This window comes from Arachis hypogaea, chromosome 11, assembly GCF_003086295.3.
Source record: "Arachis hypogaea cultivar Tifrunner chromosome 11, arahy.Tifrunner.gnm2.J5K5, whole genome shotgun sequence".
NCBI lineage: Eukaryota > Viridiplantae > Streptophyta > Magnoliopsida > Fabales > Fabaceae > Arachis > Arachis hypogaea.
In genome coordinates, this window is record NC_092046.1 from 126,828,158 (window position 1) to 126,887,646 (window position 59,489).

The window sequence follows — 59,489 nt, forward strand, 5'->3', positions numbered from 1 at the left end:
ATGTTTAAGTTTGGTGTTGTGATGATAAGTCATCTTATGCTAGTTTCACAAGTATTTTTCACTAGTTTTCATTAGATTTTATGCACTTTCTTGAGCAAGAAGTAAGCAATTAGATTGGAAATTCATGCATCTCCTAAGTCAAGTAAACATGGTTGTTATTGTGCTTTTTCATAAGGTTTTGAGCTACTTTTAATGGATGTTATGAATGATACAAATACCTTATGATTATAGCAAACTTTGAGGCAATTTATTTGATTGATTGTAGGAGAAAATGAGGCAAGAAAGAAGCAAGAAAGAAGAGGAGAAAGTAGGGGAGAAGCAAAGCAGAAGAAGTAACGTTGGTGGCCAAGTTGGTCCACCAACGTTACCTCAAACGTTGGAGGCAAATGCAAAAGCTGGTGCCCACGTTGGAGGGAACGTTGCCAACGTTGTTGATGTAAAATGCTTTCTGGAAAATGGAAAAAATGTGGCGACGCGTACGCGTGTTATGCGCACACGCGTGGATTTGCAACTTTGACAATCCACGCGCACGCGTGGATAGAACAACGTTTAAGGGAACGTTGCCAGTCCAACGTTGTAGCCAGCGTGCGCGATCTGGGTTCAAAAATTCTTATTTTGAAAAAGTGTATCGATGCGCACGCACATGCAACGCGTATGCGTAAGCCCAATTTCTGACAATCCACGCGCACGCGTGGATAGAGCAACGTTTGAGGAAGCGTTGCCACTCAAACGCTGGGTCCAACGTCTTCTCAAGGCTTTCAAAAACTGGAATTTGGGGATTTGCATCCACGCGCACGCGTATGGTACGCGCACGAGTGAATGAGTATTTTGCCTCAAACGCACAAAAGCGCAGGTCACGCTTACGCGTAGAATGGTAAAATACACCATCCACGCGTATGCGTAAGCCACGCGTACGCGTGGATATGTGAACATTGGCACTCCAACGTTGAGTCAAACGTTGATGACAGCAACCAGAATTGATTTCTCCAAGAGGATGTTTATCTCAATGTTGGCCTAAAAACGTTGACTCAAACTTTGACTCCAGAAATGCATAATTGGCACACTTCTCTTCCAAGCTGCATTTAGAGCCAATCCAATCAACCTCAATAAAGATCAAGAGGCCCAATCCAAGAACCCAAAGGCTGAATTAGAAAGTGTATAAATAGATAAGAATTTGATTTAGAGAGAGGAGTCAGTAGGAAATTTCAGAGTAGAGAGTTAGTTAGATCTGAAATTGTATTTTTCCTTCTGCAATTTTTCTTAGCACTTCTCTGTAATTTTCTAACTTCTGGTTTTACTTGAGTTATGATGAACTAAACCCCAAATTCATTAGGGAGAGGAGCTCCATTGTAATTCCAATGAATCAATGAAATTCTACTTCTTCTCAATTCAATTGTGTAGCTATTGAGTATCTTCTGTTTTGATTGTGAATTATCTTCTCCGGAAGGGGATTTAATTCAGTGAATGTTTGTGTGAGCCTCGGAAGGGGAATCACTTGCATTAGAATTGGAGCTCTATCCTTCACTACTCTCTTTATCAACACCATTCGGGAGGAATTGAGATCTTGAGAGTTAGTGTGGCTTATGGATGAGAGAAATGTGCTCTAACTCTTCTCATGACAATTAGATCAAGGAATTGGCAAGATTGATTGTGATTAGAAAGAATGGATTGCCAAGGAGTTGGGATCCAATCAATTTCAATCCGCCATAGATCTACTCATATGATTGAGAAAGGAGTTGAGACTCAATTGATTCATGATGGATTATGGTATCTCCAATCCCTGATGAATCACTTTCTTCTGATTTTCTTCATTATAGACTTCTTTGATTTCACTTTTCAATTGATTTGTCTTGCTATTTGATTTCCTGCATCCAATTCCCTTTACAATTCCAGCAATTTAAGTTTCCCTTCAATTTAGATTCTGCTGTTTTACTTTCTTGCACTTTAAGATTCAGTCATTTAAGTTTCTTGCAATTTAAGTTTTACCTCTTTTGAATTTTTTGCATTTTAAGCTTCAGCAATTTACCTTTCTTGTCATTTAAATTTTTGCTAACTTACTTCCAGCACTTAAATTTCTTGCTATTTACCTTTTGTTTATCAAGTTTCACTCAAATTATCATTTGTTAGCTTGACTAAATTTATTACCATACTAAAATTGCTTAATCCTTCAATCCCTGTGGGATCGACCTCATTCCTGTGAGTTATTACTACTTGATGCGACTCGGTTCACTTACCGGTTAGTTTTTGTGGATTCGATTTTCCACCCATCAGTCCCTACTCGAAAGTACGCTAGAGCCCCGAGGGAGGAACCGGCTTACCCACCTTGCCGGATAGTTTGTGATTTTGAAAATCTGCTCCATGTATTAAGTAAGAAAAGGAAATTTAACTTCACATAAAATACTACAAAGAATTTAGCTGCAAACCCACGGGGATGATTGTCATGATTATATTTATTGAACTACTAACAATTTTTGTATAATTCAATTTAGGCACTACAATTATTCTCTATAGGATTTCAATCAAATCAACTTCAATCTTTTTTCCATGAAACCAAGAGATGAAAAAGTTCCTTAATAGAGAACAATAGTATACTTAGATATAATAGTCTTTATGTGCTCACTATAAGAAAGTATCAGAATAGCGACCGATTTTAGAAACCAAAAAAATTGGTTGCTAATAGCGGCCAATTTAGCGACCGATATAGAATTTCTAGGATAAAAAAAATATTGGTCGCTAAATCGGTTGCTAAATTATATTCAGCAACCGATTTTAGCGACCGATAAGATTTTAATACAACTAGAATAAAGTTGGTCAATAAAATCGGTCGCTATTTTTCATTTAGCGACCGAATTAGCAACCAAAACATAAAGTAATGTCTTTGGGACTGTTGGTCACAAAATCGGTCGCTATTTTTTCGATTGTAACACATCTAAAATTATTAAGTTATACAAAAAATATTTTTGAAACACATCCAAAATCATAAATTTAAAATTTAAATTTAAACATTAAAAACAATTGTAACACATCTAAAATTATGAAGTTATACAGAAAATATTTTTGGAACACATCTAAAATTATAAATCTAAAATTTAAATTTAAACATTAAAAAACAATTGTAACACATCTAAAATTATGAAGTTATACGGAAAATATTTTTAAAACACTTCCAAAATACAGAAATTGCACATGCAAAAATAATTTAACATTGTAATATATATGAAAATCTCTTCAGGCCATTTTATTTGATTTTTTATTTCAAAAAAATTTTATATAAAATAATAAAAAAAAGTAATTGTGTGAGAAATCCATCCAAACCTTAGGTAAGTTTTTGGCGTCGACGAACGGCGACGTTAATGCAAATGAACGGTGACGAGGAAGAAGAAGGCGGCGACGAAGATGAGTGTTGACGACGGGGAATGCGGCATTGTGAATGAGCGTCGAGAAGGAGGAAGGCAGCGTCAAAAATGAGCGTAAAAGAGGAAGGTGGCACAGATGAATGCCGGCGGAAGATGACTTCTCTAAATTTTCATGTGGGGCAAACGTGACTTTTCTACTTTTTTGAGTGTTTTGTATGGGTTTACTTAATAAATAGATGGTTTAAGATTTATTTTAGAATTTTAAAATCAAAATTTTAAATTTTGAATAATTAGATTTTTAGATATGTATTTAAATTATAATATATTAATAATTAAATAGAAACAAAAATTTAAAATTTTAGTTTTATTTAGTTTGTATTTTGAATATGTATTTAGTTTTAAAAAGACACTAAATCTATTCATAATTTTTAAATGTGTTTGTTTTAATTTTTTTAAAATTATTACAATAAAAAATTGAATATTATATAATTTTTAAAAGGTAGCTAGTTGAATTGTTATCTAAATTACCCAACCTTACCCTAAGCCACCCACACCATTCTCATCTCCTCCAACCTTCTGCTGGCGTTCACGTCTTTTTCGCCGCCGTCTTCTCCGCGCCTCTCGCCGCCGTCTTCTCCGCGCCTCTCGCCGCTGTCTTCTGTGCGCCTCTCGCCGCTGTCTTCTGTGCGCCTCTCGCCGCCGTCTCCTGAGGTTCCGTCCGCGTCGTCTTCTCCGGTCGCGGCGCCATCTCCTCGTCGTCTTCTTCCTCCCACGGAAACGGCCGCCTCACCTCCCGCCTCCATAAGAAATCAGAAGCCAGCTCACGGAGGAAGAAGCAAATCAGATCTGTTTCAAAGAGGTAAATAAAAACGCTCTTTCTCTCAGATCTGTTTTCAGGTTTTTCTTTTTATCTGTTTTTGATTTCTTCGTTCTCTGATCTGATCATACGAACCCCTCTCTCTCTCGCTAATACCATCGTAAAGGTCTTCCGAATAGGTTTCCAGGCACGGATCTGGAACCTTCTCGAAGCTTCTTCCGTCTTACTGTTCCAATTTTGCAAAGGTAATCGCTTTCTTCTAATTCCTTTAGCTCGGTTATTTTGCAAAGGTAATCGAAGAGTATTTTTCTTGGCACTTGGTGAGTCTCTAGAGGGAGATCGTAATCCTAATTCCTAAATCCACATATATCTTCAACGGCTTAGCTCGGAGCAGAAGAACATCGCTTCAATTCTATCAGGTACCCTTGCTAGTTAACAACCGAGTTATACTCTGTCATAATATTCTATAAATTTTCATTCTTCAATATTTTACAATATCTGTTCTGTTTATAATATTTAGATTGTATTAATCTATCTATTCAATTAATCTCTACTACATAACAAAATAAAAAAGAAATGATGGTAAAATTTCTTGTTGCTTGGACGTTTCAAGTTGCAGTTTACACTCCTCATAGGGCATTAACAGATACTAAGTTCCAACATGAGCAAAAATTTCTTTGTTTTTCATCGTATAATTTCAAGTGGCCAATTTCAATTTTAGTTGCTGATTCATCTTACAATATAACTATAAGATGCCTAGAATTTCGTGGATAAACTACAAGTCTGAACTTTAATGCATCTTTAGATCTTGCCATTGATATTCTTTCATAACTCAATTGTGTTTTTATGCAGGTCCTAATTGACTTTGGATTGAGCTTCACTTCAACTCTACCAGAAGATAAAGCTGTTGATTTGTATGTTCTGGAAAGATCTCTTCTTTCAATGCATTCGTCATGTGGGAATGTGGTAATTCATTATGCCCTTTTTCAATAACAATCCTGCTATGTTACCAACAGCATTTCTGCCAACTCTTATTTATAACTGTGTTTAATGGAAGTGTCTTTGTGGATGTGTCTAATAAAAATGTTTTTTTTATAGCTGTGTTTAATAGAAGTGTCTTTATAGATATATTTTTTGGATTCGTCTCTTTATATATGTGTTTAAAATATAATAATTAATCATTGTTGGCAATAAGTTTGCAGATAATATGTTGGTACCCTATACTTTTCTTTTCAATAATCCTAACTTGTATGCGCATATGCTGCAGATTAGAAGTGCCATTGTTTGTGTTTGATGTGCTTCAAACAAAATGGTGCTGTTAGAAATATTTCCAGTTGTGAATTGTGATTGCAGGCTTGTTATATAGCTTTATGAGAACTATAAGAGTGCGCACACAACAATGTCTATTAGAATTTCTAATGAGTCATCACTAGTTTCAACCTTGGGGTTTTTATTTATTTATTTATTTTTAAATTCTTAAATTATATTTGGCTTCTAAAGAGTCTGTGACATATATTGATAATATATATATATATATATATATATTGTGGCGTGGATCTCCACCCCTATTGCACGTTTCCTCACCATTTTCTTATTCTTTATATAGCTTTATTGAATATGCAATAAAGCAATATGCAAAGGAATACCAGGAGCAGGTTGCATTTCACCTTAATCTATTTCTCTTTTTCTCTGTTTTAATGTTTGTTTCTGTTTCCTTTATTGCGCTTTGCATTTTTCTCTTGAACATTGGAAGATTGTGCAAGTAATGTCCACCGTCACTATGAACCAGTACCATATTTACGAAGCTATTGGTCGTGGAAAATACTCGGTAACCTTCTTCCATTTCCTTTCTTTTTTCGGGTTAAACTTTTCTTGAATCGAACTAAATGATGTAGATTTATTAATCTTTCTTTGTTCTTGTGGATTTGTAGACCGTGTACAAAGGCAGGAAGAAGAAGACATTGAGTATTACGCCATCAAAAGCGTAGACAAGTCACAGAGAAGCAAGGTTCTTCACGAAGTAAGTCTTTTCGTTTTTCACTCTTACATGCTCTAATTCCTTAAAAGTATATTAAGGGTTGTTAACTAATGCTTTTAGTCAATATAGGTATGAAACTTCTGCTCACTTATGGTTGTTCTTGGAGTATTGCGTTGGAGGAGATTTACTTTCTATATTACGGCAGGTAACCAGTACTTGCACTGCTTGTCTTGTACCTTCATTATTTAAATGAGCTTTGAGCATAGAGGTATGGTTGTCTACATTTATAAAATTGTGTCTCTATTGTCTACATTTACATCGGTAGACTGAATTTAAATAGGTTGAACTGGCCAGCTTAACAATCGAACACGCCCTCTTCTTTCCATCTCAAATATCACTTTCACATTAACTTGCCATAGTATAGATATAAAAATAATAAAAAAATAATTATCATTTATGTGGTCACAGCCATGAATGTAAAGCAGATCTTGTAATGTAAGAGGCTCATGCTGAAGCATTAGCAAGAACCAGGGATTGCCTTTTGTATGTGATGCATTTTTTGAAAACATAAATTCAGAAGATCTATTTCCCACAAATATATATATAGCTAGATCCAATGGTCTAATCTCATAAAATAAAATAAAAACCATAGGCCGAAAACTTAAGCACGTTTAAAACAAAAACATTTTAGCTAAGCGGTGGTTGCCAATGGCTTTCTTTGAATTTTGATGAGTGGTACGGCAAATTATATCTCTTGTCCTCATTGAGAGAAAAAAAGTATTCATTCATCAACTACTCTAAAAAAATAGTAGTAGTACTACTACAATAATTCATGAGTAATTATGAGGGTGTATTACATTAAATGCCTAATGAAAATGATGTTAATGAAAGAAAGGTGGAGGTGGGGGATATTTGGACCTCAGGAATCAATGCTTTAAGGAGACAATAGAGACACAATTATATAAATGTGACCCATAAGTTCATATATTTTTGCTCCAGGGATCAGATAAGAAGAAATAGAGGCTACTTTCTAGTTTATTCAAAACTCACCCTGCCTTATGCAATTCATTCATGCTATATTTTCATAAGTAAACCTAAAAGATTTTATATTGATTGGTTTAAGTAATTTTTCAGTTTTGAATTTGGTAAATAATAAGAAACTTGGAACTACAGAAAAATTTTGGTGATTTTTATTGTAGTCCTAATGATTGTTCATTAAAAGAAAAAGACTAATTGAACATGGGTGAATTAGCATTTTTTTTTTTTTTTCTGTCTTTACATGTTGATTTTTGGTGCTGCTAATTTTGACGTTATATTATACAGATAGTACAGTGGATAAAAACCTCTGTTCATTCTGCCTGAATTATAATTTGGTTCCTTCTGCTTGTGATTCTAGATTATGTGCCTAGAATTACAGGAAGGTAGAACAAATATTAGAGATAGTACTGATGTGGTGTATGAATTTCCGTCATATTTAACAAGATTTAATTACCATGGACTTTATTATTCTGTGCAGGCGAACCAAGAGACAGTGCAGAAAGTCTGTGACATAGTCAAGAAGCAATTGGCACTGCCAGAGGGTTCAAGTGTCACTGGAGAGTCCAAGTTTGCTACCCTTGGAGCTGATTCTCTTGACAGTCTTTTTACATAGAAAAATTACATATCTATTTCTGTTTTTACATAGAATTATATAAAGAATGCTCTTTTTTTGTTATGTAGTTAGATATTACGAATTTAATATTAGAGATTTAATAACCCAATAAAAGATAATTATATACATATTTTTTGTTATTGTTTAAGTGTTGTTTATTTTTATGTGTTGAGGTATAGGTTTTGTGTCGATGGTTTTTCAATATTTGATGCCTTAGATGTAAAAATTTAGTAAAAAATCGATAATTAAAAAATTAGGATCAACCATGGAAAATTGGTCACTAGAATGTTTGGTTGCTAATTAGCGACCGATTTAGAGAATGAAATATTGGTTGCTAAAATACATGTTCACTTTTAGCGATCGAATTAGAGACTAAAATGTTGGTCACAAATTAGTGACCGACATATTGGTCGCGAATTAGAGACCGAAACACAGGTCGCGAATTAGCGACCGATTTACTCAGAGACCGATTTAGCGACAAAAATTTTGGTCACAATTTATCGACCGATTTTGTTAGCGATCGATTTAGCGACCGATGCTCTTTGGTGAGGGTTTGGTAGCTTTGTTAACAAATTGGTCACTAAAATCAGTCGCTAACGTTTAGCGACCGAAGTTGGTCGCTATTTTTTTATTAGCGACCATGGTTTTAGTGACCATCCAAATCGGTCGCTAAATCGGTTGCTATATCGGTCGCTATTCCAGTAATTTTTTGTAGTGGTTTAGCCATCTTCATAATGTGTTCCTCTGATTCAATGACATTAGGACCCCGCTAACAGGAAAAACGGTTTTGTAGCCTCTTAACACATTCACAGAACCACAACACATCAAAAGAAAAAGGGGAAGGGGAGATCTTGATTGTGACCCAAAAAAATTTATAGTCAAGAAATACAAAATCTCATAGAAATCACGAACCTTGAGCTGGCTATACAGCATTGACGATGGATCCATCTTTTTTTTCTTCCGAAGCTTTACACAAAAAGGGACAAAGTATGAGAATTTTGATGGATTTGACAAAGGAGTATGAATTCTGATATGTTAAGATGCTACATGTATAAAATAACATCGAACTCAGTAAAATTTGAGACAGTATCTTTTTTTTTTATTAATTCTGAATCTAAACGCAGATGAAGAGAAGAGAAAAGATAGAGTGAGATATGTGTCTAGTGTAAGAATCATTCACCGTAAGATTTCGAATTTTTGAAAATTAAATAATTAATTATTTATGTGTCATTATATTTATTAAAATTTTATTTTTAAAAAAATTATTTTATCAAAAATAATTAAATAAAATTTTATGATTATTGAAGTTTAACTTAATTATAACTTATTCTAATAGTTTGAATTATTTATTAAAAACTATTTTGGTAAACAAAATTTAAATTAATTTTTTAAATATCATTATTATTATTATTATTATTATTATATTAATACTTGTTCCATTTAACTAACCGAAATCATTAAAGGGAACAAGGAAAATGGATTTGAGAATGTGGCTTTTATCCATAAATGCATATATACAACCATGACACCTCATTAGTTTCATTATATAATCATACAATCATCCTTCATTAAAGCCAAATGTAGCTTATGCCTCAATACATATATACATAGTTATCAGAATCGAATTGGTAATTGATCCGGTTATATAACTGGTTCAATCGGTGGGTCACTGATTTATTCGGTTGACTCGGTCATAATTAAAAAAAAATATATAAAATTATAAGAATAAAATTAGAATTAAAAGTTAAATGCATATTTTTAAAAACATATTAATAACATTTAAATATCAATTCTTAGATATAATTTATAATGCAAAAAGAGATAATAAATTATTTACTAGTACAAAATATTTTTTCAATTTAAATAAATAAAAAAATAAAAGATAACACAACCAATATCAATATATCAATATATTTGTATATTATATGTTGTTACTTGTTTGATATCCATGTAAATTCATACTTAAAAAAATAAAAAAAATAAAAAATTATTACGTTTTGTTATATATATATATTTTTGTCTTATCTATTTGTAAGAATCAAGTTTGCCGTAGTGGCAAGGGGGAAGTTGTGGTTACACGCAGTCCTGTGTTTGAAACTCACGTTCATCATTTTTTAAGTGTTAGTGGGAGCTCCTACGATGGTTCGGGGTTCCGCAGGTGCACCGTGGACCCGCGGCGGGTTTAATCACCATCAAATCCATTAAGCACATTCATTATGCAATAACCGAACTTGCATGTTATCCAAACAAAAGAGAGAGTGGCCAAATTTCATGGTGAAAACCGTGAGATCCTTATATTTTTCTTTTGTCGATTTCTTTTGATCCGTAACTCCAATAAAAAATTTAATCCGGTAAAAATGTTTGTATCTTCCTCTTCTACACGTTGGCGTTATTTTTGTCTGGTAGAAGTTGATGGTGACGTAGCTCCCCTTCCCCTCAAATTCGGCCAATTGAAGTTCTAGGAGACACAAACGATTTCTGACGTTTTCTTCTTCGGCAGCTCGATCAGAAAGCTTCACTAGAATTTTGAATATTTTGAATTCGTACGGAGGTAGAGTTTTGGTAATTTATCATCAGTTAAATTGGTGTTGGATAAGTGAATTGATGTTGTGATTGATTGTTGATTGAATTTGACTGAATTTATGTTGATTTTTTGTGATATATTGATATTTGTGATTAGTTTGGGGGTTTGGTCGGTTTAAATGCAGCCAAGAACAGAATTATTTTGATGAATTCGTGGCTAGAATGTTGTTGGTAATCAAATAGAATTCGTGAAATTTGAGATGGCATTGAGATTTAATAAGAAATGAATTGATGAATTGATAACATGATTTAAGATATGAAAATGGTTTGATTTTGGAGGCAGTTTGATTTTTAATTGGTTTGATTTTATAAATGTTTGATATTAAAAATGGTTTTGATTTATTGGAAATGATTTGAAAGAGTTTGAGAAATAGTTAGGATGGGACCCGAGAAGGATGGCAATGTCCAAGCTTTAGGGGAGATGCTACTGAAGTTTTGTTATAAAATTTAAGACTTTGTTTGAAATGTTATTTAGAAAAAGATTGGATTTGAGAAGGTATATTGTTTGATTTATTAAGAAAATACTTATGTTTCGAGTTTAATTCATTTAAGAAAAGTATATGTTTTGAGTTTGATTTATTTTGAAAAGAATTATTTTACGACTTTAAATTATTTAAAAAAAAAAAGCATTATGTTTTAAGGTTGATTTAAATATGAAAAGAGCTTATGTTTTGAATTTGACTTAAGAATTTCATTCGGAGGAGTTTTAGTGAACTTTAAAAGTAATTGAATTTTGATTGAATGGTTTCGTTTTGCTACGTCTTGGAAAAAGTTAAAGAATTAGTTTTAAGGATGAAATTGGGATTGGTTTTGGTTTAGAAATTGATTCGGAACTTCTAATTTGTATGATTTGATTTTGATTTGATTTAGAAACTTTATTTGATTAAATTCAGTTTAACAAAATGATTGTTAAGGATTTATAATGAACTCAAGAAAACGAGATTGGTTGTCGCTCCCCTAAAGTCTAGAGGCCTTGCTGACGAGTTTAACTAATAAATAGTTTCTCTTTGTCTTTTGAAAGAAGAATTGGTTTAAGTGAAATTGTTTTAAAAGGTTTTGGAGAATGTCACAAAGAGCTGATTTTGGTTTTAAAAGAAAGAAAGAACGAAAAGAAAAGGAGAGAAGCAGAGATTATTGTTTACCTACTGAAAATGAGCAGAGATATGGTGGTGAGTCCACCGAGATTTGCTTTCCAGAGATACATCGGCCAATCCAGGGGATGGTCGCACCTGTAAGACAGAGGTTGCTTTACAGAGGTTATCGCTAGATACATTGGCTAGAGAGAGCCTCACCTGTAAGACAGAGGTTGCTTACAGAGGTTATGTTTGCATACATCGGCTCAAGAGAGTCGCACCTGTAAGACAGAGGTTGCTTACAGAGGTTATGACACTGGAAACCAAACTCAGACAAAGGTTGCTGAGTTACGTCGGGAGCGGGTCGAAACCGACAGATGAGCTCATTACCTGCACCAGGGATAGACATGCATCATACTTGTTTGTTCATATTTGTTTGTGAGTGTGTTTTCTATGATTGTGTGGGCTTATGATTGGATTTTGTGTTCTGTAATTGTTGAATTGGCTCGTACTTTGTTGTTTGTTGTTGCTGACCAAGTATATATAAAATGGATATAACTATACACCCCAACCCTACTAGGAACTCCCCAATTCTTACTCCCTATTTCCACCCCTTTCAGTTACAGGTGCAAAGGCTTATTACGAAGCTGCAGGAGCACAGAGGAATATGCTTACGAGATGAGTTGTTAGAATTTATTTTTCCCTCGTCTTGTTAGTTAGAGTTTCATTCAGAGGGGGTAGGTTTTGTAATTGCTTTTGTATGTAATACAACAATGTATTATTAATATGAAGTATGTGAATATGTGTTGTTTGTTCTTGTAGAAAAAGTTATAAGTTTTAGTAAAACCATCGATAGGTTTACGCATAAAGGCTCAATATTAAATAGATAATAAAAGGAATTAGGTTAGTAACGCCTTACTTTTGGTACGATCATGAGGTGCTAAAAGTTAGGGTATTACATTCACTGCAAAAGAATGAAAAAGAAATGGCTAGATAATTCTGTGTAGTTGTTAGGGGAGAACTAGTTTCAGTTGTTTGTTACTCGCTAAGCAGCTAAGATCTTAACAAAATTTAAATGAGAGATTATTTGATGTAATAGAGATTTAATAAAATTTATTGTATCAAAAAATTTAAATCGAGATTATAGTTATTATCAAAGTTGCAAAAATTGAACCGGTCAATAAACCAATCGAATGACTGGTTTAATAGTCTAATAGTCTAACCAGATTCAAACCATGATCGAACCGATTTAATTAAATATAAAATAAAATTTAATATTTCATAATTTCATATAATAACTTTTCTTTTGAGCTTGTTTGGAAAGTATTTAAGTGTAAGAAAAGAATTCTATTTTCTTTAAGAAAAGAATTCATTTCTATTTGAAAGTCAATTCTATTGTTTGGAATGACTTTAATATACTAATAGAATAGAATGCAATTTCTTAGTTTGGAATAACTCTTACATGAGTTAAATTTTCTTCTTTTACAATTTTGTCCTTAACAAAACTATTTTATTAAACATTCACTTATTTAAATAAGGATATTTTTTACATTTGACATGTTAAGTTAAATTGATGTGAGAATTAATTTTAAAATCAAACCCTTTTCGGCCTAATTTGTAAATAAGGAAAAAGTGAGAATTGAAATTCGCAAAGGAGTTTAAATCATTCCTTTGTATTTATTCCAAAACAAGGAGAAGAATTCTAATTCTTGAGTGAATTTTAATTCATAGGTTTTCAAACAAGCTCGTTTATACTTCGCTCACTCACTACAATCACATGCACAGACAGTGAGAAAAGGCTAAAAAATACAAACACAAAAATAAACAATCAATCTTGGGATTTTTTTTCGAAATAAACAAAAAAAATTTATTTCCTAAAACAAATTATTCCAACTTTAAATACCACTATATAAACTCGTGGGACCTTCATTTTGTCGTTTTCAGAATTTTCTATCACCCAAATCTCCTTTCTTCCATCTTCATTTGTCGTGTTTTTACTGTCTTCTCTGCCAAATCTTCTGTCTTTCGATGCCTGTAAAAATTTTTATCTACTCTATCATCAGTTTCAGGTTAGTATGCTCTTTTGTTATCGGTTTTTCAATTTAAGTTATTGTTTATAACATATTTCTTTATAGTTAGAGTAACTTATTAGTTAATTGTTAGTTAGTTTAATGAGAATTGTTAATTTAAATTGTGATTAAGATGTAAGTTAGTTGAATATGTAGTTAGATTAGAATATGTATGAGAAGTTAGTTTGATTGAATTATCAGTTAATTGATAACTAGTATGTTTATATACTTAGTTGTGATCATGTAGTTAGTTGTAGTACATGTTAATTAGTAAACTTATAAACTGATTAAGATGTAAGTTAGACAATTAGTTTGAATATGTATGATAAATTTGTTAATGTGAAAGGAATTAAATTCAGTTTATTTTATTTTATTAGAGTGTAGTGATGGAGCAGTAGCTATTGGGGTACAAGCATACCCTGTATAGACTGGATCAGGATGAGCACATAGCAGACAGACTTGATCGAGTGGTACATTTTTATCATTCTTGTTTATTATAATGTAATGAAAGGTGAATTTGTAATTTTATTTGTTGATCTTATTTTTTTAACTTGTTTATTTTGTTCGTTAGGTGTCTCGAATCTTACGCACCAGACGAAATTCGATGAGACGCCCGCCTGAGCAAATTAGGCCATATCTCAGACGAGCTGGGTTTGAGTATGTGGCGCACATGGTGGAGTTCGAGCATGATTTGCCATTGGCGTCAGCATTGATTGAGAGATGGAGACCTGAGTCCCATACGTTTCATCTGCCATGCGGGGAGATGACTATCATCTTGCAGGATGTGGCGTACCAATTGGGACTTAATATCGATGGTGGTCCTATTAGTGGCTGCATCGGTGGGTGGGAGCAGCACCATGATGGACAGCCCATTGAGGACTTCTGCCAACAGCTACTGGGTATTGTTCTGGGTCCAGAGGATAGACAATCACAGACAAAGTGGACTGTCAAACTTAGCTGGTTTCAGAATACCGTTTGCGGAGATGTGGAGGAGGACCCGACCGAGGAGCGCCTGTTGTGCTACACCAGAGGGTATATCATGCAGGTGATCAGGGGTATCCTAATCCCAGACGCATCTGACTCTCGAGTACACATCAGGTGGCTGTCCTTGCTAGAGGACCTTCATAGATGTGGTAGGTTATCATGGGGATCGGCTATGTTAGCATGGCTATACTGCCAGATGTTCGTGCCACGGAGCATAGTCAGCGCAATTTGGGTGGTTGTGTCAGTTTGCCACTCTTCTGGGCCTATCACTGTATGCTACTACTACGGCCGGATGGATTTGAGACTCGTCAATTTTCGCTAGTTGAGAGGTATTATTCGTTTTTCGATTTTCTTCGTGAGTTAATGAAATAGAGTTGTGATGTGTAATCATTTGCGGTATATTAGGTGGGTTGAGTACCATCCGGATAATGCCAGAGGCGAGAACAAGCTTAGACATTATAGACGTAAGTTGAATGGGATCGGCATCCTCTACGTAAGTGATAAATATTTAAGAATTATAACTTCATATTAATTAACTTTGAAACTTTTATATGATATGTCTTACGTTTTGTGAACAGGTTGACTGGATGCCATACACTAACCTACAGCTGCAGGGTGTAGTTTGATGTGTGGAAAACGATCCAACACAAAACTCACCGGCAAGTGTACCGGGTCACATCAAGTAATAATAACTCACATGAGTGAGGTCGATCCCACAGGGATTGAAGGATTGAGCAATTTTAGTTAAGTGGTTGATTTAGTCAAGCAAACAAGTGTTGATTTGAGTGATTTGTATTCAACAGAAGCTAAATTGCATGAAATTTAAAGGGAGAGGGGTAATTGACTGTAAAATTAAAGGGCAAAGAAAGTAAAGAGGCTGAATCTTAAAGTGCAAGTAATATAAATGACAGAAGCTTAGATTGCAAGAAATGTAAATAGCTGAAGCTTAGAGTGCAAGAAATGTAAATTGCTTGAATCATAAAGGGCTTTGGGAGCTGGGATCTCAGAAATTAAACAAGAGAGTGTAAATGACAATCAATAGAGAAGTAAAAGGTGAATTCAAATGGCAGCAGATCTAAACAGAAGAGAAGAATTGCTTGAAGAAGTAGAACAGAAAGTAAATTCAGCTCAATTGCAATAACTAAAAGAGAAATTGAAGATCTCAGGGGTTGGATGAGACTAGAGAACAAGTCCAGATCTCAATTCCTTCCTTGATCCAACAGAAAGCAAATTGCAGAAGAAAGAGAGATGAAAGCAGTAAATGAAAACTCAGATTCAATTCTCAATTCTTTGAAATTATGCAGAAAGTAAACAAGAGAGATCTCAGATCAAGAATGAAACAGAATTTCTTCAATTCTCAATCCAAGATTCAAAACAAAGAGTAGAGAGTGCATAAGTAAGAACAGAGAGCAAGAGAATTCAATTCTCTTCTCAATCCCCAAACCCAAATTTAAAATCTAAAAATAAGCTCTCCAAAATAAAAATTAAAGTCTCTAGAAATCCTAAGAGTAAAAAGGTAGAAGAAAAGTAAAAAGAAAAAAAAGGGTGCTCTCTAAATCAAACTAAGGTCTATTTATACACTTCCTATTTTTGGATTTTAGAATTTGGAGTGGGCTTTTTAATTTGGTGAAGAATTGAATTAAATTGGAATTTTGGTTGAATTTTGGCCCATGGATGCCACTCCCAGGGCAATGCTCGGTTGTCACCAAGAGCACAGCATTCCTTGGGACTTGGCCGTGTCAATGATGCGTGACAAGCTTTTTATTGGGCAGCTCTTCAATGCTCGGTTATCCATGAGAGCCCAGCATCCATGTTGCTTGTGTGTTGCGCACCAAACTCCCTTGGCGCTGCCTCCCTTGCGTGACAAGCTCCCTGGACTGTGTCAAATTGCTAGCGCTCCTAGCTTTGGTGCTGCCTCAACAATGTTGGGTGAATGGGGAGAGCCGAGCATTAGTTTGCTGGAATGGGGTCTTAGGTTCGAGCCTTGGTGGAAGCACTTCAGCGCCACTTTGCCTTGTGAAGGAAACAAAGGTAGCGCACCTCAGCTCCATGGTTCGAACCTTGTTGAGTGCAATTCAGCCAATTTTTGCTTGTTTTCCTTGCAAGGAGCGCTGGTATGCGAAATTGTTACTCTGAGGTTGTAAAATTTGTTGCTCATTCTCTCCCTGGCAATGGCGCCAAAACTGGTGCACAATACCATGGTCCAAACATAACTTCACAACTTCACACAACTAACCAGCAAGTGCACTAGGTCGTCCAAGTAATAAAACCTTACGTGAGTAAGGGTCGATCCCACGGAGATTATCGGCTTGAAGCAAGCTGTGGTCACCTTGTAAATCTCAGTCAGGCGAATATCAAATGGTTATGGAGTTTTCGAATAATAATAATAAATAAACAGAAAATAAAGATAGAAATACTTATGTAAATCATTGGTGGGAATTTCAGATAAGCGTATAGAGATGCTTTCGTTCCTCTAAACCTCTGCTTTCCTGCAGTCTTCATCCAATCAATCCTACTCCTTTCCATGGCAAGTTGTATGTAGGGCATAACCGTTGTCAATGGCTACATCCCATCCTCTCTTGTGAAAATGGTCCAATGCGCTGTCACTGCATGGCTAATCATCTGGAGGTTCTCGATCATACTGGAATAGGATTTAATATCCTTTTGCGTCTGTCACTACACCCAGTGATGAGCGGATAATTTATACGCTTTTTGGCATTGTTTTTAGTATGTTTTTAGTAGAATCTAGTTACTTTTAGGGATGTTTTTATTAGTTTTTATGTTAAATTCACATTTCTGGACTTTACTATGAGTTTGTGTGCTTTTCTGTGATTTCAGGTATTTTCTGGCTAAAATTGAAGGACTTGAGCAAAAATCAGATTCAGAGGTTGAAGAAGGACTGCTGATGTTGTTGGATTCTGACCTCCCTGCACTCAAAGTGGATTTTCTGGAGCTACAAAACTCAAAATGGCGCGCTTCCAATTGTGTTGGAAAGTAGACATCTAGGGCTTTCCATAAATATATAATAGTCCATACTTTGTCCAAGTTTAGACGATGCAAACTGGCGTTTAACGCCAGCTCTCTGCCCAATTCTGGCGTCCAGCGCCAGAAACAAGTTGCAAAGTGGGGTTCAACGCCCAAACTGGCACCAAAACTGGCGTTCAACTCAAAGAATGACCTCTACACGTGTAACATTCAAGCTCAGCCCAAGCACACACCAAGTGGGCCCCGGAAGTGGATTTATGCATCAATTACTTACTTCTGTAAACCCTAGTAACTAGTCTAGTATAAATAGGACCTTTTACTATTGTATTAGGCATCATATGATTTTATAGTTCATCTTTGGGATCATAGTGATCACGTTTTGGGGGCTGGCCATTCGGCCATGCCTGGACCTTTCACTTATGTATTTTCAACGGTAGAGTTTCTGCACTCCATAGATTAAGGTGTGGAGCTCTGCTGTTCCTCAAAGATTAATGCAAAGTACTACTATTTTTCTATTCAATTCATCTTATTCCGCTTCTAAGATACTCATTCGCACTTCAACATGAATGTGATGAACGTGACAATCATCATCATTCCCTATGAACGCGTGCCTGACAACCACTTCCGTTCTACATCAGATTGAATGCGTATCTCTTAGATTACTAATACAGGGGACCGAGTCTGAGATATTGGGATCTTCGTGGTGTAAGCTAGATTGATGGCGGCATTCATGAGAATCCGGAAAGTCTAAACCTTGTCTGTGGTATTCCGAGTAGGATTCGGGGATTGAATGACTGTGACGAGCTTCAAACTCGCGATTGCTGGGCGTAGTGACAGACGCAAAAGGAGGGTGAATCCTATTCCAGCATGATCGGGAACCTCAGATGATTAGCCGTGCCGTGACAGAGCATTTAGACCATTTTCAAAAGAGGATGGGACGCAGCCATTGACAATGGTGATGCCTCCAGACGATTAGCCATGCAGTGACAGCGCATCGGACCATTTTCCAGAGAGGATCAAAAGTAGCCATTGACAACGGTGAGGCCCTTACATAAAGCCAGCCATGGAAAAGAGTAGGATTGATTGGATGAAGACAGTAGGAAGCAGAGGTTCAGAGGAACGAAAGCATCTCTATACGCTTATCTGAAATTCTCACCAATGAATTACATAAGTATCTCTATCTTTACTTTCAGTTTATTTATTTATTATTAATTTTCAAAAACTCCATATCCATTTGATATCCTCCTGACTGAGATCTACAAGATGACCATAGCTTGCTTCATACCAACAATCTCCGTGGGATCGACCTTTACTCACGTAAGGTTTATTACTTGGACGACCCAGTGCACTTGCTGGTTAGTTGTGCGAAGTTGTGAAGTTATGTTTGGACCATGGTTTTGTGCACCAGTGTTTGGCGCCATTGCCAGGGAAAGAACGAACAAAATAATTTTACAAATCTGAGTAACAATTTCGCATACCAAGTTTTTGGCGCCGTTGCCGGGGATTGTTTGAGTTGGACAACTGACGGTTCATCTTGTTGCTCAGATTAGGTAATTTTCTTCTTGTTTTATTTTCAAAAATTTTTCAAAAATCTTTCAAAATTTTCTCACCTGTTTTCGAAAAAAAATTCTTCAGAATTTTTAAGAATGAATTCTAGAGTTTCATGAAGCATGTTGAAGCCTGGCTGGCTGTAAAGCCATGTCTAAATTCTTTTGGACTGGGGCTTCCAAATTATAAGCATATAAAGTTGGATGAAATATCAGCTGTTATATGTTTGATTTGTATCTGCTGAAGCTTGGCTGACCATTGGCCATGTCTAGTGTTTTGGACCGGAGCTTTCATTGAAAGCTTGGCTGGCTAGTGAGCCATGTTTAATTCCTGGACTGAAACTTTAGACTAACAGTGCAAGATTCCTGGAATTCATATTAAAAATTTTGGAATCCTTATTTTTCTTTTTCAATTAATTTTCGAAAAATACCAAAAAAATTTGAAAATCATAAAAATCAAAAATATTTTTGTGTTTCTTGTTTGAGTCTTGAGTCAATTCTTGAATTTGGTGTCAATTGCATATTCATCTTGCATTTTTTCGAAAATTCATGCATTCATAGTGTTCTTCATGATCTTCAAGTTGTTCTTGGTAAGTCTTCTTGTTTGATCTTGATGTGTTCTTGATTTGTGTCTTTTCTTGTTTTTCATATGCATTTTTCGTTTGTTAGAGTCTAAACATGAAAAATTTCAAGTTTGGTGTCTTGCATGTTTTCTTTGCATATAAAAATTTTCAAAAATATGTTCTTGATGTTCATCATGATCTTCAAAGTGTTCTTGGTGTTCATCTTGACATTCATAGCATTCTTACATGCATTCATTGTTTTGATCTAAAATTTTCATGCATTGAGCATTTTTAGTGTTTTTCTCTCTCATCATTAAAAATTCAAAAATAAAAAAAATATCTTTCCCTTTTTCTTCTCATCAAATTCGAAAATTTGAATTGACTTTTTCAAAAAATTTTAAAATCTAGTTGTTTCTTATGAGTCAAATCAAATTTTCAATTTGAAAATCTTATCTTTTTCAAAATCTTTTTCAAAAATCATATCTTTTTCACTTTTCTTATTTATTTTCGAAAATTTTTAAAATATTTTTCAAAAATCTTTTTCTCATCTTTATCTCCTAATTTTCGAAAATAACATCATCAATTAATGTTTTGATTCAAAAATTTCAAGTTTGTTACTTACTTGTTAAGAAAGATTCAAACTTTAAGTTCTAGAATCATATCTTGTGATTTCTTGTGAATCAAGTCATTAATTGTGATTTTAAAAATCAAATCTTTTTCAAAACTAATTTCAATCATATCTTTTCAAAAAAATATCTTTTATCTTATCTTTTTCAAAAAATTTGATTTTAAAAATATCTTTTCTAACTCCTTATCTTCTTATCTTTTCAAAATTGATTTTCAAAATTTGTTTCAACTAACTAACTAACTTTTTGTTTGTTTCTTATCTTTTTCAAAACCACCTAACTAACTCTCTCTCTCTCTCTCTCTCTCTCTCTCTCTCTCTAATTTTCGAAAATATCTTCCCTCTTTTTCAAAATTTCTTTTTAATTAACTAATTATTTTAATTTTTTATTTCAATTTTCGAAAATTACTAACCTTTTTCAAAAACTATTTTCGAAAATCACTAACTCTTTTTCAAAAATAATTTTCGAAAATTCTCCTTCTCTCTCATCTCCTTCTATATTCATCTACTAACATCTCCTCATCTCAAATCACTGCTCCTATCCTTACCTTTGAGTTTGGATTCTTCATTCTTCTTCACCCCTATTCCTTTTCTTCTTTTACTAACAACAAGGAACCTCTTTACTGTGACATAGAGGATTCCTCGTCTTTTCTTGTTCTCTTCTCTTTCTTATGAGCAGGAACAAGGAAAAAGGCATTCTTGTTGAAGCTGATCCAGAACCTGAAAGGACTCTGAAGAGGAAACTAAGAGAAGCTAAATTACAACAATCCAGAGACAACCTTATTGAAAATTTTGAACAAATAAAGGAGATGGCAGCCGAACCCAACAACAATAATGCAAGGAGAATGCTTGGTAACTTTACTGCACCAAATTCCAATTTACATGGAAGAAGCATCTCAATTCCAACCATTGGAGCAAACAATTTTGAGCTGAAACCTCAGCTAGTTTCTCTGATGCAACAAAACTGTAAGTTTCATGGACTTCCCTCTAAAGATCCTTTTCAGTTCTTAACTGAATTCTTGCAGATATGTGATACTGCAAAGACTAATGGAGTAGATCTTGAAGTCTACAGGCTCATACTTTTCCCTTTTGCTGTAAGAGACAGAGCTAGACTCTGGTTGGACTCTCAACCTAAGGATAGCCTAAACTCATGGGATAAGCTGGTCAAGGCTTTCTTAGCCAAGTTCTTTCCTCCTCAAAAGCTTAGTAAGATTAGAGCGGACGTTCAGACCTTCAGACAGAAAGAAGGTGAATCCCTCTATGAAGCTTGGGAGAGATACAAAGGACTGACCAAAAAGTGTCTTACTGACATGCTTTCAGAATGGACCATCCTGGATATCTTCTATGATGGTCTGTCTGACTTAGCTAAAATGTCATTGGATACTTCTGCAGGTGGATCCATACACCTAAAGAAAACGCCTGCAGAAGCTCAAGAACTTATTGACATGGTGGCTAACAACCAGTTCATGTACACTTCTGAGAGGAATCCTGTAAGCAATGGGACGCCTCAAAAGAAAGGAGTTCTTGAAATTGATACTCTGAATGCCATATTGGCTCAGAACAAATTATTGACTCAACAAGTCAATATGATTTTTCAGAGTCTGAATGGATTGCAAGCTGCATCCAACAGTACTCAAGAGGCACTTTCTGAAGAAGAGGCCTATGATCCTGAGAACCCTGCAATAGCAGAGGTAAATTATTTAGGTGAACCTTACGGAAACACCTATAATTCATCATGGAGAAATCATCCAAATTTCTCATGGAAGGATCAACAAAAGCCTCAACAAGGCTTTAATAATGGTGGAAGAAACAGGTTTAACAATAATAAACCTTTTCCATCATCTACTCAGCAACAGACAGAGAACTCTGAACAAAATACTTCTAATTTAGCAAATTTAGTCTCTGATCTATCTAAGGCCACTGTAAGTTTCATAAATGAAACAAGGTCCTCAATTAGAAATTTGGAGGCACAAGTGGGCCAGCTGAGTAAAAGGATCACTGAAATCCCTCCAAGTACTCTCCCAAGCAATACAGAAGAGAATCCAAAAGGAGAGTGCAAGGCCATTGAATTAATTACCATGGCCGAACCCAAAGAGGGAGAGGAGGACGTGAATCCCAAGGAGGAAGACCTCTTGGGACGTCTAGTGATCAATAAGGAGTTTTCCTGTGAGGAACCAAAGGACTCTGAGGCTCATCTAGAGACCATAGAGATCCCATTGAACCTCCTTACACCCTTCATGAGCTCTGATGAGTATTCCTCTTCTGAAGAGAATGAGGATGTCACTGAAGAGCAAGTTGCCAAGTTCCTTGGTGCAATCATGAAGCTGAATGCCAAATTATTTGGTAATGAGACTTGGGGAGATGAACCTCCCCTGTTCACCAATGAACTAAACGCATTGGATTTACTGAGATTGCCTCAGAAGAAAGAGGATCCTAGAAAGTTCCTCATACCCTGTACCATAGGTACCATGACCTTTGAGAAGGCTCTGTGTGACCTTGGGTCAGGGATAAACCTCATGCCACTCTCTGTAATGGAGAAACTTGGAATATTTGAGGTGCATGCTGCTAGAATCTCATTAGAGATGGCAGACAACTCAAGAAAAGAGGCTTATGGACAAGTAGAGGACATGTTAGTAAAGGTTGAAGGCCTTTACATCCCTGCTGATTTCATAATCCTAGACACTGGGAAGGATGAGGATGAATCCATCATCCTTGGAAGACCCTTCCTAGCCACAGCAAGAGCTGTGATTGATGTGGACAGAGGAGAATTAATCCTTCAACTAAATAAGGACAACCTTGTGTTTAAAACTCAAGGATCTCTCTCTGTAACCATGGAGAGGAAGCATAAAAAGCTTCTCTCACTACAGAGTCAACCAGAGCCCCCACAGTCAAACTCTAAGTTTTGTGTTGGGAGGCCACAACCAAACTCTAAGTTTGGTGTTGAACCCCCATACCCAAACTCTAAGTTTGGTGTTGGGAGGTCTCAACAAAGCTCTGCACATCTGTGAGGCTCCATGAGAGCCCACTGTCAAGCTATTGACATTAAAGAAGCGCTTGTTGGGAGGCAACCCAATTTTTATTTATCTAATTTTATTTTTAGTGTTTTTCATGTTTTCTTAGGTTCATGATCATGTGGAGTCACAAAATAAACAGAAAAATTAAAAACAAAATCAAAAACAGCAGAAGAAAAATCACACCCTGGAGGAAGACCTTACTGGCGTTTAAACGCCAGTAAGAAGCATCTGGCTGGCGTTCAACGCCAGAACAGAGCATGGTTTTGGCGCTGAACGCCCAAAATGGGCAGCATCTGGGCGTTTAAACGCCAGAATTGCACCCTGGAGAAGAGCTGGCGCTGAACGCCCAGAACAAGCATGGTTCTGGCGTTCAACGCCAGAAATGGGCAACAAATGGGCGTTCAACGCCCAAAACAAGCACCAATCTGGCGCTGAACGCCCAGAGTTGTGTGCAAAGGCATTTTGCATGCCTAATTTGGTGCAAGGTTGTAAATCCTTGAACACCTCAGGATCTGTGGACCCCACAGGATCATCTCAGGATCCGTGGACCCCACAGGATCATCTCAGGATCTGTGGACCCCACAAGATCCCCACCTACCTCCACTCACTCTCTTCTCTCCTCTCAATCATCCTCTCTTCCCAATAAACACTCTTCCCCAAAACCCTTCACCTATCACCTCCATCCCTCTTCCCTATTAACCCTTCACCACTCACATTCACCCACTCTTCCCCATAAACCTACCCAATAAACTCCACCTACCTTCAAAATTCAAAATCAATTTCCCACCCAAACCCACCCATATGGCCGAACCTTACCCCCCTCCCTTCCCTATATAAAGCCCTCCATTCTTCTTCATTTTCACACAACATAACCCTCTCTTCCCCTTCTTGGCCGAAACACCTTCCCTTCTCCCTCTCCTCCATTTCTTCTTCTTCATCTATTCTTTCTTTTATTGCTCGAGGGCGAGCAATATTCTAAGTTTGGTGTGGTAAACGCATAAGCTTTTTGTTTTTCCATTACCATTGATGGCACCTAAGACCGGAGAATCCTCTAAAAAAGGAAAAGGGAAGACAAAAGCTTCCACATCCGAGTCATGGGAGATGGAAAGATTCATCTCTAAAGCCCATCAAGACCACTTCTATGATGTTGTGGCCAAGAAGAAGGTGATCCCCGAGGTCCCTTTCAAACTCAAGAAAAATGAGTATCCGGAGATCTGACATGAAATCCAAAGAAGAGGTTGGGAAGTTCTAACAAATCCCATCCAACAAGTCGGCATCCTAATGGTTCAAGAGTTCTATGCCAATGCATGGATCACCAAGAACTATGATCAAAGTAAGAACCCGAATCCAAAGAACTACACTACAATGGTTCGGGGGAAATACTTAGATTTTAGTCCGGAGAATGTGAGGTTGGCGTTTAACTTGCCTATGATGCAAGTAGATGAACGCCCCTACACAAGAAGGGTCAACTTTAATCAAAGGTTGGACCAAGTCCTTATGGACATATGTGTGGAAGGAGCTCAATGGAAGATTGACTCCAAAGGCAAGCTGGTTCAATTAAGACGACTGGACCTCAAGCCTGTAGCTAGAGGATGGTTGGAATTCATCCAACGCTCCATCATCCCCACTAGCAACCGATCTGAAGTTACTGTGGATCGGGCCATCATGATTCATAGCATCATGATTGGAGAGGAAGTAGAAGTTCATGAAGTCATCTCCCTTGAACTCTACAAAATAGCCGAAAAGCCCTCTCCTGGGTCAAGGCTAACTTTTCCTCATCTTATTTGCCATCTATGTTACTCAGCTGAAGCTTTCATAGAAGGAGACATTCCCATTAAGGAAGAGAAGCCCATCACTAAGAAAAGGATGGAGCAAGCAAGAGATCCCATTCATGGAGCTCAAGAGGCGCATGAAGCTCATCACCATGAGATCCCGGAGATGCCTCAAATGCACTTTCCTCCACAGAATTTTTGGGAGAACATCAACACCTTCCTAGAAGAATTAAGTTCCAACATGGGACAACTAAGGGTGAAACATCAAGAGCACTCCATCTTCCTTCATGAAATAAGAGAAGATCAAAAAGCAATGAGGGAGGAGCAACAAAGACAAGGAAGAGACATAGAAGAGCTCAAGGATATCATTGGTTCTTCAAGAAGGAAACTCCACCATCACTAAGGTGGACTCATTCCTTGTTCTTATTTCTTCTGTTTTTCGTTTTCTATGTTATGTGCTTATCTATGTTTGTGTCTTCATTACATGATCATTAGTTTTTAGTAACTATGCCTTAAAGTTATGAATGTCCTATGAATCCATCACCTCTCTTAAATAAAAAATGTTTTAACTCAAAAGAACAAGAAGTACATAAGTTTCGAATTTATCCTTGAACTTAGCTTAATTATATTGATGTGGTGACAATACTTTTTGTTTTCTGAATGAATGCTTGAACAGTGCATATGTCTTTTGAAGTTGTTGTTTAAGAATATTAAATATATTGGCTCTTGAAAGAATGATGACAAGGAGACATGTTGTTTGATAATCTGAAAAATCATAAAAATGATTCTTGAAGCAAGAAAAAGTAGCAAAGAACAAAGCTTGCAGAAAAAAAAATAGCGAAAAAAAATAGAAAGAAAAAGAAAAAGCAAGCAGAAAAAGTCAAAGCTCTTAAAACCAAAAGGCAAGAGCAAAAAGCCAATAACCTTTAAAACCAAAAGGCAATGGTAATAAAAAGGATCCCAAGGCTTTGAGCATCAGTGGATAGGAGGGCCTAAAGGAATCAAATCCCAGTCTAAGCGGCTAAACCAAGCTGTCCCTAACCATGTGCTTGTGGCGTGTAGGTGTCAAGTGAAAACTTGAGACTGAGCGGTTAAAGTCAAGGTCCAAAGCAAAAAAAGAGTGTGCTTAAGAACCCTGGACACCTCTAATTGGGGACTTTAGCAAAGCTGAGTCAAAATCTGAAAAGGTTCACCCAATTATGTGTCTGTGGCATTTATGTATCCGGTGGTAATACTGGAAAACAAAGTGCTTAGGGCCACGGCCAAGACTCATAAAGGAGCTGTGTTCAAGAATCATCATACTGAACTAGGAGAATCAATAACACTATATGAACTCTGAGTTCCTATAGAAGCCAATCATTCTAAACTTCAATGGATAGAGTGAGATGCCAAAACTATTCAAGAGGCAAAAAGCTACAAGTCCCGCTCATCTAATTGGAGCTATGTTTCATTGATAGTTTGAAATTTATAGTATATTCTCTTCTTTTTATCCTATTTGATTTTCAGTTGCTTGGGGACAAGCAACAATTTAAGTTTAGTGTTGTGATGAGCGGATAATTTATACGCTTTTTGGCATTGTTTTTAGTATGTTTTTAGTAGAATCTAGTTACTTTAGGGATGTTTTTATTAGTTTTTACGTTAAATTCACATTTCTGGACTTTACTATGAGTTTGTGTATTTTTCTGTGATTTCAGGTATTTTCTGGCTAAAATTGAAGGACTTGAGCAAAAATCAGATTCAGAGGTTGAAGAAGGACTGCTGATGCTGTTGGATTCTGACCTCCCTGCACTCAAAGTGGATTTTCTGGAGCTACAGAACTCAAAATGGCGCACTTCCAATTGCGTTGGAAAGTAGACATCCAGGGCTTTCCAGCAATATATAATAGTCCATACTTTGCCCAATTTTAGATGATGCAAACTGGCTTTCAACGCCAGCTCTCTGTCCAATTCTGGCGTCCAGCGCCAGAAACAAGTTGCAAAGTGGAGTTCAACGCCCAAACTGGCACCAAAACTGGCGTTCAACTCCAAGAATGACCTATACACGTGTAACATTCAAGCTCAGCCCAAGCACACACCAAGTGGGCCCCGGAAGTGGATTTATGCATCAATTACTTACTTCTGTAAACCCTAGTAACTAGTCTAGTATAAATAGGACCTTTTACTATTGTATTAGGCATCATATGATTTTATAGTTCATCTTTGGGATCATAGTGATCACGTTTTGGGGGCTGGCCATTCGGCCATGCCTGGACCTTTCACTTATGTATTTTCAACGGTAGAGTTCCTGCACTCCATAGATTAAGGTGTGGAGCTCTGCTGTTCCTCAAAGATTAATGCAAAGTACTACTATTTTTCTATTCAATTCATCTTATTCCGCTTCTAAGATACTCATTCGCACTTCAACATGAATGTGATGAACGTGACAATCATCATCATTCCCTATGAACGCGTGCCTGACAACCACTTTCGTTCTACATCAGATTGAATGCGTATCTCTTAGATTACTAATACAGGGGACCGAGTCCGAGATATTGGGATCTTCGTGGTGTAAGCTAGATTGATGGCGGCATTCATGAGAATCCGGAAAGTCTAAACCTTGTCTGTGGTATTCCGAGTAGGATTCGGGGATTGAATGATTGTGACGAGCTTCAAACTCACGATTGCTGGGCGTAGTGACAGACGCAAAAGGAGGGTGAATCCTATTCCAGCATGATCGGGAACCTCAGATGATTAGCCGTGCCGTGACAGAGCATTTGGACCATTTTCACAAGAGGATGGGACGCAGCCATTGACAATGGTGATGCCTCCAGACGATTAGCCATGCAGTGACAGCGCATCGGACCATTTTCCAGAGAGGATCAAAAGTAGCCATTGACAACGGTGAGGCCCTTACATAAAGCCAGCCATGGAAAGGAGTAGGATTGATTGGATGAAGATAGCAGGAAAGCAGATGTTCAGAGGAATGAAAGCATCTCTATACGCTTATCTGAAATTCTCACCAATGAATTACATAAGTATCTCTATCTTTACTTTCAGTTTATTTATTTATTATTAATTTTCGAAAACTCCATATCCATTTGATATCCGCCTGACTGAGATCTACAAGATGACCATAGCTTGCTTCATACCAACAATCTCCGTGGGATCGACCTTTACTCACGTAAGGTTTATTGCTTGGACGACCCAGTGCACTTGCTGGTTAGTTGTGCGAAGTTGTGAAGTTATGTTTGGACCATGGTTTTGTGCACCAGTGTTTGGCGCCATTGCCAGGGAAAGAACGAACAAAATAATTTTACAAATCTGAGTAACAATTTTGCATACCACCCAGCACTTGCGAGTTTGAAGCTCGTCACAGTCATCCCTTCCCAGATCCTACTCGGAATACCACAGACAAGGTTTAGACTTCCCGGATCTCAGGAATGGCCATCCATGGGTTCTAACTTATACCACGAAGACACTTAATAACTCGGATTCGGTCCCCTGTATTAGATATCCAAGAGATATCCATTCAATCGAAGGTAGAACGGAAGTGGTTGTCAGGCACGCGTTTATAGGGAATGATGATGATTGTCACGTTCATCACATTCATGTTGAAGTGCGAATGAATATCTTAGAAGCGGAATAAGTTGAATTGAATAGAAAAACAGTAGTACTTTGCATTAATTCATGAGGAACAGCAGAGCTCCACACCTTAATCTATGGTGTGTAGAAACTCTACCGTTGAAAAATACATAAGTGATGAAGGTTCAGGCATGGCCGAGAGACCAGCCCCCAAACGTGATCAATATGATCTAAAGATGAACTAAAAATCATAAGATGTCTAAAAGACTAGTAAAAAGTTCTATTTATACTAAAGTAGTTACTAGGGTTTACAGAAATAAGTAATTGATGCATAAATCCACTTCCGGGGCCCACTTGGTGTGTGCTTGGACTCAGCTTTAGCCTTCCACGTGCAGAGGCTTCTTTTGGAGTTGAACGCCAGGTTGTAACGTGTTTCTGGCGTTCAACTCTGGTTCGTGACGTGTTTCTGGCGTTTAACTCCAGACTGCAGCGTAGAACTGGCGTTCAACGCCCTTTTGCATCATCTAAACTCGGCCAAAGTATAGACTATTATATATTTCTGGAAAGCCCTGGATGTCTACTTTCGAACGCAATTGGAAGCGCGCCATTTTGAGTTCTGTAGCTCCAGAAAATCCACTTTGAGTTCAGGGAGGTCAGAATCCAACAGCATCAGCAGTCCTTCTTCAACCTCTGAATCTGATTTCTGCTCAAGTCCCTCAATTTCAGCCAGAAAATACCTGAAATCACAAAAAAACTCACAAACTCATAGTAAAGTCCAGAAATGTGAATTTAACATAAAAACTAATAAAAACATCCCTAAAAGTAACTAGATCCTACTAAAAACATACTAAAAACAATGCCAAAAAGCGTATAAATTATCCGCTCATCACAACACCAAACTTAAATTGTTGCTTATCCCCAAGCAACTAAAAATCAAATAGGATAAAAAGAAGAGAATATACTATAAATTCCAAACTATGAATGAAACATAGCTCAAATCAGATGAGCGGGACTTGTAGCTTTTTGCCTCTTGAATAGTTTTGGCATCTCACTTTATCCATTGAAGTTCAGAATGATTGGCATCTATAGGAACTCAGAGTTCAGATAATTTTATTGATTCTCCTAGTTCAGTATGTTGATTCTTGAACACAGCTACTTTATGAGTCTTGGCCGTGGCCCTAAGCACTTTGTTTTCCAGTATTACCACCGGATACATAAATGCCACAGACACATAATTGGGTGAACCTTTTCAGATTGTGACTTAGCTTTGCTAAAGTCCCCAATTAGAGGTGTCCAGGGTTCTTAAGCACACTCTTCTTTTGCTTTGGACCTTGACTTTAACCGCTCAGTCTCAAGTTTTCACTTGACACCTTCACGCCACAAGCACATGGTTAGGGACAACTTGGTTTAGCCGCTTAGGCCAGGATTTTATTTCTTTAGGCCCTCCTATCCACTGATGCTCAAAGCCTTGGGATCCTTTTTCTTTACCCTTGCCTTTTGGTTTTAAGGGTTATTGGCTTTTTGCTCTTGCCTTTTGGTTTTAAGAGCTTTGGCTTTTTCTGCTTGCTTTTTCTTTTTTTTTTATATTTTTTTCGCTATTTTTTTTTTCTGCAAGCTTTGTTCTTTGCTGCTTTTTCTTGCTTCAAGAATCATTTTTATGATTTTTCAGATTACCAAATAACATATCTCCTTGTCATCATTCTTTCAAGAGCCAACATATTTAACATTCTAAAACAACAACTTCAAAAGACATATGCACTATTCAAGCATTCATTCAGAAAACAAGAAGTATTGTCACCACATCAATATAATTAAACTAAGTTCAAGGATAAATTCGAAACTCATGTACTTCTTGTTCTTTTGAATTAAAACATTTTCCATTTAAGAGAGGTGATGGATTCATATTCACTACTTTAAGGCATAGACACTTAAATACTAATGATCATATAGTGAAGACACAAACATAGATAAACATTTAACATATAAAAACGAAAAACAGAGAATGTAAGAACAAGGAATGAGTCCACCTTAGTGATGGTGGGGTTTTCTTTTTGAGGAACCAATGATGTTCTTGAGCTCTTCTATGTCTCTTCTTTGTCTTTGTTGCTCCTCCCTCATTGCTCTTTGATCTTCTCTAATTTCATGAAGGATGATGGAGTGCTCTTGGTGCTCCTATCCTTAGTTGCTCCCAATAATTATGTGGAGGAAAATGTATCCCCTGAGGTATCTCAGGGATCTCTTGATTTGAAGTCAAATGTTCTACCACTGAGCTATAGACCCTTGAGATGAATCTCTCCATCTCCTATGATTTGGAGGTGGAAGCTTTTGTCTTTTCTTTCCTCTTTCTAGAGGTTTCTCTGGCCTTAGGTGCCATCAATGGTTATGAAAAACAAAAAAGCTATGCTTTTACCACACCAAACTTAGAATGTTGCTCGCCTTCGAGCAAAAGAAGAAAGAATAGTAGAAGAAGAAGAAGATATGGAGGAGATGGAGGGATGTGTGTATTCGGCTATATGGGTGGGCTTGGGTGGGAAAGAGATTTTGAATTTTGAAGGTAGGTGGGGTGTATGGATGTGAGTGGTGAATGGAAAATAGAAGGGATGACTGTGAATGGAGAGAGAGAGAGAGAGAGAGAGAGAGAGGGTGATATAGGATTATGAGAAGGGAAGGTGAGTGGAGGTATGTGGGAATCCTGTGGGGTCCACAGATCCTGAGGTGTCAAGGATTTACATCCCTGCACCAATTAGGCATGTAAAATGCCTTTGCATGCAATTCTGGCGTTTAAACGCCGAATTGATGCTTGTTTTGGGCGTTCAGCGCCCAGATGCAGCATGTTTATGGCGTTGAACGCCAGTTCTATGCTTGTTTCTGGCGTTCAGTGCCAGTTTTCCTCAGTGTGCATTCCTGGCGTCTGAACGCCAGGATGCTGCTTGTTTTGGGCATTCAACACCAGATCCATGCTCTGTTCTGGCGTTGAACGCCAGCCAGATGCTCCTTAAGTCCTTCCTCCAGGGTGTGATTTTTCTTCTGCTGTTTTTGATTCTGTTTTTAATTTTTAATTTATTTTGTGACTCCACATGATCATGAACCTAATAAAACATGAAAGAACAATAAAAATAAAAATAAAATTAGATAAATAAAAATTGGGTTGCCTCCCAACAAGCGCTTCTTTAATGTCAATAGCTTGACAGTGAGCTCTCATGGCTCCACACAGGTGATCAGGTCAATTTTATAGACTCCCAACACCAAACTTAGAGTTTGGATATGGGAGTTCAACACCAAACTTAGAGTTTGGCTGAGGCCTCCCAACACCAAACTTAGAGTTTGATTGTGGGGGCTCTGTATGACTCTGTTTTGAGAGAAGCTTACTGTGCCTCTTTTCCATGTTTACATTAGGATGACCTTGAGTTTTAAACACAAGGGAGTCCTCATTCAATTGAAGGACTAGTTCACCTCTGTCAACATCAATCACAGCTCTTGTTGTGGCTAGGAAGGGTCTTCCCAGTATCTAGGATTATGAAATCAGCAGGGATGTAAAGGCTTTCAACCTTTACTAACATGTCCTCTACTTGTCCATAAGCCTGTTTTCTGGAATTGTCTGCCATCTCTAATGAGATTTTAGCAGCTTGTACCTCAAAGATTCCCAGTTTCTCCATTACAGAGAGTGGCATGAGGTTTATTCCTGACCCAAGGTCACATAGAGCCTTCTCAAAGGTCATGGTACCTATGGTGCAAGGTATTAGGAACTTTCCAGGATCCTGCTTCTTCTGAGGCAATCTCAGTTGATCAAATGCATTTAGTTCATTGGTGAACAGGGGAGGTTCATCTCCCCAAGTCTCTTTACCAAATAAATTGGCATTCAGCTTCATGATTGCACCAAGGAACTTGGCAACTTGCTCTTCAGTAACATCCTCATTCTCTTCAGAAGAGGAATACTCATCAGAGCTCATGAATGGCATAAGGAGGTTCAATGGAATCTCCATGGTCTCTAGATGAGTCTCAGATTCCTTTGGTTCCTCAGAGGGAAACTCCTTATTGATCACTGGACGTCCCAGGAGGTCTTCCTCACTGGGATTCACGTCCTCAACCTCCCTTACAGGTTCAGCCATGGTAATTAATTCAATGGCCTTGAACTCTCCTTTTGGATTCTCTTCTGTATTGCTTGGGAGAGTACTAGGGGGGTTTCAATGATTCTTTTACTCAGCTGGCCCACTTGTGCTTCCAAATTTCTAATGGAGGACCTTGTTTCATTCATGAAACTCACAGTGGCCTTAGATAGATCAAAGACTAAATTTGCTAAATTAGAGGTATTTTGTTCAGAGTTCTTTGTCTGTTGCTGAGTGGATGATGGAAAAGGCTTGCTATTGCTAAACCTGTTTCTTCCACCATTATTAAAGCCTTGTTGAGGCTTTTGATCCTTCCATGAGAGATTTGGGTGATTTCTCCATGAGGGATTATAGGTGTTTCCATATGGTTCACCCATGTAATTCACCTCTGCTATTGCAGGGTTTTCAGGATCATAAGCTTCTTCTTCAGAAGATGCCTCTTGAGTACTTTTGGATGCAGCTTGCATTCCATTCAGACTCTGAGAAATCATATTGACTTGCTGAGTCAATATTTTATTCTGGGCCAATATGGCATTCAGAGTATCAATTTCAAGAACTCCCTTCTTCTGAGGCGTCCCATTACTCACAGGATTCCTCTCAGAAGTGTACATGAACTGGTTGTTAGCAACCATGTCAATGAGTTCTTGAGCTTCTGCAGGCATTTTCTTTAGGTGAATGAATCCACCTGCAGAAGTATCCAATGACATTTTAGCTAATTCAGACAGACCATCATAGAATATATCCAGGATGGTCCATTCTGAAAGCATGTCAGACGGACACTTTTTGGTCAGTTGCTTGTATCTCTCCCAAGCTTCATAGAGGGATTCACTTTCTTTCTGTCTGAAGGTTTGAACATCCACTCTAAGCTTGCTCATCTTTTGAGGAGGAAAGAATTTGGCTAAGAAAGCCGTGACCAGCTTATCCCAAGAGTTCAGGCTATCTTTGGGTTGAGAGTCCAACCACACTCTAGCTCTGTCTCTTACAGCAAAAGGTAAAAGCATGAGCCTGTAGACTTTAGGATCTACTCCATTAGTCTTAACAGTATCACAGATCTGCAAGAATTCAATTAAGAACTGAAAAGGATCTTCAGATGGAAGTCCATGAAAATTGCAGTTTTGTTGCATCAGAGAAACTAATTGAGGTTTCAGCTCAAAATTGTTTGCTCCAATAGTAGGGATGGAGATGCTTCTTCCATGTAAATTGGAATTAGGTGCAGTAAAGTCACCAAGCATCCTCCTTGCATTATTATTATTTTCGGCTGCCATCTCCTCTTCCTGTTCGAAAATTTCTGTAAGGTTATCTCTGGATTGTTGTATTTTAGCTTCTCTTAGTTTCCTTTTCAGAGTCCTTTCAGGTTCAGGGTCTGCTTCAACAAGAATGTTCTTGTCTTTGCTCCTGCTCATATGAAAAAGAGGGAACAGAAAAATAATAATAATAGGGATCCTTTTTACCCAGGTATAGAGGTTCCCCTGTGTGAGTAGAAGAAGAAAAGAATGTAATGTAAAGAAGGGAAGAAGAGAAAATTCGAACTCAGATGGAAGAGGGGGTTCGAATTTGGGTGAGATGAAGTGTTAGTAGATGAATAAATAAATAGAAGGAGATGAGAGAGAAAGAGGATTTTCGAAAATAAAATTTTGAAAAGGGGTTAGTGATTTTCGAAAATTAGGAATAAAATCAAATTAAAATTAAAAATTGAAACAATAGTTAATTAAAAAGAATTTTTGAAAAAGAGGGAAGATATTTTCGAAAATTAGAGAGAGAGAGAGAGTTAGTTAGGTAGTTTTGAAAAAGATAAGAAACAAACAAAAAGTCAATTAGTTAGTTGAAACAAATTTTGAAAATCAAATTTTAGAAGATAAGAAGATAAGAAGTTAGAAAAGATATTTGAAAAAGATAAGATAAAAATGTATTTTTGAAAAGATATGATTAGTTTTGAAAAAGATTTGATTTTTTTTAAAATCACAATTAATGACTTGATTCACAAGAAATCACAAGATATGATTCTAGAACTTAAAGTTTGAATCTTTCTTAACAAGCAAGTAACAAACTTTAAATTTTTGAATCAAAACATTAATTTTTGATGATATTTTCAAAAATATGATATAAAAATAAGAAAAAGATTTTGAAAATATTTTGAAAAAGATTTTTGAAATTTTTGAAAATAAATAAGAAAAATGAAAAAAGATATGATTTTTGAAAAAGATTTTGAAAAAGATAAGATTTTTAAATTGAAAATTTGATTTGACTCATAAAAACAACTAGATTTTTAAAATTTTTAAAAAAGTCAACTCAAATTTTCGAAAATTTGTGAGAGAAAAAGGGAAAGATATTTTTTGATTTTTGAATTTTTAATGATGAGAGAGAAAAACATGAAAATGATGCAATGCATGAAAATTTTGAATCAAAACACATGATGCATGCAAGAACACTATGAATGTCAAGATGAACACCAAGAACACTTTGAATGTTAAAATGAACATCAAGAACTTATTTTTGAAAAATTTTCAAGAAAAGAAAACATGCAAGACACCAAACTTAAAGATTTTTCATATGAATGCAAGAATGCATATGAAAAACAAGAAAAGGCACAAAACAAGAAAACATCAAGATCAAACAAGAAGATTTACCAAGAACAACTTGAAGATCATGAAGAACACCATGAATGCATGAATTTTCGAAAAATGCATAAAAATTTTTTAGAAAAAATGCAATTGACACCAAACTTTAAAATTGACTCAAGACTCAAACAAGAAACACAAAATATTTTTGATTTTTATGATTTTATAAAAAAAATTTTGTATTTTTTTCGAAAATTAATGTGAAAAAGAAAAATAAGGATTCCAAAATTTTTAATATGAATTCCAGGAATCTTGTACTCTTAGTCTAAAGCTCCAATCTGAGGGTCAGACATGGCTTAATAGCCAGCCAAGCTTTAGAATGTAACTCAGATATACTGCTCATTAGTTATCAAATTAACTTACCTCTATGCTGATGGTTTGGAAACCTTAGTCCAGAAGATTTTAGACATGGCTTTACAGCCAGCCAGGCTTCAACATGCTTCATGAAACTCTAAAATTCATTCTTAAAAATTCTGAAGAAAGATATACATTTTTTTTGAAAATATTTTTTTTTTCAAAATAAAGGAGAAATTTTTGAAGATTTTTGAAAAACTTTTGAAAATAAAACAAAAAGAAAATTACCTAATCTGAGCAACAAGATGAACCGTCAGTTGTGCAAACTTAAACAATCCCCGGCAACGGCGCCAAAAACTTGGTGTTGTTGCCGGATTAAAAACTTGGCACCATTGTGGTCTGGAAACAATTGTGAATTGTTGTTCGAAATTGATTGCTCCCCAGCAGCGGCGCCAAAAACTTGGTACATGCGAAATTGTTACTCTGAGGTTGTAAAATTTGTTGCTCATTCTCTCCCTGGCAATGGCGCCAAAACTGGTGCACAATACCATGGTCCAAACATAACTTCACAACTTCGCACAACTAACCAGCAAGTGCACTGGGTCGTCCAAGTAATAAAACCTTACGTGAGTAAGGGTCGATCCCAAGGAGATTGTCGGCTTGAAGCAAGCTATGGTCACCTTGTAAATCTCAGTCAGGCGGATATCAAATGGTTATGGAGTTTTCGAATAATAATAATAAATAAACAGAAAATAAAGATAGAAATACTTATGTAAATCATTAGTGGGAATTTCAGATAAGCGTATAGAGATGCTTTCGTTCCTCTGAACCTCTGCTTTCCTGCTGTCTTCATCCAATCAATCCTACTCCTTTCCATGGCAAGCTGTATGTAGGGCATCACCGTTGTCAATGGCTACATCCCATCCTCTCTTGTGAAAATGGTCCAATGCGCTGTCACTGCATGGCTAATCATCTGGAGGTTCTCGATCATACTGGAATAGGATTTAATATCCTTTTGCGTCTATCACTACGCCCAGCACTTGCGAGTTTGAAGCTCGTCACAGCCATCCCTTCCCAGATCCTACTCAGAATACCACAGACAAGGTTTAGACTTCCCGGATCTCAGGAATGGCCATCCATGGGTTCTAACTTATACCACGAAGACACTTAATAACTCGGACTCAGTCCCCTGTATTAGATATCCAAGAGATATCCATTCAATCGAAGGTAGAACAGAAGTGGTTGTCAGGCACGCGTTCATAGGGAATGATGATGATTGTCACATTCATCACATTCATGTTGAAGTGCGAATGAATATCTTAGAAGCGGAATAAGTTGAATTGAAGAGAAAAACAGTAGTACTTTGCATTAATTCATGAGGAACAGCAGAGCTCCACACCTTAATCTATGGTGTGTAGAAACTCTACCGTTGAAAAATACATAAGTGATGAAGGTTCATGCATGGCCGAGAGGCCATCCCCCAAACGTGATCAATATGATCTAAAGATGAACTAAAAATCATAAGATGTCTAAAAGACTAGTAAAAAGTTCTATTTATACTAAACTAGTTACTAGGGTTTACAGAAATAAGTAATTGATGCATAAATTCACTTTCGGGGCCCACTTGGTGTGTGCTTGGGTTGAGCTTTAGCCTTCCACGTACAGAGGCTTCTTTTAGAGTTGAACGCCAGGTTGTAACGTGTTTCTGGCATTCAACTCTGGTTCGTGACATGTTTCTGGTGTTTAACTCCAGACTGCAGCGTAGAACTGGCGTTCAACGCCCTTTTGCATCGTCTAAACTCGGCCAAAGTATGAACTATTATATATTTTTGGAAAGCCCTGGATGTCTACTTTACAACGCAATTAAAAGCGCGCCATTTTGAGTTCTGTAGCTCCAGAAAATCCATTTTGAGTGCAGGGAGGTCAGAATCCAACAGCATCAGCAGTCCTTCTTCAACCTCTGAATCTAATTTCTGCTCAAGTCCCTCAATTTCAGCCAGAAAATACCTGAAATCACAGAAAAACACACAAACTCATAGTAAAGTCCAGAAATGTGAATTTAACATAAAAACTAATAAAAACATCCCTAAAAGTAACTAGATCCTACTAAAAAAACATACTAAAAACAATGCCAAAAAGCGTATAAATTATCCGCTCATCAAGCGCTTCTCCTTGCTCCTTAGGCCATGGGTTCGAACCTTATGGCCTTCACTAGCAACATTGCACCTTGAATTAAATTGAAATGGAGCCCGATAAAGTTGCTTGTGTTAACCAAGCATTGTGAATTTTGCCTTGCTTCCTTGGTGCTCGGTTAACAAGGAGAGCATAGCTTCCTTGCCTTGCTTTCTTGGCCTTGAGTAGAGCTCTCATGGAGAGCTCTGAGCTCTTAGAGAGAGCGCTATGGCTTTTCTTCCTTGTTGTGCCACACTTTTCTTCTTCCTTAGGCCACGCTTCTTAGGCCACCCTTTCTTGTTTTTTTCTTTTCTTCACCTACAAGTAATCAAAACAACCAATCAAAGTATCACCAAATTCACAAGGTTTATAAATCATTCAAAAACCAATTAATTTTAGCTTAAACCTCATGATTTAGTGTCAAATAAAGGGTGGTTGATTGATTCAACAAAACCATGCAATTCCACTCCAAACACTTGCTTATAATGCAAGAAAGTGCATAAAACCTAATGAAACAAGTGAAAAATGCTTGAAAAGCTAGCATAAGATGACTTGTCATCATAGTTCCACCGAGGATAGCTGAGGCTGAAGCCTCGGCGGCAATTGTATGTCCGCTCCTTTGCTTTGCTATCGTCGAGTGACATCAAGTTGACCGGGTTGTGCGTCAAGTCAGTGGCCTACAGCATATTCCGACCAGGCCACTGAACATACGTCCTCGTCGTTACGTAACCGATACCTAATACAAAATAACAGAAAAATTTCTCAGAACCATGGTCTAATAAACAAAACAACAACATAACATAGACAAGTGTAATATACCTTTTATAAAACAAATTGTCATCTACTTCGGTCGGATATCTGTAGTAAATTTTTTCACTCTTTTCGTGTGTTGCTGTCTAACAGAACGCGATATCAAATTCTTCAACGTTGTTGACTATTGACATCCGGTGTCAAGTAAGTAATTATTGGTTGCCCGGACTTAAAAACGATAGAACCTTCTTCATCATACACTATTTTACCATCATAATGAATGGATAACAACGGATTGATTGGCATTGAAGAGAAAAAATGTCAACATGAGAACTAAAGAGAAGATTAAAATAATGGTATTGAGCTTGGTTCTCCACAAACCATGCTTTTATTTGCCGAAGTCAAGGTGAAGATCGTCGGGGGTGTGGTGAACTTGCTTAAAACTACAAAAAAAACGTATCATGGTATTTAAAATTGGAATAATTTGTTTTAGGAAATAATATTTTTTTATTTATTTCGGAAAAAAAATCCATCAATTTTGCAATAAACAAAACAGAACAAGTAAACACATAAAAATACAATTCAGAGCACTATGAGAAACAAAAATTAGCAGCATCATCGCTCTATCTGCTATCTGTTCCTTCACATATATTCATCATATTAACACCTCTCCCTGCAACAAAAAATCAAATGCCCTCCCTGGCCATTACCAACTAAAATTCCAAGCCTCAATAATTGGCTCATTGCTAGTCAAAAAGTTATGAACCTTCAATTGTTAAAGCCTCAGGGGTTTTAAGTTCACAAATGTTATGTTTCTTTTATGAATAATTCCATTACAGAAAGCGAAACTCCACCATTAAGATTCAAGAGAAACTAGCTGCGTTTTGCATTGCTAAAAGTAATCATTCATATAATTAACTACAAAATTTGAAACCTAGTATGTAAAGAAAAAACATTACACATTAAAATACTTAACTTTCTGGATCCACATTGCTTCTAGAAACTGCAATGATTTGAAAGGCTACATAGAATATGTGACAAATGATAATTGGATGTGTCACTACTTCAAATAATCTCTCTTTCAAGATAAGCTCTCCTTTATAAAGGACTTTGATACGTGCTCAGGAGGGCATTTTCGTCATTTTGGAGTTAAGGGACAGAATGGTAATCTTGTCATATTCAAGGATCTGAATACTAGAAGAATTGTACCATGCCAGTCTTGGACATCAAGAAGACCAAGAGTCCGTCTCAAAAACAGTGGTGCTGAAAGGGTGACAACTCATAAGACCCATTGGGCTAAGTCAGGACAGCAAAAGCCCAATAATGCTTTTTAAATTCAATGGGAGGCATAATTTATTATTAATTTTCAAATTTTTAGGCATTTATGTTAGTTTGTCTTGTTGTTAGAGTTTGTTGGAAGATTTGATTTACTTCTGATTAGCATAGTAGTATTTTTAGGGATTTTAAATTTAAATCAAATCTGATCTAATCTAATAAGATCAAATCTAATTTAAATTAGTTATCATATTTTTAAGATTTTAAAATTTAAATCAAATCTGATCTAATCCAATAAGATCAAATCTGATTTAAATTAGTTATCTTATCTTATCCTTTAACTAGTTTGTTAGGGATCTATTTAAACACCTTTTGGTGAGACAATTTAGACAACTTTGATGAATAAAATTTTCTTAGTGCTTTATGCACGTCTTTTTTAGTGTGATTAAGTGAGGTGAGTGATTTCTTTGCTTGTTGCATGGAGAAGATTGAGTGATTCAATTTTCATCCCTCTGATCTAGGTTGTCAAGGACAGATTCTTTGAAGGTCTAGTAGGGAGTCCCTTCCGGTGACCTAGGTTGCTAAGAACAGATTTCTTAGAGGTCTAGTAGGAAAATCCTTATCTATCTTTTATGTTTTCGCTGTGTCTTTGGGTATGCCCTTTACTGAATAATTCTTATCTATTGTGATATAACCCCTAAGTCCCAAGCTATTTCTTATCAGACTTGAACTTGTGATGGGGTGCAAAGATAATCGTACATTCAATCTTAAAACAATCTGATCTTATAAAGGCTAATCCTCAGGGAATTATATTCTTAATAACAGGAAATCATCACCTGCGAAATCAAAATTTATGTTAGTATAAACAATAAAATATGTAATCATTTTCACTCTAAAATAGATGACACATATAGCAAGTAATGTGGTTGTTTAAAGTATTTATGTTAGAATAATTTGTTGCGTTTCTAGAAGACTTTGGTAATTTGAAACTTGTTTGGACTTGTGCTTGAAGTTTTCTCACAATTTGGTTTGAGGAATCTAAATTTGTAACATCATGGATTACTCTACCAATGAAATAAATAATTTGCACATTTCTTTTGTAGGATATTTTAAGCAATATGTAAAAACTTTGTTTCTGCATCCTTTTGATGGTTTCAAAAACATATGTCACTTTTTATTGCATGCTTCTTAGTAGTCCTTATTAGTAAGAGAGAAAGGATTAAGAAAGGATTCTTAATCATCTATATTATCAAAAAACAAAATGAGTAAAAATATGAAAAATTTCTTACCATTCTTGCTATTCACAAAATAGTGTGAGATCAATGTTGAATTTTTTTCTTCGCTTTGCTTACCCTCTACAATATGTCAGAAGAGTTAATCACATATAAAAGTTCAGAACTCAAATGCAAAATAAAATACATAAAAAAATCTTTCACCTGCTAAAAGGTAAATAAATGTATCATCAACAGTATCCGCAGATGGTCTTCGTCCACCCAACTCAATTAAAAACACAAATAATTCTAACAAATGAACATTTGTCCATCGGTTGTCCCACGATCTTATAAGACGTATGTCCTCGTCGTCACGTAACTGATACCTAATTCAAAACAACAGAAAAATTTCTCAGAACCGTGGTCTAATAAACATAACAGCATCTTAACAAAGACAAGTGTAATATACCTTTTATAAATCAAATTGTTATCTACTTCGGTCGGATATCTGTAGTAAATTTTTTTCACTCTTTTCGTGTGTTGCTGTCCAATGAAACGCAATATCAAATTCTTCAACGTTGTTAGACAGTTCACTTCTGGTGTCATCTACGTAATTATTGGTTGTCCGGACTTAAAAATGATAAAACCTTCTTCATCATACACTATTTCACAATCATAATGAATGGATAATAACGGATTGATTGACATTGTAGAGAAAAAATGTCAACATGAGAACCAAAGAGAAGAATGAAATAATGGTATTAAGCTTGGTTCTCCACCAACCATGCTTTTATTTGCCGAAGTCAAGGTGAAGTTCGCCGGAGGTGTGGTGAACTTGCCTAAAACTACAAAAATAATAATAATAATAATAAAACATATCGTAGTATTTAAAATTGGAATAATTTGTTTTAGGAAACAATATTTTTTTTTATTTATTTCAAAAAAAAATCTATCAATCTTGCAACAAACAAAACAGAACAAGTAAACACATAAAAACACAAACTAAAAACACAATTCAGAGCACTATGAGAAACAAAAATCAGCAACATCATCGCACTATCTGCTATCTATTCCCACACATATATTCATCATATGAACACTTACTCCCGCCTCGAAACAATCAAATGCTCTCCCTGGCCATGACCAACTAAAATTCCAAGCTAATTGGCTCATTGCTAGTAAAAAAGTTATGAACCTTCAATTGTTAAAGCCTTAGGGGTTTTAGGTTCACAAATGTTATGTACCTTTTATGCGTAATTCTATTATAGAAAGCAAAATTCCGCCATTAATATTCAAGAGAAACTAGCTGTGTTTTGCATTGCTAAAAGTAATCATTCAAATAATTAACTACAAAATTTGAAACCTAATATATAAAGAAAAAGCATCACACATTAAAAATATAACAACCTGCATTTTTTAAAATTTAAATATGAAAAAAGTTATAATTTTATTTAATAATTTGGACTTCTTATTTTAGAAACTAACTTATTAAGAATAATTTAATTAATTTTTTTTGAATTCAAATTTTATTTAAAAAAAATGATTAATATGATTATTATAGTTTTAAATTTAAAATAATCATTTAATTTTATTAATATGTCAATAGATATATTTTTATGTGTTCGCAAAATGATTTTTGGTATCATAATTACATTTTGAATTATTTTAATCTAAAAATTTTATAAAAATTCTTATACTATTAATATGTATTTTTATTACTAAGTTCTTATTTTTATACATATCCCTATTATTCAATACGTATAATTTCTCATTTCTTCACCTTCACACACGTATACTGACACTAATCTTACTGTCAGCATTACCTTACCCACGCGTTGCATCCCTGAACTTCCCATAACACGCGTATTATCTTCCTTCCTCCAACACACATTTAGGCTTTGTTTGGATATAGGAAGGAAAATAGAAGGAAAGAAAATAAGAGGAAAGAAAATGAGAGGAAAGAAAATAGAAGGAAAAGTAGAATTATTTGTGTGTTGTTTGGATGAAAAGAAAATGAATGGAAAGAAAATAGAGAGAGAAATTTCTTTTGTTTGGATGAGAAGAAAAGTGAGAAGAAAGAAAATCATAATGGTATAAAATTACATTAATATCCCTATAATAAAATAAAGTATAAATATTTTTATTTATTTATGTTTTATTGCATTTTATGAATATTATAAAATATTATAATTTTATAAATTATTTATCTAATACATATATAATGTTTAAATGTAAATTTTATAATAATAATGTATTAAAACTATTAAAACTAAATTTATATTAATAATTATTAATAATAATAGAATTAGGGGTAGTATTGTAAATACACCAAAAGTAACATTTTCCTTCTTGTTTTCTTGCCTCTAATGGATGGAAAAAATTTTTTTGTGGGACCCACACCAAAATTTTCTTTCCTTCCTATTTTCTTTGGTATCCAAACAAAGGAAAATAAAATTTTCCACTCATTTTCCTTCCACCACTTTTCTTTCCTCTTATTTTCCCTTAAACCAAACATAGTGTTATTCACACATAAATCACTCTTCCCCTCAATCCCTCATTCATTTGGTAACAAAGGCAGAAGCAGAGAGTGAGAGAGCTTGAGAGAGAGACACATAGAGAACAAGCAACGCAAGATGAGGGAGGAGAAGGAGACGCTTTCGCACGACGCTGCATCTCACTGCCATTGCTGAAGCTCCCATCACCACCGTTGCCTCCGATTAGGGCAGAAAGGAAGAAGAAGAACGATGAAGGGGAGAGATTGATGGAGAGGAGGGTGACGGCCGTTTTTGATGCCGCCGATTCTAAATCTGCCCAGGACCATCATCATCGCCTGTATCACAAACCAGGGAGGAAGGGGGCTGCCTCTCCTGTTGCTGCTGCTATCTCAGTTGAAATTGCTGCGGTTTTAGTAGTGGTCCAACCAATCATCACGCTATAATTCTGCCTCCAGCCCCTCTTAATTTTGACTAAGGTAGGGGATTTTTTTTAAAAGCAGAGGTTTCCAATTATGAGTACCAATAAAATTAAATGAGTAACTGGAAATGGTTTATGAATGCTTTGTATGACTAATTGATGAAGTTGGGAATTGTTGGTGATAGTGAGTATATATGAATATGATGAAAATTGATTTTTGGGTTGTTTGGTGGTGCTATAAAAGATATGATAGATAGGATATTAAGTTTGTTGCTGTATGTGCTTGTGATAAATGATGGTTCATTATGGATTGATGAATTATTGTGTGCTCGAATGATGATGATCGATGATTTACTATGTGTATGATTGATATTAAGCTCCTATGGAAAGAAATTATGTTTATAGTAGTGCAGAAAAAGTATATGGTTAATTAAGTATATGTGCACTTGTGAAAAGGGTGAAATAGTGAATTTGAACTCCTGGGACTGTGCTAGTCACTTTGGTAATTTTGATTAGTCAAAATAAAGTTTGAATTGTGGTTTTAGAGGAATATTAGGCTTGAATATAAAATTTGGTATGAAGGGTTGTTAGATTACCTAATGCAGAATTTTCTGCATAATTGGCAGCAACTTAAAATAAAAATTGAGAGCAATATAGACATGAATTACGATCCAAATTATTTTTCTATCAAACTTCAAGAAGTCAAGATTTCTCTGTAAAAATTTCAAAGGATTCGGCCAAGTGGTTTGGAAGATATGAATTTTTGAAATTTAGTGGTTGCTGCAGAAATTTCTGGTTTTCTGGTTCTGCAGTATTAACTTCAAGCCACTAGAACTTTTGATTTATTTGTTATTTTGAGTTTCTTCCAAAGGGATTTTGAAGTTTGTGAGTCTATTTTAATTGAGTACAAATTTCATGTCCATAGCTATTTTGTAGAGTTAGTTATGTTTCTTGGAAGCAGGGCTGTTCGCAGAAAATTCACAACCAATTACTAAAAACAGGGTAGCACTTCCAACTGACATTCAATTAACCAAACGAGGCGCTATGAATCTGAAATTTAGTTGTTCTGAAACTTAAGGGTGTTGGGTGTATCCTCATCAAAATTTAGAAGTAATGGATTAGATTTGAATTTATTATAGATTTATCAAAAACAGAGCTGCTTGATGTATTTTTTTCTAAATTCTCTTTAGTGCGGCAGCAGATTTTATTAAGATTTTATTAAGTTGGCTATCGGATTTAATTCTAATCCAAACGTGTAAAACTTGATTTAGACCCAAAGGATATGTCCAAATTTGGCAAAATGTAAGAGTTTAGTTAAACAAAGGTGTGTAGGTTATTCCTAGGACACGTTTAAAGCTAAGCGGTGATGCGGAGGTATGCTTAGCTGTAAGGTGAAGTGGACGCATAATGGAAAGAAAAGAAAGTGGGAATTAAAGAATGGAAAGGATACTTAGATGAGAAGAAAAGGGAAGTAAAGAATGAAATAAATAATTGAGAATTATATGTTAAACGGGCCTTTTGCCAAACTGCTAAAACGAAAGTGTCCGCCTAACTGATAGCTTGAGATTGCTAATGCGGGAATGTTCGCCTAAATAATAACACTGTTTCTTACTGTGATGCACATTAAAATGCTATTATGATGAAGCCAAACTGAAACGGGTAACCGTGACGCCAATGTGTCTAACTGACATAGTAAAGGAACCATATTCGGGGTTCACCCCGAGTAATGTCGGGTTGTGGGTAGACAACCAACGCATGAGCTCATGGTCTGCTTAGGACAAACATGCATCATGTTTGCGTATCTGCATTTGATTATGTTTGTTTATTTGTAATTGTATTGTTATTTTGGTAACTTGCTTGTGTACTTGATTAGATATTTTACTTATGCTGTGGATTTAATAATGTATTGAGGACTGATATTTGTGTGTGTGATTTAAGTATATTACTCATGATGCTAGCTTATTTAGATATTGAGGAATGTTGTTTAGGGGTGAGAAATTATTAATGTTACTAAGATTTTGGTTAAGTAGCGTTATTTAAAGAAAGAAATTTAAAACTGTTTTAAGTAGAAAAATTGATCAATTAACTATTTGCATTTACTTTGTTATTACAGTGTTCACGTTCCTACTAAGAACGTGTGACTTCGTTCTCACCCCAAAACTTTTAAAAAACCTTTTCAAACGTGTGACTTCGTTCTCACCCCAAAACTTTTAAAAAACCTTTTCAAAGGTACAAACAGGATAACTAATCAGAAAGCTACAGACGAATAAAAGACTTGTTTGGCTAGTTGCTTCTGGGTTTATTCCCCTCACCCTCGATATTTTAAAGTGTTTTTACAGAGGGATAAGGTTGCAATTGAGTTTTGTATGAACAATTATTATGTATTAATAGTAATTATGTGAGTATATGTTTATCTGACATAGCTGAACTTGAAGTATATAACAAAATAAAAAGGAATTTCGTTTTTCTAAAAAACTATCGACAAATTAACGTGTAGAGGCCCAATATTAAATAGCTAATAAAAGGAAAGTAGATTAATAACGCCTAAGCTTTTAATACGATCATGAGATGCTAAAAGTTAAGGTGTTACAAAAAATACTTAACTTTCTAGATCCACATTTCTTCTAGAAACAGCAATGATTTGGAAGGCTACATAGAATCTGTGACAAATGATAATTGGATATGTTACTACTTCAAATAATCTCTCTTTCAAGATAAGCTCTCCTTTATAAGGGCTTGAACTTATGATGGGGTGCAAAGATAATCGAAACATTCAACTTTAAAACAATCTGATCTTATAAAGGCCAATCCTCAGAGAATTATATTCTTAATAACAGAAAATCATCACCTGCAAAATCAGAATTTATGTTAGTATAAACAATAAAATATGTAAGCATTTTCACTCTAAAATAGATGACACATATATTTAGAGTATTTATGTTAGAATAATTTTTTGCATTTCTAGAAGACTTTGGTAATTTGAAACTTGTTTGGACTTGTGCTTGAAGTTTTCTCACAATTTGGTTTGAGGAATCTAAATTTGTAACATCATGGATTACTCTACCAATAAAATAAATAATTTGCACATTTCTTTTGTAGGATACTTTAAACAATATGCAAAAACTTTGCTTCTGCATCCTTTTGATGGTTCCAGAAACGTCACTTTTTATTGCATGCTTCTTAGTAGTTCTCATTAGTAAGAGAGAAAGGATTAAGAAATCATCTATATTATCAAAAAACAAAATGAGTGAAAATATGAAAAATGTCTTACCATTTTTACTATTCACGAAATGGTGTGAGATCAATGTTGAATTTTTTCTTCCCTTTGCTTACCCTCTACAACATGTCAGAAGAGTTAATCACATATACAAGTTCAGAACTCAAATGCAAAATAAAATATACAAAAAATCTTTCACCTGCGAAAAGGTAAATAAATGTATAATCGCTTCAATTTTCTTTTGTAATAAAAAAATAATTTCATTAAGATGATGAGAAGGATAATAAAAATTGGCTGATTAGGGATACCCAATACAAAAAGCAAAAACAACAATCAGTTTGAAAATATTCAGTAATTTTACTTGTCCATTTCTTTTGTTAGAGAAAGTACGCAATAAAAAGTAGGAAATGAAAAGGGAATTCAAACTTTAAGTTCTTCCCTCAATCTATTGATTTTTTGTATTAGCATGACACATACAAAATCATACATTCATAAAACAATTTTATGAGTCAGATGCCAATACTTTCTGCTGCAAGTACCACCCTTTTTATTAGAAAACAAAAATACAATCATAAGTTTCAAGAAAAAACTTACAGCAATAGCTACAAGCTCTTCAAGTAACTCCTCCAAGTGGCGTAAAGGCTGTCAAATAAGGAGATAACGCATGTAGTTCATTAATATTCAGAAGTATCGAAGAAAAAGTAAATGTTGGCAAAATAATGTCCTGTAAATTTGAATGATTTTGATAGGTAACAACTCACCCACTGTGTTGGACCATCAACAGGAGCAGTCAGTGGATCATCATGTATCTAAAGAATCAAGAAGACATTTAGAAGTTGTTTGATGATCAAACTAAATACAAGCCTTAATGTTTACCCTAAACTACTTTCTTTTAATAATAATCCCAATAAGATCCCCCTAAAAAAATAGTACTAATATATATACCTCCATGAAAATCCCTTCCACTCCTACAGCAACTGCAGTTCTTGCAATGCAAGGTATTAGTTCTCGAAGACCTCCACTTGCAACACCTCCGCCATCCAACTAGACATGAAAGCAGAATGTTAAAAGCTAGAACTAAAGAAATCTGGTACGATAGTTGGGTTCAAAGTAGAAACAGATCGTGTGTGACTCCAGTGCTCAAATGGAAAAAAAAGAGGGGTAAGATGAGGCAGGTGTACTCCAATACACAATGATCCTCATGAATCAACAGTGCATAGAAGCCAATGAACTTTTAACATCATGAATCTAAAGAGAGCACTCTGCACTATAATACACTTACTGAAATTAAACAAAAAACACTTCCACATATAATGCATTTTTAACTGGGGAAAAGGAGTAAGAATGCATAGAGAAAAAGAGAATTATATGAGACAACTGTTGTGTTGCAAAATACAAACTACTAAAAAAGTCCAACTACAAACCTACCTTCTTTCCAGCGGGCTGTTGCAGTGAGTGTGTTATATCAGCTACCTGGGATAAACAGTAAAAAAATATTTGAGTTTTCCAAGGGGAAAATGGCATAAAGAGGCAGTGGCAAGAAACTTCACCATGACCCAAATATTAGAATAATGGCAAAAGGGCCTGTGATGAGTAGTTCTCTAGAGATACGGCAAAAGGAATAATGAAGTCAATCTTATTATCATAAATTGGCAAATGCATTCCGTCTGGTTTTTTCTTAGTTTATTCGCATATTGAATATACAACAATATTATTCCTTGGGGATGATGTGAACAAAACACTCCAGTATAATTGACAAAATATCAACAGGAAAAGCGGAAAAAAAATTACGAAAGATTCAAATAGTTATTATCAGGAAGGGAGATACCTTTCTCTCTAACTTATTATAACCTTCCATTGAATAAGAAAGCATAGAGAGATTCAAATAGTTCATCTTAATAAGAAGCATATAATAAAACAAATATTAACTTACAATAGGGCAATTGACTTCTCTCATCCACTCCAGATTACGTGGATCGACAATCAAATCATCTATATAAAAAGGCAACGAATTTAATCAATTCCGGATTTTGAAAATAGAATGATAGAGGATAATCAATTGCAGTGCTGACATTCTTTGAACAAAGTTAAACCTCAAATGCATGTTAACAATTTTGATTATAGGAGGGAATGTGCTACGGATCACTTAAAAAAAATATATAGATTCAAATTAAATCATATATGTAAAAAGAACGCAAGATTAAAATGAAACTAGAACACGTGAAAACAGAAAGCAATTCATGATATTGAACGTTTTCAAAGAGTAACATCATCCAAAAGCATACAGAAGACCTCAAAAAGATATTATAACTCACTGTATCCAAACATAGTTCCTCTCTCACAAACCATAACATTAGGATTTCCAGCCAACCGAACCTTCTCTGCTGAATTTGTCATGACCTATTTATATGAACATTATATAACATGAGAATACTAAAAGACAGAGAATATTTACTGAGCTTAAGTAATTGTTGATTATTAAAACTTGCAACATAGCAGGACAGTATACTCGCGGAAGGAGCACAAAACTGGCCCTTCTTGATGTGGACAATTTTCCCAGTTTTGGCTGCAGCAACTAGAAGATCTGTCTGCCATCAGAGGTAAACACAAAAAGAAATGATGTGATCACATCTACTTAAGTTTATATTCATCCAATTGATATTAAAATTTGATGTAAAGAATATTTACTTGACGGCATAAGAATGCTGGAATTTGAATGATATCTTCAACTCTGCCGACTACTTCACACTATCAAAGAAAAGATAAATCTGTTAAAGGTAGATTAGGATCCAAAATCAAAGACAACATTATGACAAGCTTGGATGGTGTGCCAAATAATTACATTACTGTAAGACTTGTATAATTCCCGAAGGCTAAATTTAGTTAAATGTAAAACATCTTACCTGGACGGACTCATGCACATCTGTCACTATAGGGAGGTCATATGCTACTTTAACCTTCTCAAGTATCTGAAATTATAACATAACAAAATTAAAGAAGGAAGAAATAGTTCAATTACAACAAAATATAGCTTTGTCATTATATGAAATTCGGCAATTACACCGTTTTTCAAACAAGTGTTCCTACTATAATCCTCAAAATGCAAATGACAAAAACAATATATCATAATAAAAAGTAATAGAATCATAACCTTCAACCCCTCAACCATCCCTGGGCCACGAAAAGATTTTGATGATGTTCTATTAGCCTTGTCAAAACTTGATTTGAAAACCAATGGGATGCCAACTCTGAAAGACGCACAAACTCTAGATCATGTTAACTATCAACAAAGATACAAACCATCTTCCGACATTATATTTTACAAGTTTAGTTTTGATTTCTTGTCATGTGAAGGTCCTTTCCCTCTTATCCATAGCATGTGTTGTGTTGGTTTTACTAACCAACATCACTCTTAGAATTACATAGGTTCAATATCTCAGCCCACAGTGCTTGTAATGAGTAAAAACTCTTATACTAGATGCAATTCTGGAAAACAATAAGTAAAAGAGTTCCGCATTTCATGTAGTTATCATTATAGCAAAACATTTTGAATGACACAAAGTTAGATCATGTGTATTAGATAAGAAAAAGGAATTTAACTTCACACAAAATACTACAAAGAATTTAGCTGCAAACTCACGGAGATGATTGTCATGATTATACTTATTGAACTACAGACAATTTTTGTACAATTCAACTTAGGCACTACAATTATTCTCTATTGGATTTCAATCAAATCAACTTCAATCTTTTTCCCATGAAACTAAAAGATGAAAAAGTTCCTTAATAGAGAACAATAGCATACTTAGATGTAACAGTTTTTATGTGCTTAGCCATCTTCATAATGTGTTCCTCTGATTCAATCACATTAGGACCTGCTAACAGGAAGAATGGTTCTGCAGCCTGTTAACACATTCACAGAATCACAACACATTAAAAAAAAAGGAAAGGGAGATTTTGATCGGTGACCCAAGAAAATTCATAGTCAAAAAACACAAAATCTGATAGAAATCACGAACCTTGAGCTGGCTATACAGCATTGACTGTGAATTCATCTTTTTTTTCTTCCGAAGCTGTACACAAAAAGGGACAAAGTATGAGAATTTTGATGAATTCAGTAAAAATGTATGAATTTTGATGCGTTAAGATGCTACATTGTGTAAAATAACATCGAGCCTAGTAAAGTTTGAAACAGTACCTTTTTTAATTAATTCCGAATCTAAACGTAGATGAGGAGAAGAGAAAAGATAGAGTGAGATCTGTCTAACGTAAGAGTGAGCACTTTGATTGATGAAGAATGGAATCGTTCACTGCAAAAGAATGAAAAAGAAATGGCTAGATAATTCTGTGTAGTTGTCGGGGGAGATGGCTATATGGAATCGTTCGGCAATCGCACACCCCTAATAATTGCAAACCGAACACCCCCGCCCCAGCCCCCAATAAACCCCAAACAATACCCACGGTACATTACATTACGTTAAATTTTTAGTTAGTGAAACCTTTAGTACAAAAATTTCTCGCTAATACAATTTGCAACATAGTTCAGTCGTTAAATAATATTCAATCTCTATCATGAAATGAATTTGAATTCTTCAAAATTGAATCTATGAATCATCAAGGTTCTGAAAACTAAACCAGTCATCGAACCGCTCTCGCTACTGGTTCACTGGTTCATAGGTTCAACCGGTTCGACCGTGGTTGAACCGAAAAAACCGTTTTATAATAAAATATAAATAAACACATGAAAATATAATTATAGTCTAATGTAAGCTTTAAAATATCATTCAAAGAAAATGCTTTTCTGAATCTCTTTCAATAAACCTTTACCCACTCAAAAGAATCTTAAGTTGTTATATGAGTGCTGAGATAGCAGAACCTAGGAAATTGGCTGCACCTTAGATGGCAGTTTTGCAGGTTTTTTCACTTTAGAAACCAGGGACAGCTGCAAATCAGGCTCAAATATTAGCTAAATATATATCAAAGAAAGTATGGATCATATTAACATTGGAGAAATGGAATACAGTTTGTAAGTACCTTGCTAAGTAAATCTGTAGGTGGTTCATAATTAAGTCTCTTGTCATTTGATTCCTATAAAGACAAAAGAAAGAAAGAGGGGGTAGGAATTCAAATAAGAAACATACACAGAATGATTCATTCACATCTCAAATACAAGCATAAGATTAGTACATTACCAGTGGATATACTTTGATACTTCGGAAGACACCTCTTTCACCTTTGTTCGATCGTTGCTAATAAAAGCACCACACCCAGTTATAATCAATAACTTTACTTTACTAACAAATAAAACATGAAAAATTGAACCTATTCAAAAATCAGTTTTACAAACCGCATCCTCAGGCTCTCCTCGGGGTTTGTTAGTCATTCCATATTTCTCCTGCCTTGAGCCATCGCTAGAGTTTGTCCTAGAAGAGTAATATAACCAGATAACAGATTATAATTGCTCACTTAAATGCAAAGATAATGAACAAGTCTAGAATATGAAATTGACGAAGAAGAGGAATCAGATTTCAATTTTGAATTTCAACCACAACAACAATAAGAAGAATCAAACAGAAATTGCAGATCAAACACGAATTCAAAATTCAAATCCAGAAATTCAATAAAAAATAACTCTAAATCCAGAAAATCAAGTACGCTTAGAGACAATTGCAAAGAAAGTAGAATTATAAATCAAGTACGCTTATGAATCAAGTACGCTTAAACAAAGTTCACAGTTCAGTTCACACTTCACAGAGCTTCACAGCCTTCACACTTCACAGTTCAGTATCACTATATCAGATTATCAGTATATCAGACTTCAGTGACTTATTATTAGAGCGTGGTCCTCAAAATCTTAGTAAAACAACACATAATTTCGATTCAGCAACATTAAACCAAGATAATCCATATTGATCAGCATCATGCCATAATTCATCTTTACTGGCTGAGGTATTATTATCAGCAACACCACACACAAAACAGCAGCATAGAAGAACCAAAGCTAATCAATAATCACAACACATTCAATAATCAATAATCAGTAAATTAAAATAATAAAATCACAACACACACAAAACAGCAGCATAGCAAAACCAAACAGAGAAATAAATTTCACACACCAGAAATGACCAAAACACACAAAGAAAATAAAAGAAGAAAGCTACAAACCCTAAGATGGAAGATGTGGCGTGACTGAGTGTCGCGGATGACAAAGACCGCGGCGAGTAGGACGATTGAGAAGTAGACAGCGGCGCAGCAGAGAAGTGGATGACGGCTTGACCGAGAGGAGGAGGAAACGGCGGCGCTTGCGATGATTCTTCCTCTATGTGAGCGCGACGGCGGCGAAAGAGAGCACCTTCGAAGCTAGAAGCCTTGAACAGAGCACGAAAGGGGAGACACCGAGAGAAGGAGCACCTTCGAATGGGCTTCGAACGGGACAGTGGCTGCGGTGAAACAGATCTAGCGCCGGCGGGACCGTGGCAGCGCGAAAGGGAGGGACTGAGCTCGCCGGCGTTGAGAGGAACGGCTAGCTCGAGGGTGATGGGAGGGACGAGGGAGTGTGTGCTGCTGCGCCGTTGGAGATTTGGAGTGGGTTAGGGTTGGTAACGCAAGAGTTGGGGAGGGGGTTACTGAATGCTAAACGGCGCGTTTTGAGTGTTTTTGGGCAAAGCAAAAAACCAGCCGGGTCCCGGTTCGGTTCGACTGACCGATTACCGGCCGGTTTAGTGGTTCAACAACGGTTTTTATTTTTTCCGGTTTTAGCATAAAACCGAATCGTAATTCTCACCAGTTCGCGGTTCAATCGGTTCGACCGGGCAATTCGAACCGATTTTCAGAACATTAGAATTAAGTTTGGTGTTCCCATACACCAAATTAAATCCAAAAGCCACCCTCTATTCATATGTACTAATCAGTAACCTAAGGGCTTGAGAAGCAAGCAACTTTTGAGAATTGTGCAGGGAACTAACCATCAATTGAAGACATTATGCATCATAACTCAAAAGGGGCACAACAGAAGGAAGGACAAAGGAACTGCAAACCAATAGGTTGTATCTATACTTAACTCTTGCTGTTGAGAAATGCTTTGACTTATGTCTTGCTAAAGTGTTCATCTAGTACAAGTAAAATCACTCTTTGCAATAAGTAAGCTAGTCTAAACTAAACTAAAATTGCTCAATCCTTCAATCCCTGTGGGATCGACCTCACTCCCATGAGTTTTATTACTTGATGCGACCCGGTACACTTGCCGGTGAGTTTTGGGTGTTGGAATTTCATTTTCCAAAAATATCCATCAAGTTTTTGGCGCCGTTGCCGGGGATTGAAATAGATTGACAATGATCAAGTGAAGTGGAGATCTAGATCTAGCATTTTTATTTTCTGTTTCTCTAACTTTGGACTAACCCACTAACTGTTTGAATTTTTGCTTGAGCTAACTACAATTTCATCACGGATTGAAGTATTGCTATCCTTCTGGTTTTGTATGATTTTTATGTCTTGTTTGCATGTCAGGGACAAGGAGAGCTATACCAACCTTTTGTGAACAAGACGAAAGAACCCTCAGGAGATTAAGAAGAGCTGAAAGAGGGAAAAACATTGTTGGAGAAGAGGATTCGGAAGAAGAAGAGTTCCAAGATATGGAGGAACATACAACAATTCCAACTAATCCACAAGGAGGAGCAGCTAATAACAACAACAATCCACCACAGAGAAGAGTTCTGGCTTCCTACACATTTGCAAATCCTAGACATTGTGGGAGTAGCATTCATACACCAAATGTTAATGCAAATAACTTTGAACTAAAGCCACAACTCATCACATTAGTTCAAAACAATTGCTCTTATGGAGGAGGACCACTTGAAGATCCAAATCAACACTTGTCCACTTTCTTGAGGATTTGTGACACTGTTAAAACCAATGGAGTGCATCCTGACAGCTATAAGCTACTGCTATTTCCATTCTCTCTCAGAGACGAAGCCACCCAATGGTTGGAATCTTTCCCAAGAGACAGCATTGACAATTGGGATGATCTAGTGAGCAAATTCCTTGCCAAATTTTACCCACCTCAAAGGGTTATCAGATTGAAGACTGAAGTACAAACATTCACCCAATTGGAGGTTGAACCATTATATGAGGCATGGGAAAGATACAAGGCTCTGATCAGGAGGTGTCCCCCTGGAATGTTCAATGAGTGGGATAGATTGCAGAATTTCTATGAAGGCTTGACATTGAAATCTCAAGAGGCCTTGGATCATTCAGCTGGAGGCTCTTTGCAACTCATGAAAACTGAAGAAGAAGCTCAAAATCTCATTGATATGGTAGCTAACAACCAGTATTTCTTCGCTCACCAAAGGCAACGCCAACCATCACAAAGGAAGGGAGTGATGGAGTTGGAAGGAGTGGACTCAATCCTAGCTCAAAATAAATTGATGCAGCAGCAGATTCAACAACAATTTGAGCAAATGGCCAAGAGGATTGATAGCCTCCAAGTTGCAGCAGTAAGCACCAATCAACCATCAACCACATGGGGAACAAATGAAGAAACTCAAGAGGAGCAACAGCAGGAGCAAGTCCAATACATGCACAACCAAAATTCTGGGTTAAATGAAGTCTATGGTGATACTTACAACCCTTCATGAAAGAACCATCCAAACCTGAGGTGGGGAGATAACCATAACCAAAACCAACAACCATGGCAAAAAAATTCAAATAAAAACACCTCAAGAAACAACCAAAACAACAATCAGCAGCAAACCACCCAAAACCCTTACAGAAAACCCCAAAACAACCACCCCAACCCCAACCATTATCCATCCAATAACCAACCCACAAACCAAAACACTTACCACCAACCCTCAACACCCTATAACCAGCCAATTTCACATGACTCTCAGAGAATCACTAACCTGGAAACCTTGATAGACAAAATGTGGAAACACCAAGAAATGACAACCAAAAATCAAGAAGCCTCCATAAAGAATATGGAGAGGCAAATTGGCCAGCTCTCTAAACACCTGGCAACAGAGAGACCATCAAGTTCCCTGCCAAGTGACATAATTCCAAATCCTAAGGAAGAATGCAAGGCAATACAGTTAAGAAGTGGGAGAACATTGATGAGCAACAATGACACTACTAGGAAGCAAGCAGAGAACAGCAAAAGGCCAATAGAGGGGGAAAAGCCAACACACGCAGAGGAAGCCAATGGTGATGATGCAATGGCAAGCAAGCAAACTAAAGAAAAGGAGGAACAATCAAAAATTCCAAAAAAAGGGAATGAAGCAATTGAAGAGCCAACCAAGAATCAAAAGCAACAAGCAGAGAAGAACTTTGTACCTCCACTACCATATCCCCAGAGATTCAACAAGGAGGCAAAGGATCAACACTTTCATAAGTTCCTTGAGACTTTCAAGAAGTTAGAGATAAATATTCCCTTAGCTGAGGCACTGGAGCAAATGCCCCTATATGCCAAGTTCATGAAGGAGCTAATCAACAAGAAGAGAAGTTGGCAAGAAAAGGAAACTATCATGCTCACTGAAGAATGCAGAGTATTGATTCAAAAGGGACTTCCCCCTAAACGTGAAGACCCTGGGAGTTTCTTTCTACCCTGTGCCATTGGTAACATGACCATCAGCAAGGCGCTGTGTGACCTAGGGGCTAGTATCAATCTGATGCCCTCCTCTCTAGTGAAAAAGCTGCGCATGAAAGAAGTGAAACCAGTACAGATGTCTTTAGAATTGGTGGACAAATCAGTAGTGTACCCAAGGGGTATAGTTGAGAACTTTCTAGTCAAAGTACACATATTCATTTTCCCTGCTGATTTTGTGATCTTGGAATCTGATGAGGATGATGGTGACTCTATTATACTGGGAAGGCCATTCTTGGCCACTGCTAGGGCCATCGTAGACGTAGAAAAAGGAGAGTTAACCCTTAGGCTACATGATGAAAGTGTCACACTAAGTGTCTCTCCAGAAATAAAGTTCATCAATGAAAAAAAAGATAGCATGGAAACTGACAAGATAGAACTGCAGAGGAAGGAAGAAATTGACAAGATGATCAGCAGTTACCTCCCAAAGCAAGAAGTAGATAATGCAGCATGGGAAGAAGAAAAAGAACTCGTACAGAGCAATGAAGAGATTCATGAAAGCACTGATGTGTTAGTTATCAAGAAGAAGAATCCCAAAATGAAGCCCACTTGCAAGTAGAAAGGATCAATAAGAAGAAGAAAGAAGAATGAAAATAGAATAAAAAAGGGTTGGAAGAACAAAAAAATTCCAACAGAAGGGCTCTCCAAAGGTGACAAAGTGCAGTTAGTCTATCAACAACTGGGAGCAAGCCAACAGATTGATGATTACTATACTGTGAGCAAAATACTCTCACTAGAACATGCTGAGATAGAACACCAAGGAACAAAGAAGAAGCTCACAATCAGAGGGGACAAGTTGAGGCACTATAACCATCAACCACCATGAAAGAAAGCCCTAATGTCAAGCTAGTTACATTAAAAGAGCGCTTGTTGGGAGGCAACCCAACCAGAGGTAGTTTTCTTTTCATAGCCTTTTCAATAAAAATGTTGAATATTTGGTATGCATTGCAAGGAGCTAAGTTTGGTGTTACACACCAAAACAATTTAAAGGAGAATAAAGGATTATAAGTTTGGTGTTCCACCAAAACATCATTTAAAAACACATTCTCACTTCTTGCACAATACTAGCTCCAAGCAATCAAACAGATTATTCAATTACTTAATTACTCTCTAGTTTTAACTTCATAACCTTTAGCAAGAACACAAGATTTTACATGTAGTTAACCTGTGTATCAGAGGAAGTGGCAAGGAATTAAGTTTGGTGTTCCCATACACCAAATTAAATCCAAAAGCCACCCTCTATTCATATGTACTAATCAGTAACCTAAGGGCTTGAGAAGCAAGCAACTTTTGAGAATTGTGCAGGGAACTAACCATCAATTGAAGACATTATGCATCATAACTCAAAAGGGGCACAACAGAAGGAAGGACAAAGGAACTGCAAACCAATAGGTTGTATCTATACTTAACTCTTGCTGTTGAGAAATGCTTTGACTTATGTCTTGCTAAAGTGTTCATCTAGTACAAGTAAAATCACTCTTTGCAATAAGTAAGCTAGTCTAAGTGTGTGCTTGTGTGTTTACTTTCACTTAACTAAAAGCATATTTTGTCCCCTGCATCTCTAATTCAATAAAAGAAATGTTTGGAATGTGAAGTGAGTTAGTTCTTTGTTAGACAGAAGTACAATAATAGTGAGTGGTGGTATGAATGTATGATTGTATGATATCTCACTTTTAGTGAATAAGAGAACTAGGTTGTCCCCTTTTAAGTAGAAAGTAGTTCACTGTCTATGAATCTCAATAAAATAAAAGTCCTTGGTTAAAAAGAAAAACAAAAAGAAAAAAGAAATAAAGCTAGACACCAATAGCTTAAACCTTAGAATATATGCCTGTGGTGTCTTTGTACTAGGATCTGCTTGGATTATTAAGTTCTTTGGAGTGCATCAACACTTGGTGACTTGGGTTAACTAACCCGGGATCATCAACTGAAAATCCACTATCAAGAGCAACCTAACTACAAAGCATTTAGTAACCCAAAGAGGTGCTGGGCATCAATGTTCTAAGAAGGAATGTAAGCCAAGTGTCTATAGTGAATAATGTGTCAAGCATAAAGAAAGAAAAGAGCTTGTTACACATGACACTGAACTAAAGCTTATGAAGAAAAATAATAGTCAAGGACAAAGGAATAATGAGAGGTCATAGCAGTGTGTTGCTTGATGCTTGAGGGAGACTTTCTAGGCCTAAAAGTCAATAAGAAGTGAGTGTTTACATATCTACATAAACCCCATGAGCTACCAATAATACTCTGCTAGCATGAACACCATCTTCCATTCCATTCTTTCTTCTCAATAATTCCTTTCTTGCTTGGGGACAAGCAAGTTTTAAGTTTGGTGTTGTGATGACAAGTCATCTTAGCCTAGTTTCACTAGTCTTTTTCTTTTTGTTTTCAATTGATTTTATGCACTTCTTGAGCTATAAGCAAGCCAATTGGGTAGAATTTCATGTTTCCTTTGATTCAATCAACCATGGATGAATTAATGCAATTTCAAGAGATTTTATGCTATAATTGTCATATATTATGAAAGAATAACAAACTCATGATTTTGAGCATAGCTTTGATGTGTTTGGTTGATTGATGATAGGTGAAAAGATCTTTGAAGAAGGTTGAAGAAAGAAGAAAGGGCAAGGAGCAAGAGAGAACAAAAAGTTTGAGCAAAAGCTTGCCTCAAACTTTAGCTCAAACTTTTGGAAGAGTTGAATTCACCCTGGATGGAGCA

General features: G+C 36.0%; 1 protein-coding gene and 1 long non-coding RNA gene across 5 annotated transcripts; one reads left to right on the forward strand and one right to left on the reverse strand.

Moving 5' to 3' along the window:
- The first annotated feature begins 3,838 nt into the window (after positions 1 to 3,838).
- LOC112722556 (uncharacterized) lies at positions 3,839 to 7,807 on the forward strand. Of its 3 annotated transcripts, none has more exons than XR_011867725.1 (8): positions 3,839 to 4,215; positions 4,340 to 4,418; positions 4,506 to 4,592; positions 5,026 to 5,139; positions 5,927 to 6,001; positions 6,105 to 6,193; positions 6,281 to 6,356; positions 7,668 to 7,807. It is a non-coding gene; the product is annotated as an uncharacterized lncRNA (long non-coding RNA). The 3 variants fall into 3 exon arrangements; XR_003162742.2 differs by lacking the exon at positions 4,340 to 4,418 and adding an exon at positions 5,780 to 5,828 and having other exon boundaries at positions 3,866 to 4,215; positions 4,464 to 4,592; XR_003162740.2 differs by lacking the exon at positions 4,340 to 4,418 and having other exon boundaries at positions 3,855 to 4,215; positions 4,464 to 4,592.
- Positions 7,808 to 8,751: 944 nt separating this feature from the next.
- LOC112722557 (2-dehydro-3-deoxyphosphooctonate aldolase) lies at positions 8,752 to 53,768 on the reverse strand. Of its 2 annotated transcripts, XM_072207248.1 has the most exons (20): positions 53,302 to 53,768; positions 52,481 to 52,556; positions 52,326 to 52,382; positions 52,168 to 52,221; positions 52,028 to 52,075; positions 51,332 to 51,443; positions 51,153 to 51,206; positions 50,939 to 51,036; positions 50,285 to 50,381; positions 50,037 to 50,102; positions 49,822 to 49,881; positions 49,647 to 49,721; positions 49,449 to 49,533; positions 49,067 to 49,125; positions 48,562 to 48,606; positions 48,079 to 48,177; positions 47,895 to 47,942; positions 47,728 to 47,775; positions 47,188 to 47,252; positions 46,424 to 46,764 (listed from the first exon to the last, which is right to left on the reverse strand). In XM_072207248.1, the coding sequence occupies exons 7-19, from the start codon at positions 51,186 to 51,188 to the stop codon at positions 47,196 to 47,198; spliced, it is 873 nt and encodes a 290-aa protein (XP_072063349.1). In that variant the 5' UTR covers positions 51,189 to 51,206; positions 51,332 to 51,443; positions 52,028 to 52,075; positions 52,168 to 52,221; positions 52,326 to 52,382; positions 52,481 to 52,556; positions 53,302 to 53,768; the 3' UTR covers positions 46,424 to 46,764; positions 47,188 to 47,195. The 2 variants fall into 2 exon arrangements, 1 of the variants encoding a protein (XP_072063349.1); XR_011867726.1 differs by lacking the exons at positions 46,424 to 46,764; positions 47,188 to 47,252; positions 47,728 to 47,775; ... (9 more) ...; positions 50,939 to 51,036; positions 51,153 to 51,206 and adding an exon at positions 8,752 to 8,768 and having other exon boundaries at positions 53,302 to 53,764.
- Between the last annotated feature and the right edge of the window lie 5,721 nt (positions 53,769 to 59,489).

What these genes read in the sequence shown, in the direction of transcription:
- LOC112722557 (XM_072207248.1), bottom strand. Translation starts at nt 51,188, where the DNA reads ATGAATTCACAGTCAATGCTGTATAGCCAGCTCAAG. An exon ending in GGATGGTTGAGGGGTTGAAG is followed by an intron (nt 50,103 to 50,284) that starts GTTATGATTCTA and finishes TTATAATTTCAG; the next exon opens with ATACTTGAGAAGGTTAAAGT. An exon ending in AGGAACTATGTTTGGATACA is followed by an intron (nt 49,126 to 49,448) that starts GTGAGTTATAAT and finishes CTTTTTATATAG; the next exon opens with ATGATTTGATTGTCGATCCA.